This window comes from Phycodurus eques, chromosome 6 (genome assembly GCF_024500275.1).
Source record: "Phycodurus eques isolate BA_2022a chromosome 6, UOR_Pequ_1.1, whole genome shotgun sequence".
NCBI lineage: Eukaryota > Metazoa > Chordata > Actinopteri > Syngnathiformes > Syngnathidae > Phycodurus > Phycodurus eques.
In genome coordinates this window covers 28,198,118-28,266,852 of record NC_084530.1, presented here as the reverse complement: position 1 = coordinate 28,266,852, position 68,735 = coordinate 28,198,118, and the positions used below count along the sequence as shown (strand labels likewise).

The 68,735-nt window shown below is 40.9% G+C and overlaps 6 protein-coding genes and 2 long non-coding RNA genes across 15 annotated transcripts; 5 read left to right on the top strand and 3 right to left on the bottom strand.

The window, feature by feature from the left end:
- The first annotated feature begins 8,001 nt into the window (after window positions 1-8,001).
- On the top strand, window positions 8,002-12,083 carry LOC133404131 (uncharacterized). Its single transcript, XR_009768786.1, has 2 exons — window positions 8,002-8,150; window positions 9,515-12,083. It is a non-coding gene; the product is annotated as an uncharacterized LOC133404131 (long non-coding RNA).
- Window positions 12,084-12,509: 426 nt separating this feature from the next.
- On the bottom strand, window positions 12,510-21,106 carry utp6 (UTP6 small subunit processome component). The gene is made up of 19 exons (XM_061680627.1): window positions 20,871-21,106; window positions 20,651-20,735; window positions 20,526-20,567; window positions 20,325-20,417; window positions 19,338-19,385; window positions 19,198-19,261; window positions 18,983-19,101; window positions 18,822-18,899; window positions 17,624-17,705; window positions 17,462-17,543; window positions 17,203-17,381; window positions 16,280-16,359; window positions 16,105-16,182; window positions 15,843-16,022; window positions 15,138-15,218; window positions 14,918-15,027; window positions 14,779-14,845; window positions 13,758-13,830; window positions 12,510-12,985 (listed from the first exon to the last, which is right to left on the bottom strand). The coding sequence occupies exons 1-19, from the start codon at window positions 20,960-20,962 to the stop codon at window positions 12,831-12,833; spliced, it is 1,788 nt and encodes a 595-aa protein (XP_061536611.1). The 5' UTR covers window positions 20,963-21,106; the 3' UTR covers window positions 12,510-12,830.
- Window positions 21,107-23,959: 2,853 nt separating this feature from the next.
- Window positions 23,960-36,657, top strand: suz12b (SUZ12 polycomb repressive complex 2 subunit b). Of its 2 annotated transcripts, none has more exons than XM_061678783.1 (17): window positions 23,960-24,280; window positions 24,521-24,665; window positions 25,474-25,520; window positions 25,620-25,684; window positions 25,774-25,842; window positions 25,927-25,976; window positions 26,567-26,652; window positions 26,723-26,954; window positions 27,036-27,141; window positions 28,131-28,236; window positions 28,311-28,488; window positions 29,949-30,034; window positions 30,121-30,264; window positions 32,110-32,267; window positions 32,352-32,550; window positions 33,594-33,673; window positions 35,240-36,657. In XM_061678783.1, exons 1-17 carry the CDS (start codon window positions 24,266-24,268, stop codon window positions 35,553-35,555), a joined length of 2,082 nt encoding a protein of 693 aa, XP_061534767.1. In that variant the 5' UTR covers window positions 23,960-24,265; the 3' UTR covers window positions 35,556-36,657. The 2 variants fall into 2 exon arrangements, with proteins under 2 accessions (XP_061534767.1, XP_061534766.1); XM_061678782.1 differs by having other exon boundaries at window positions 29,946-30,034.
- On the bottom strand, window positions 29,783-30,779 carry LOC133403672 (uncharacterized). Its single transcript, XR_009768721.1, has 3 exons — window positions 30,704-30,779; window positions 30,470-30,592; window positions 29,783-30,257 (listed from the first exon to the last, which is right to left on the bottom strand). It is a non-coding gene; the product is annotated as an uncharacterized LOC133403672 (long non-coding RNA).
- On the top strand, window positions 35,615-43,264 carry atad5b (ATPase family AAA domain containing 5b). 3 transcript variants are annotated; one of them, XM_061678780.1, is made up of 15 exons: window positions 36,808-37,178; window positions 37,270-37,528; window positions 38,367-38,606; window positions 38,683-38,779; window positions 38,860-38,960; window positions 39,293-39,441; window positions 39,515-39,686; window positions 40,364-40,614; window positions 40,697-40,790; window positions 40,979-41,043; window positions 41,119-41,266; window positions 41,345-41,457; window positions 41,600-42,240; window positions 42,482-42,634; window positions 43,037-43,264. In XM_061678780.1, exons 1-15 carry the CDS (start codon window positions 37,098-37,100, stop codon window positions 43,149-43,151), a joined length of 2,679 nt encoding a protein of 892 aa, XP_061534764.1. In that variant the 5' UTR covers window positions 36,808-37,097; the 3' UTR covers window positions 43,152-43,264. The 3 variants fall into 3 exon arrangements, with proteins under 3 accessions (XP_061534765.1, XP_061534764.1, XP_061534763.1); XM_061678781.1 differs by lacking the exon at window positions 36,808-37,178 and adding an exon at window positions 35,615-35,703 and having other exon boundaries at window positions 40,979-41,266; XM_061678779.1 differs by having other exon boundaries at window positions 40,979-41,266.
- Window positions 42,808-46,859, bottom strand: tefm (transcription elongation factor, mitochondrial). Of its 2 annotated transcripts, none has more exons than XM_061678787.1 (5): window positions 46,778-46,859; window positions 45,170-45,663; window positions 44,776-44,925; window positions 44,513-44,691; window positions 42,808-44,441 (listed from the first exon to the last, which is right to left on the bottom strand). In XM_061678787.1, the coding sequence occupies exons 2-5, from the start codon at window positions 45,602-45,604 to the stop codon at window positions 44,174-44,176; spliced, it is 1,032 nt and encodes a 343-aa protein (XP_061534771.1). In that variant the 5' UTR covers window positions 45,605-45,663; window positions 46,778-46,859; the 3' UTR covers window positions 42,808-44,173. The 2 variants fall into 2 exon arrangements, with proteins under 2 accessions (XP_061534771.1, XP_061534770.1); XM_061678786.1 differs by lacking the exon at window positions 46,778-46,859 and adding an exon at window positions 46,481-46,609.
- LOC133403670 (arf-GAP with dual PH domain-containing protein 2-like) lies at window positions 46,714-52,503 on the top strand. Of its 2 annotated transcripts, XM_061678784.1 has the most exons (12): window positions 46,714-46,764; window positions 46,883-47,117; window positions 48,183-48,313; window positions 49,409-49,500; window positions 49,652-49,740; window positions 49,820-49,932; window positions 50,334-50,480; window positions 50,647-50,730; window positions 50,809-50,871; window positions 50,969-51,046; window positions 51,325-51,553; window positions 51,967-52,503. In XM_061678784.1, the coding sequence occupies exons 2-12, from the start codon at window positions 47,030-47,032 to the stop codon at window positions 51,993-51,995; spliced, it is 1,143 nt and encodes a 380-aa protein (XP_061534768.1). In that variant the 5' UTR covers window positions 46,714-46,764; window positions 46,883-47,029; the 3' UTR covers window positions 51,996-52,503. The 2 variants fall into 2 exon arrangements, with proteins under 2 accessions (XP_061534768.1, XP_061534769.1); XM_061678785.1 differs by lacking the exons at window positions 46,714-46,764; window positions 48,183-48,313 and having other exon boundaries at window positions 47,034-47,117.
- A 767-nt stretch (window positions 52,504-53,270) lies between these two features.
- On the top strand, window positions 53,271-68,055 carry rhot1b (ras homolog family member T1). 3 transcript variants are annotated; one of them, XM_061679950.1, is made up of 20 exons: window positions 53,271-53,617; window positions 54,191-54,249; window positions 54,358-54,439; window positions 54,808-54,851; window positions 54,935-54,988; window positions 55,278-55,330; window positions 56,289-56,397; window positions 56,946-57,047; window positions 57,716-57,814; window positions 57,908-58,016; window positions 59,093-59,213; window positions 59,857-59,941; window positions 60,165-60,310; window positions 61,451-61,551; window positions 61,739-61,869; window positions 62,012-62,095; window positions 62,904-63,026; window positions 63,118-63,320; window positions 64,697-64,819; window positions 66,000-68,055. In XM_061679950.1, the coding sequence occupies exons 1-20, from the start codon at window positions 53,581-53,583 to the stop codon at window positions 66,115-66,117; spliced, it is 1,983 nt and encodes a 660-aa protein (XP_061535934.1). In that variant the 5' UTR covers window positions 53,271-53,580; the 3' UTR covers window positions 66,118-68,055. The 3 variants fall into 3 exon arrangements, with proteins under 3 accessions (XP_061535934.1, XP_061535936.1, XP_061535935.1); XM_061679952.1 differs by having other exon boundaries at window positions 64,755-64,819; window positions 66,000-66,082; XM_061679951.1 differs by lacking the exon at window positions 64,697-64,819.
- Window positions 68,056-68,735: the final 680 nt, after the last annotated feature.

The following is a 68,735-nucleotide window of genomic DNA, read 5'->3' as shown; positions in this document are numbered from 1 at the left end:
GAACACAATTGAGGTTAGCATGTTGGCATGGCCCTCGACAATTGTTCCAGTTTCTCACGTGGCCCTTTTGGAAAATGAACGGTCCACCCTAATTTACAACCTTCATGGAACCCGAACTGATATGCATGTTTTGGGAATGTGGATTCATGAAGCAACCAGAGGAAAACCCCATGCACGTACCGGGAGAACCTGCAAACTCCTCAGCCGAGATTAGAACCCTGAACCTCAGAGCTGTTGTTTTCTAGTCCACTCGTTCTCATTAAGCGGGCACCGTGTTGATGTATTCCCCAAGGACCACATGGGTAGCCCCCGGGACTGTTCTAGAAATAGCTCCCCGGTGATGGGACATTGTGATTTCCTAGGAACGTTATAGAAGTGATCATTTAAAAGGAGATTTATAGAAATAGTGTTGCATATTGATGTTTATGCTTCCTACTTTGTTCAATTGTTGTGAAGAAATCATGAACATGATGAGCGTCTTCACAAAGATGAATATCATTCATTATTAAGAAGAATACCATTAAAGGTAATTTCAGTACATTTGTTACATCAGAAGCGTGTATGTAACTGGTCACCCAAGTAGTAGCTCTCAGTTTCAAAGGTTGGCGACCCCTGCTCGAGCCTAACCCAGCTGACCCTGGACTGATCGCCAGCCAATCGCAGGGCACACATAGACAGACAACCATTCGCACTCACATTGACACGTACGGACAATTTAGAGTCCCAAACTCCGGATCTTAAACTCAAAAGTGACACAGTTGTTCGCTTTGACTGTCCATCAGTCTCTGTCGTCGTTGGCATTCAACACAACATTTGTCAACTCAAACAGTGTCTGCCGTGCGTTACGTCTTTCCATCTCGCTTGCCATTTTCTGTCTATATACATCTGCTGTGCTGTCTCTGCCAGCGCGCTCATCTGCTGCCTGTCAAGATGTCTCCTTGTTTATGACTCCTAACACTCGCCTCGGCCTCCCTCAATTGCAACCGGCTCGTACCACGCACTCCTTTTCGCTCTACCTGCCTGACACTCTCTGTTTCGGAGACACGGAACAGCAACCGGGCCTGCTCCAAGTCCGCCTTGCGATAAGTGGCGATGAGAACATTGAGATTGTTAGACGGCGAGATGCTTTTCAAGGTGCATGCGCAGCCCCCCGATGGATTTGTTAACATTTCCAAATCGCTAATCGGCGTCAGCAAACAATGTTTGGGAAAGTTAGGAGAGCAAAACGCTCCTCGCGGAACCCTCGCAACAGGTTGTTGACGTATCTCGGCAGTTTTGTTTTTTTGTGGAGCATTGCAAGAGCAATAAGGATTTTTAGGGGCATTATGACTGGGTTAATAAAACACAGCTGCCCCTAAAAGTCCCTCACTTTTCTTGCTGCCTTTTCTCTCCCTCCCTCCCTCCCTAGCGTAACATCTTCTCTGTCTTCTTCCAGACTTTTCACATCAAACTGCGGATTCTGCGGTGCCATTAGCTGCAAAGTGCAACATGGTGACCTCTGTAATTGGCACACACCAAGAAGGATTTGGAGTATTTACCAAATGTGTACATATGCGGCGGGGGTTTATTGGCGTCTCAAGTGATATTTTTTTTTTTTTTTTTTTTTTTTTTTTTTAAAGGACTGGTTGACTGAGTTCATTCCCGGGAAAAGTTAAACAAAGCATTTATCTCCAGGCTCCTCGAAACGCGGACGTGATCCGCTTGTTGTTATGATCCGATGGACGAACGGAGGGAAGCAGGCAGGACCCGAGGGAGAAAACAACCTGGGGAGGGGGGCTCTATTTAAAGTACGTCTACAAGCCTGCATACAAATAGTGTGAGAATCTGAGACAGGGAGCGAAAACGAAGATGCAAGCAGCCAGCGGCGAGGCGGCTCCGATTGTTGAGGGCCAAGGGCGCGCGGTAGCAGCTGACACTGTTTAATATCATATCTTCATGATATTAATTAGCCACCCTGTGGTCCTGTTGCTTATTCAGACCAGGCTCTCATTCCTTTAGCATGCAAGCTGCGCCGCTCTGCTGCAGCTTATAAGGATAACGTTTAGCACCACTAGCGCGCTCATCCGTCGTCAACAATGGAACGGATTTTATTGGAGACTCGTTTCGGCTAAGATTCTTTGAAAGATTGAGCTTTAAAGATTGAAATAAGTCCTTCTTTCTGTCTGGTGACAGTCCAAATCAACTGATCATAAAGGAGGTGGCATGGTGAAAAAAAACAAAAAAACTTTTCTCATGTATCTTTTTATATGGGACTCATTGAAGTGATATAAATTTGAACTGCAATTATTCTAATGTATTAGGAAAGTTTAAATGTTTCATCATTATATATTGATGACATACCACTATAATAAACGTATTTGACATTATTGATATTATTAACATGGATGAATTTAAAAAAATAATAACAACAGTCCAACTTTCTTATTGTTGTAGTTGATTTTTCTATCTCGATTGGTTGGGAGCAGTCACATGGTTCTAGTGCGTTACAGTGAGGCATGTGGTATCCATTTTGGAAACCAAATATGGTCCCCCCCCCCGCCCTAAAGTGTGATGACAGATCGCTTATTCCTTTTGAAAACTATATTAAACCTTTATAGGGCGCTCATTGAAATAAATGTAAGCCCCTAAAATGATTGTAGACTTTTTTTTTTTGCTTTCTGCTCACAGTTTCAAAATGTTTGATTATCATCATATTAATACTATATATGACATACCAGTGTGAGACAAATTCACATTTACTGTGCCCTGTGGTGCTACAACACAGAAAACCAGTAAGTAAGCGCTATTCTTTGTTTTAATATATTAAACCTTTATCATGTCGTCTATGAAAATGTTTCATTACTATCCTCATTGATATGCCAGCGTAAAATGAATTTAAATGTACAGTGTACGCCCGCGCATTCACCTATTTGTGGATTTATTTATTTTTTTCAATTTTGTTTGCAACCCCGAAAACACTTATTGTCAGTTTATTCCTGCTAATTCAAAAATTTGGGTGGTTTAAAAAAACATTTTTAAAAAAGAGAGAAAATCCAGCGCAATTATAAGGGCCGTTAATTATCTGCGTATTTTGGCGATTTGCGGTCCAGCCTGGTCCCTATCCCACACGAATAGCGGGGGTCCACTGTATTACATTTCAAAAATGCCTTTACAGTGAGGCACGTGGCGTCCATTTTGGGAACCAAATGCGGTTCCTTGCCCTATAAAATGCTTTTTGTTTTTTAAATTACACCTTTAAAGACACACATTGAAATATTTGGGATTTTTCTCCATTACTCCCGCGACCCTAACCAGGATAAGCGGTGTTGAAAATGGATGGATGGCTGGATGGATATTGTCCATTACAAGACTTTTGTTTATTCGTTTGTTTCAAAACATTTAATGGCTAACATAATTTAAATACTATTGATATTCAATGATTGATACATATTGATTGGCTGGGGGAAATCATATAGTTCTCCTGCCTTTACATTGAGGCATTTTGCATCCATTTTGGGAACCAAATGTGGTTCATTGCCTGTTAAATTTTCACTTTTACAGTTACCGAATGTTTAATTATCATCATTCTATTAATACCATTCATACACCAGTGTATGATGTATTTATTTCATTATATTTCAACTATTTGATGATCATTATTAGCTTTCCTTATTAGTTGGCTTGGACATATCACATGCTTGTGTGACATCCATTTTTGTAAGTTTAATTTACCATATCTGTTTCCTTGCCCTATAAAAGGATACAAATGGCACAGAGATGACATTTAAACACTGAATTATTCTTTGTGACTACGGTGAGCCCTTTTAATACTCCATGATGTTGGCTTCTTTTTTCAAGAAAATAATATTGAGTACGAGGCTTCAGCGAATGCCTTACCTACGTGTCACTTGCGGCACGGCGATGCCACCGTGACCCTTCTCCCTTCTATATTAATTGCATAAAGCGTCTAGTGTCAGGATGCTAAATTCATTAGGGAAGTATGTACGGCACGCCAGGGTCGGGACAGATATAGAAGCGGGACTCCATAACAACTTCTTCTCCACCTGTTCAATGTAATGGAGCTATGCTAGATTTGGGCTTTATAGGCACACTTTTAACTACTTTTTGTACAGAATAAGAGCATCAAGACTTGGTCAATGTTGTTAAAAGTGAAGCGTGTAAACTAAGATAATGCTGCTAAAGGCACGGAAAGATGGCCACTTTTTTTGATAGCTTACTTGAGAGCCATATTAAAATTTGGGGTAACTTGAACTGTCCACGAACTTTCATCTAAAACATCTCCAACCTCTATCCTGTTTTTTTGTGTTTTTTTTTTTTTTTTTGACTACTGTTGGGCAGTGTTGGGGTGGTCACGTGTCGCTATCAATGTGTTGCATTCACGGTCTCAACATGTTTGGGGGATCAGTAGAAAGTTTTTTTGTTTTTGTTTAATTAACCTCGTTCCCGCTGCCGTGCTGTTATACAGGGTATTGTACTTGATAGAATAATGACATAACTAAATAGAATGTAAAGAAACAGTTGTGAAAACATGATTACGATTTTAATCTTAATCGCAATTAATCTTTGAGTCTCCACTAGGTCCCTATACACAAACCCGCAACTAGATCTTAGTGATAATTGAACCTGCAGTCAACTGATGAGTTTTTCATTTGGGTAAGAACGCCGCATAATATCAATATAGGATTAATATAACATCCTTATCCAATCAAAGGCATGTGCAATATATCCAACTTTTGGGGGGGGTTATCTAGAAAAATGACTAAATAGAAAGAGAAATAATTATATTTGGAGGGAGGCCTACGTGCCTCATTTACAGTATTTCATGTGCACTCGTAGTCTTTTGAAAGTATTCTGTCTGTTCCACCTGCCGAGCTTCCTATGCGTCCTTTCACTTGCTGCTCACGTGAGCCAGAAACTGGGACTTTGTAGGCCAGTTGAACAGATGTAGGACTCACCTTGCCCGCAAAGACCCAGCTTCTAACGCACACACATACATCATCATCATCATCATCATCATTATCATGATCACAGAGGACGATAAGCACTGTCCTGCTTACTCAATCTTACGCGGGATTTGCCTAACGTTTTCAGTTTGGGACTCAAACGTACTAAAATACATCACCACGACATTGACGGGGACTACAAAAATATAGAAATAAAAACATGAGAAAAATCCAAGAAAATGTAGAAAAATGCTTATGAGTAAAAATACCTGACAGCAATTGATTATGACCTTCCCAAAAATGGCCTGCGAGCCATTTTTCGGACCCCGAGCCACAGTTTGGCTGCTCATATTGATACATACCGAGTGAAGGTGATGCTGCCTGGTTGCTCTGTTGGTGGGTTGCTGTCACCTCCATGCAGCAGCATCCACAGTAGCCTCGAGGAGGGAGGGAGGGAGGGAGGGGGCGAGGGGGGGCAGCCACCACTGTTTGGTGGTCTGGCTCTCTGCAGGAAAGTCCAAACTTCCCCCGTGCATCCACAATATCCTTTAAGAAGGGTGGGTGGGCAAATCTTCTTGTGCAACAGCTCGGACAGTCCCCCAGCAGCACCAGCAGCAGCAGCCGCACAACCACCCCTCCTTGCGCATGATCGTCTCCTCAAACACACGCAACAGTGTCCTCAAAAAAGAAAAAAAGAAAAAAAAAAAAGAAAAAGCCCCCACCCAGGGTGGGTGGGTGAACCCCGCTCCCCTCCACCCCACCCCTCAGCCAAAGCGCCGTGTCAGGGTGAGCCAAGCCGGCAGGAGGCAGACGGAGAAAGCCCCTCCTCCTCCTCCTCGCCGTGTGGCGTGAAGACGGTGAGTGAACAGAGGTGATATTCCCAAACAGCTGGAAAAGGAGGAGCTGACGCCACCCCCCTCCCCCCCCCCCCAAAAAAAAAAATTGTTTTAATTAAAGAAAAAGCGAGGAAGTGAGTGTTAACCTGGTTATTATCAACGCGTCTCCGCTGGCTCCTCTGGTAGATCTTGAGTGGGGAGGGTGGTCGGAACACTGTTCCCCCTCAACCAGGAATTGGAGAAATTGTCGTCACATTGTGCTGCTCTCGCCAAGGTGTTCCCTCCACCTCGTTGTGAGTGTTAAGTGAGGCGGTGAAGGTTTCATCCCGGCCGGGTTCATCTCGCCCTCTTCCCCTCCCCCGGACAGCGGCGTAGCGGCGTCGAGCGACCCCAACTGGCCGAGCGGCGTCATTACACGGCCGGCAAACCGGCTGGACAGTGTCGGGGTGGTCACGTGTTGCTGTCAATGAGTTGCATTCACGGTCTCAACATGTTTGTGGGATCAGTAGAAAGTTTTGGGTTTTTTTTTTTAATTAACCTCGTTCGCGCCGCCGTGCTGTTATACAGGGTATTGCCCTTTATAGAAACGTACAGCAATAACATAATTAAATAGAAGGTAAAGAAACATTCGTGAAATCATGATTAAGATTTTAATCTTAATTAATCTTTGAGTCTCCACTAGGTCCCCTATAGTCAAACCCACAACCAAATTTGAAATTCTAACACTAGGCTTCAAATCCTAATTTGAAACCCTAACCCTGCCATGAAATCCTGTTCCGAAATCCTATTCCTGTATTGAAACTTTACTTTGAAACCCTAAACGTTGCTTGACACGACCACATTTGAGCACCCCGCCCCCCCCCCCTTTTTTTTTTTTTTTTGCAAACAAAATAAACAAAATCAGCAAAGGTCTGATTGTAAGCTGTCACTTAATGATTATCATGTTTTGTGGTGTGTGTTGAGAGGGATTTGTCCTCCCTGATTTGCTTAGAAAACAATCGGGAGCGACTATTGTAAATGTTGAACGTGTTCAATATTTACGATACGAAATCCTTCCAATCCTGTGACTGTGACGTAAAACAGAACGATAGCTTGCATTTAATTACTGGACACAAACAGAGGAGCTCCGAACATCTGGTTGTGTTGAATGTTGTATAACGTGTCTCACAAGACATTCACCACATTCTAAAATGACAGCGGGAAGAATTTGCAAGTGGAATATCGCTACCAGACAAGCTAACTTCTTCTATTTCTTCTGCCGTGACTATTTTTTTCCTTTTTTTTTTTGTGGCAGTCTGGATGCCCTGTGGCACCACACTGCCCTTTACAGGTCAGTCTTGGTACTACGAAAGACATCGCCGTTTGCAGTTTGCTTTTTTGGTTATATCGAGTTTTCCCACCTTAGACCGTTACCTAGCCCTGGTGGACTTTCAGTTATTATTAATCAGTTTATTTGAAAGGGGACAATGCAATTTCATAAAACGCATGAAGTACACATGGTTAAAAAAGACAGAATTAGCCAGAAGGCTAGTTTTCATCTGTAGTCCCCTGGCCATGATGTAAAAAAGCAGTAAAATACATCTACAAGACAATATAATACAGGATAGATAATCAAACTATACTACTAAGAGAGAATAAAACCACAATTTTTTTGATCATAACAAAAAAACAACATAACATACTTGTCTTTTAGTGTTGGCAGCTATCGGTGTTAACTAGCCACATTTTCAGTTTTTTTGTGAAGGCCTTGTATGTTGTAAACAGTTTAACCTCCTCAGGTACTGAGTTCCACTCACCAGCGCTCCTCACTGACCAGGGTGACTTACTGAAAGTGCTCCTGCGCAGAGGAATGAGACAGTCACCTCTGACAGAGCCTCGAGTGACACGCTTAGAGCTATTTCTTTGGCTGATGAACTCAGCCAGAGGAGCTGGGGCCAAATCATGCAGTACTTTATAAATCAAATCAGTTGACTATAAAAGTTTTATAGCAGATGTTATATTTTCATTTCCGATACCGCTTATCCTCACTAGGGTCGCGGGTATATATATATATATATATATATATATATATATATATATATATATATATATATATATATATATATATAGTTGATCTATTTCACAATTTGTAAAAATAAAAAATAAAAAATTGCCTTATTTTACCTTGAAGCCTGCTCCCGGAAGTGATTGGCGCGCCTTCAGCTAGCTTGATGCAAGACGTAGCCGCCCCCTGTCACAAGTGTCAACGAGTGAAACAAACAGCCGTCTCGTATTTAAGTGAACTAAATGAACATTATTCGGTCGCTCTGTAACCGTTTGGACGGATGCTCTTTAACATATCGACCACCGCGTTTATATTTGTCGCGAGTTGGTAAGTTTGACCTTTTTTATTTCTCTCTCTCTCTCTCTCTCTCTCTCTCTCTCTCTCTCTCTCTCTCTCTCTCTCTCTCACACACACACACACACACACACACACACATTAAAACCACATGAATGTCAGCCAATTCTTGTTCGTTGCCGTTAGTTGGGGTGGACTTCACTTTTAGAACGACCCGATTAAGTTCTACTGTCAGAATGATGAGACATGACAAAGTTCGTATGGAAACTAAGTTTTTTTGATGGTTCATTATTTCACCATAAAAAAAACCTCATAGACTACGCATTGACTACTTACAGTATTTGCTTGGGTGTCAACATTTTATTTAAATGTTTCTTTTTTTTACATTTCTTTATTTTATTTTTTAATATAGTTTGATCATCTTTTTGTAATGTTACTGTTTTTTTTTTACATTTTTAAATATAGTATTGTTTAATGATTTATCTTCATTTAAATTTTACATTTATTTATGTTTTTGATTAATTTTTAGAAATTTTCATATTATTTTTTTCGAATCATTGAATTTTTTTATCTTTTGTAATGTTTTTGTATTATTTCTTTTGATTATTTTTATTTTCTATATTGTTTTAAATTCTATCACCATTTTCTGTATTTTATAAAACAAAAATTATTATTCATTTTATTTTAGTTTTTGTGATATGTTAGTTGTTTACCTTTTACTTTTTATATTATTCTTATTATTTTGATCAGATTTTATACTGTACTATAATATTGATTATATTTTCTTTTCTAGGGTTAGGGATCTTTTATATATATATTTTTATTTTTTTTGGATAACCTTTTCATAGTATTTTGCATTTTTACATTGCTTGATTATCGTAGCCAATCGCAGGGCATATATAGACAAACAAATGTGTGTGTTCTATTTTTGTGTGTTTTGTTTACATACCTTTATGCACTTGTGTCCTGCCTATGCATATATATATATATATATTTAAAACATTTATGCAATTGCATGCCACAATGTCAACAATACACTCCAACCCAGTATGCCGCGCATGACTCGATTGTTCATTGCGGCAGATTTTTTTGGTGAAAGGTCATTGTTTTATTTTGGTCACAATCCTATTTTCCGCTTGTCAAAATTGTATAATTTTCTTCAACATTGATGCAATCCCTCCTCTCCCCCATAGGTTCAATGACTTTTATGATTGATACATACACATTCAGTATCATAAACAAATGCACGATCCCCAGTCGCAGAAATTGTGGTCATCTACAATCTATCACACCCTGCTTTTGTGGTAACCTAAGTAGAACTAAATATGTAGCATGTCTGTATGGTGTAACGTTATTTACCATACCCACTCAATGTTGTCCCGTGTCCGTCATCACAGTGGCGAAGGCCCAGTGAGCGGTGAATGCGTCCGGCGCCCGGCTGCAGGCTGCCCCCTCGATGGTCTCTCCCACCATGAAGGCGATGGTGGACGCCGTGTGGGCGGTGTGGAGCATCGGGGCCTCCGTCTATGACTACATCCACACCAGTGCCATGGAGGATCGGATACACGCCCTGGAGAAGGTCACCACCGTCCACCAGTGTGCCATCGGGCTGCTGTCGGCGGCCATCTTGGTGCTCTTCACCTACGTCTTCCTCAAGAAGCTTTGAGAGTGAAGCAGACTGAGGGATTCTAACAGAGTTGTAAGGTGAAATAATATTAATAATCTCGTTTTTGGGAACAAACTGGCTGCAGGGTCCATTGAACATTTATTGGATGTATGATGTCACTCTGACATCCTACTTTTAGTCATTTTTATTATGGACACCTAACTTGCTATTTAAATTCAATTAAAATGAACCCTTAGGGCAGGGGTGTCAAACTGATTTTTGTCAAATCGTAATCAAGACTTCCCTCGGCGGGCCGCTACGACTGAACCCATATAAATGAAAGATTACCACATATATTCTAATTACATACAGTATACACAACACATTGATGAATAACCAGTTTTGAAATCAGAAGCCTACAAAAACATGTTTTTCAACTATTACATTTCTTTTCAACGTAGGATTGGAAAAAATGCTTGCAAATATCTCAGTGGTATTACACCAGAACACAATGAGCAATTTTGATTTGCTTTCGCGGGCCGCATAAAATGATGTGAGGGGCCGGATCTGGCTCCGGGGCCACCAGTTTGATACCTGTACCTTGGGGGATCTTAAGCAGTAAACAAAATGTTCAGTGGTGCCTTGAGATACAAGTGACTCGACCTTGGTGTTTTTCGAGATACAAGCCATCATTTGAGTGTTTTTATTTATTTTTATTTTTTTTTGCTTTGACTTGCAAGACTTGATTTATCAAAAAAGAAGCTTGAGTTGAGAGTTGAAGTTTACTGTCAAACTGAACATAAAACAAAGAGAATTACACCTTTGTTAAACAATGCAAAATTACATTGACATGCATCGTCAGTTTTAGAAGCAATGTGTATTTGAACACAAACGCTACAGATAATATAACAATATGCAGGCATATATTTTTTATCCTCTACAAAGAATGACTACCATTAGAGTATCTGATTGAGTAGCAGTTTTCTCCGTTTGTGTCTGCATGACTGTATTATAATGCCTGTCGGTGGCCAAGGCAGGCACCCCAAAAGAAGCAACACAGTGAACTGGATTGCAGCATTAAATCATGATGCACAAACTGCTTCATTCTTTACATTCTATTGAATCATGTTAGTACTCTCTTTAAAGTACTATGTGCCATTTCTCTTTATTAAAAAGCAAACCATTTTGGGGGAGGCGGGCCTGGAATGGCCTACAGTGGACCCCCGTGGATTCGCAGTTTGGCACCTGTGGATTCACTTAGCCGCAGATGTTTTTCTTTTTTTGGTTAACATTTTTCTTTTTAGAGGTGGAACCAACTCCAGAAACACTGGTGGTTTATCCCCAATTATTCAAGAACGTATTCAGTAAATAAATTCCATCCATTTTCTGTACCGCTTATTCTCACGAGGGTCGCGGGCGTGCTGGAGCCTATCCCCAGCTATCTTTGGGCGAGAGGCGGGGTACACCCTGAACTGGTCGCCAGCCAATCACAGTGTAAATAAATACATTAATGAATAATTTAATGCAATTATAACAGGTTTCAATTATCCGCCAATTTTTGCTATTCGCGTTCCGGCCCGGTCCCTATCCGCCACAAATAGCGGGGGTCCACTGTAATGGCATTTACATTAATTTCAATTTGGGAAAGATGATTTTGAGTTGTGACAGTATTGAGTAACAAGTGTGGTCGTGGGAAGAATTAAACTCATATCTCAAGGCACCACTGTATGATTTCTGCAAAGAAATATCGCGTGAGTCGCAAATAACATGTACACACAGGCCACAACACTAGGTACACTTGCAAAACTTTACAAAGATAATGCTCAGTAAGGCTTGACACGGTCAGAGGGGTATTTGTGTATTATGTTTCTTATTGTAGTTTTACTTTGTGGTGGCGTACAACTGCACTTTCCATTATTCTCATTGAGCGAAATGAGACAGAATGTACATTTTTAGACACAATAAACATGTCAAATGAATACTGTACCTCTGACAATGTCGATTAAAATGAACATTCTGTTTTGTTAAGGAAAGCATTTTAGCAAATCCCGCTTATTGTGCTGGAGTACCTAATGTCAAGGTAATTGCATCATTTTAAAAGGGATCATTATTGAAATACATTGTTGCTATTTTATCTGCCTGAAGGAATGTTACCTCTTAGCTTCTGAAGATGACGTGTCGATGACGGAAGTCAAGGTATGGAAATGTATTTTTTATCAGTCTACTGATGGGGGAAGAAACCACTATATCACTAAATTCATCCTCCTTGTGTTCAATTTAATAATTACAATGTACCTAAAATGCTTAGTTAACTTTATACTCAAGATGCTGTATGAGGCAATAAAGTGTCCTTAACACTGTCCATGTTTTTTTTCACTGCGAAGACTTGGATTATTATTGTTTAGCATGTATTTTAATAGATTGTTCGTGGTAATTCATTAAATCAGGGCTTGGGATCATTTTTCACTGTCAAGACTCTGGAGCCATTTCAGTTTTCAGTGGGGGTCATATTAAATTTCATATTCAATTTATTTTTACCATTATATATTCGGAACACTTAGGGTTTCAAATGGTTTTTTTTTTAATATAATTTCTCTCAGGTTCTATTTGCTTTTACCATCGTATGACAGTCTGGATCAGACATTCTCAGATCATATAGGCTCTCCCACACGATTCTGTAATATAACTGCTTTACAATGTTCATTTCTGGATCGAATTATGTTAAATTAGAAGTGGCTTTAAAATGATGTGTTAGTATGATAGCTACTTGGATTGACTTCACAGAATTTAAATTTGATATTTTTATTTGAACAGGATCAAAGTATGCCTTTTTAATGACAAATTCCACCGGCATCGTTTTCCAACGTCACTCGATATTGAAAGTGTAAATGCATCTGGAAACATTTAGCCCCGCTTTTCAGAAGATTTCTCTTGACAACTCTGGAAGACATCTGGAACGTGGACATCAGACTTAGCAAAACAGGGTCAAACGATCCATGCGTCCAAGGGAAGGCTGTGAAAACCAGCCAACGTGTTCATGTGCTCCCTCAGGCTGACCAACTCCTGCTGATTGAACATGCCTCAACCTGCACTGCTTCAAATTGGACTCACAGGTGTCCAGTCTGCAGGAGAGTGTATTTGGAGGTAAACCTCTCCACACTTTCGCCCTCCAGAAACTTCATGGCTCTCCAGTGGATCTTGCCGCAGTTCTCTGGCTGGCCGAGCGGCCCCATCTCCTCTTGGATGTAATCTAGCCACAGATCTTGCGAAACACAGATGTCAAGTGTGAAAAAGAAAACTCCGCTCAACTCTCATGAGTTTTTCGAGACACCGGCTGTTGTTCGGCTGGGTTTTCGGCAGCGAATTTCACAACAAGCGGTAATTTTGCAGATTGGGAACAATTCTTCCGTCCGAAAAAGATGTCAAAGGCTTGCTTCAAGCTGTTTATTTGGCACACCCAATTGAAATGCACTTAAAAACTAAACATAAACAAAGAGAATCACAAGTTGTGTGTTAACTAGCTTAACGCTAACTCACAATTCAAAACTCCGACTGTCGTGGTGCGAATAAACCTTCAGTCATATTTCACCACAAGTGGTAGCAACACATGTGGACGGCGCATACAACTCTTACACGCACATATTATTCTTATATTCGATTCATATTATTTTATTGCAGTCTTCTGTTTCCTTCTACATGGAGTACGCCCATTATGTAATATACTGCCCCCTAACCAGAATGAGCAGCACAATGCCTATCGAATTATCATGATGCACGTGATGTATGCAACTGTTGCGGGGGAAATTAACGTCACACCTCTGCCCCTCTCACGTGACCAAACCCGGAAGCATACGCAGGGAGTCTGCAAACCTGTGGCTAGCAGACTCCCTGTGTATGTTGCGATTGTTGACATGATAGTTTGAACAACATATTAGTAAGTTCTTTAAATAACCTTCATACTAAATCATGGCATATTGCAAATAACAGTTTAGACTCATAATACTGTCCATCTTTTTGACGAGAACTCATCTCACCTTCATCAGAGGAGCCAAACTCTTGCAGGACCCTCTCATAGTAGTCCCTCAGATTGTTCATCTTTGGACTCTCCTGCATGAACAACACTACATTAACTCAAATCGAGTGAGACTTAAAATTCAGCTCATAGATTCTCAAAGTGTGATAAGTGTACTAACTAGAGTTACGTGAGCCCCCTCTGGTGGTATGTGAAGAATCACTGAATTAAATGTTCTAATTGCATAATGTCACAGTGACTTAAACTGTTGTTGTTGTTTTTTTAAATCTAGTACATTTGTTACGTACAATTCAGTTGCTTTTAACCTTTAAGTACAATAAATGAATAATAATTTCTTTCCTCTATATTTAACTGTTTATGTTCAACCTATGCATGTTACAGTGGCTTAAAATAATACTAAATGTAATACTTATGTAGGAATAAAACCACCTCGTTTTTAAATGAGCATTCACGTCCTCTACACTGGTGTATTTTAATGTTGGTCATGATGGTGGTACTTAACTATTTACTCAGGTGGAGTAAAAAGTTTGAGAACCACTGATCTAAACGATTACTTTCACAAGTGTGTTTCGCTTTTTGTGTTTTCGGTGATGACAAAAATCTGAAATGAACCTTATCGCGACGTAGTAAAACATGAGTGATGCAATTTTTTTAAATACCAAAAGGCCACCAAAAACACTGGGTGAGAGTATGACTCTGCAAACACCCTCCTGTTCCCTCTACATTGCGTTCCATTCGGGCCTCTTCAAAGGGTGAGTAGTTTTACTTTATTTTAGTTTCATACTACAGCAATTTTTAAAGTTATTTTTTACACTTTTATGATAGTTATAAACGTTATTTAAAACATTGCCAGTAAAGGTTTTATGATGCTGACAGTTTAACCTTGGAATAAATTGTTTTACATTATTTCCTTTTGAAATGAAAACAGCTTGAGAGGAATCTAACAAGCTGGACTTTGTAGTTTTCTCTGTATTTTAAAAGATCACTTTTCTAACTTACGACAGAGTATTTGATGCACTCACTTGTTCTTTCTCTATCTGTATCACTTTGGTGAAGAAAGGTTTGGATAGAGGTCGGTTCTCCTGTAAACTAAAACAAACACACATTATTTCCCCCCTTATAGTCTTTAATTTACATGATTGAAAAGATCTCTTTACTTACCTTGTGAAAGTCTTTCTCGCTTTCTTGTAGCCTCCAGTGGCGTATGACCAATCAACGTAGCGCTCTTTCATCTCCATGGCAACCGCCGCCACCGCAGACAGCAGACCTCTCTGGGAACAAGGAGGGAGAACAAAGTGTCCGGCGAAAGTATTATCATCATTGTGTGGATACTAATGGCTGTTCAGTGTGGACTGCCATGTCTGGTGGATTTAATTTGAACCTTGAAAATGGCTTCAGTCTCCTCTGGGTTCTGGTTGGCTATGCTCCACTGGACCAGCAGCCGCCAAATTGGTAAGCTCTCCTGGTGGCCCAAGAGGACACAGTTCAGGAAGAACCATCGTAATAATCATGCAGACACATTTATGATCATTTCATTTTCATTTTATATAGTGCCTGTTTTATGTTCAGGGTCAAAAGGAAGCTGGAGTCTATCCCAGGTGACCTACGGTCACTACTAGTAAGCTACACCCAGATGCATAAAAATCAGCTCTGTGAACCACGAAAGTAGCAATTACGATCAAATCGACTCAGTGTGGATTATAAACCATTGTTGAAGACTTGTAATGCGCATTTGAAAAATGCAGGCTCATCAATACAGCAGTGGAGCCACTTCAAGATGCCTTGGGGGCTTAACGTCCACATAAGTTGCCGAAAGTGTAGTAATCCTCCTCACGCCGCTACTGCTCACGCCAAGTCTTATGAAACCCCAGACACAACAATAACAAACTCCTCTCTTGGCTTTATGAAAATGTCCATGAGTGTCAAATTTAAATTTAGGTTATAATCATTTAATATTCATTTTTTAAGGGTCTTTTATGTTGCCTACTGCTTTCCTGAGGACTGGAGGAATCGATAGTGGAGGTTAATAGGATGGAATGGAGGCTAATTGGAGACACCTCTATCAGAGTTGCTGGTGTGTGCGTACCTTGGGATGGATGTGCGTGAGCGCATCCTGGAACAGCCGCCCGACGTCGTCCTTCCCCAACTGAACCAGCGTCTGCAAGGCCGTGCTCCACGCCGACACCGATTGGCTGTAGCGCCGTGTGGCTGCAATTGCGACGCCTGCCGCGCCCTCTGCATCTCCTGACGAGAGCATGATCTGCAGCTGCCGGAGAACATTGTGTGAAGTGGGACAGAGAAGGGAATCCCAACGTGAGGATACTCTAACACAATTGTACTTGTCTTACCCAGTTCTTGTAATAATCCTCTTTCAGCAGTGATGAGTCGTGGGCGCGCTGCAGAACTCCCAGCAGCCTCTCTCGTCTCTGTGACATGCAACAAGCATTATAATATTTTTTTTATTTCGCTTATCCCGCTCAGGGTTACAGGGAGCTGGAGCACCATGAGTTGCTCCTTGATTACCTTGTCCTTCAACTCTTGGACGTTTGTCTTCCTTTTCACCCTCTCCAGACAAAAGGCAACGTAGGAGGTCCACATGGGTTCTGCAAGAGGTAAGACAACATCACAAAAGACGCATTAAACAGTCAAATCAAACCACCTCAAAAACGAATTCCTGTGTTTCCTCAAAAAATGGAATAGGAAACCTCAAACAGATGAGTCTTTACCCTACTCAGGAAAATATAGTAGCATTCATTGACTTCACTTTGCTCGAATATCACTGTGTTGTGGTAGACGTCCTTACCACGATACAAGCCACCTGCATAGCAGACATGGCATCTGTAAAGCTGAAGTTTAAGGTGGACTTTCAACATTAAAGGCGGGGGAGTTCATGGGGAGGTTTTAGTTTATTTACTTCAGGGACACACACAACAGAGTTGTACACAGAAAGACGATTTTAAAAAAGATAGGGACAGATCTACCTTTCAGTTCATTTGAATTGTTTAACATAAAATGACAAAACAAGATATGAATGTTTATCTGGCCTTTAGAGACTTTCTACAGCATATTAGTGGTGTGTGTGAATTTTTGTCTATTCATCCATCCATCCATTTTCTGAGCCGCTTCTCCTCACTAGGGTCGCGGGAGTGCTGGAGCCTATCTTAAAGAAAATTTGTGAAGCCAGAGGACACACAATCTTTGTTTCTTGTTCATCCCAAAGGTGTTTGATGGGCTTTAAGTCAAGTTCTTCCACAACAAACTCATCCAAGCAAGCCTTTATGGACATTGCTTTGTGTTCTGGGAACTAACTAAGAACTTCCCTAAACTGTTCCCACAAAATTAGACAATTATCCCAAATGTCTTGACAAGATTAGAGTAGAACCTCTAATTGCTCAATCAATTAGTTCATGATTAACAATGCGGTTTGTGTACGTGAGGACTCTTACCAGTGTTGATGTTCTCAAGTCCTTGCTCGTAAACCTGACAGCATTGCACTTCTCTTCGGTCAACCTCCGAAGCGCGGCCCTTGGCGGTCCGGAGCTCCTCTCCCGCTCCCGGAGCCTCCAGCTCCCTCTTGGCCAAGAAGTCCCACGTCACGCTGTCGTCCAGAAATTTGGTTTGCAGGCTGCAAGACAAGGGGACAGGAAAGTCCAGGTGAGCTTCACCTTGGATGTTTGGGACAGACTGGGTTTAATCGTGACTCACTCCTGCAGGATGACCTCTTGGAAGTCTTTGGTGAAGTCAAAAATGGATGCGATGTTCAGGAGTGAGATGACAAACTCTGCCTCTGTGGGAGAAAAGGATATAATGGTTACTTAATACCGATAATATATTAATGTGAGAGCTTAAAATATAAACCCTGCCCACCTTTGTTTTTGTCTGTGGCATCATTGTACACAACCATCGCCAGTTTTCCACTCAGGATCTCTGCAGAAAACTCATATTCACCCTATTCACCAATACAAACAATGGGACTGTTTTTATTTACTTCATCATCCGTCTTATACAGTGCACCTGACAAGTTTTCACTTTTTCTTCCCTGTTACAATAAAGTCTTATTGCAAAGTAGATTTTTTTTCTTTACAAATTTGAAAACATTTTCTTTAATATACTATCTATCGGAAGTTGTGTGTAGAATTTTGTGGAAAAAATGTATTTACAGTTGGCCCTCGCTATATCGCAGTTCAATTTTTGTGGCTTCATTGCATCATTCATTCATTGTGTTTTTTTGTTGTTTTTTTTAATTCCACTTAAACTACCGCTCAAAAATTTGAGAACACCCCACTTTTTCCGGCCTTATTTTTCAATTGAAATTCATGCAGTTCAATTTCTCATTTTACTCTAAAATGAAAGCACAGAAACAGAACAAACTACTCAAGTTACAAGCAAAATCATGGAATCAATCTTCAAACAAAAAATGTATTCTAAACCTTTGACTCATTAAAGTCGCCATCTTGGGTAGATATAACAGCCGAACACACTTGTAGCGTCATCTCTAAAACGTAAATCAAACATTCTTCAGAAAGTTCTTCCCAACTCTGCTCTGGAAGTTCCCATAACTGTGTGGCACTTGTCGGTTGTGTTGCTAGCACTCTTTTGTCCAGTTTAGAAGTAAACCCTTAACCCACGCCGTTTGCACCTATGTCAGACAAGTGAACTACTACACCAGCTGTGATTATTTTCAAATGTACGTTTTAAATAACATTACTGACATTATTTTATCAATATTATTTAGAATTTATAACATTTTTAAAATGACATTATAAAGGCTGCGGTCCGGCCCGCAGGACCCAGATGAAAAGATCCACCTTTGTTCCCCAGGCTGTTCTCCTCCTGAACTCTGGCCTTGCCAACAAGGATGACACACTATTTATTCTGAGAATAGTCAGTGCAATAATGTAAAAATACATCATGTACAATTTCCCTGATGTAAATTATGTTGTGAACTTTGTTTAAATAACTGTGCCGCTCTCACCTACCTTAAATGCCACACGGGGCTAAAAAACATTTTCTGAATCTGAATGAATTTCCTAAAGTGTATCTTTCAGGATTGTGACCCACTCACTATGTCAATCTGAGCTTGTTCCAGCTCTGCCTTCTGCTTCCTCAGCTTCTCACAGTGCAACAGCTCCATCCGGAGGTACTGCAACACATTATGTAATTAGCTCAGATGCTTCTTGGGACGTCAAAACGTGTGAAAATGCCATGTATATTCTTGCTCCGTACCTCCTGGTAGACCTTTTTGTTGCCTGGGTGGAATCGTAGCGCCCTGAGGAACAAATGTCGGGCACTTTCTGAGGAATTCCTCTCTTCCAGTTCGCTCTTGGCTGCCATGATCCACAGTGCTAGAGGCAAAAAGCAGATCACAGGCCAAAATAGCGTCAACATGTTTTGCTCATACCCCAAAAATGCTGATTAAAAGGGATGAAGCCAAAGGGTACCTGGTTTATCGGGGTGGATGGCCAGCATGGCGGAGAACACCTTGCTGAGCTGCCCTCGCGTGGACTGACGAAAGATACGAAGATCGCTTATTTACACCTACGTGATTTAAATTAATTGACAATAATCCATTTGTACGTACCCATTTCTTACAGAAGGCGACGTGCGAAAGCCAAAGCTGCACGTCATCCTGCAAGGGAAAGGTGTTTGTTATGCATTCACTTATTTATTTTTAGTCTATTACACACTGCTATTACAATTATAAGAGTTGCATTTTATCATAATAATCTTGTAACATTACAACTATTTTCTTTTAAAAATAGAACTATTCATGTAATACTAAAAATATTTTTTAAATAAGACTTAATTGTCATCAGTGTCAGAAAAATGACGATTTCAAAATTAGACCTTCATTCTGCAAAAAATTAAATCTTGTAATATAACACTTTTCTTGTAAAGGTGTAACTATAGTATTCATTATTTTAGTAAATGTTTAACAGCATTTAAGTAACAGTATGACTAAAGTGGCATGAGTGGTGTAATATTAGTTGTACAAATATAAAGATTTTAATTGTACAACTTTGTTTCTTAAGATTTAATTCTTGGAACATTTTGACTTAATTCTAGTAAAAATGAAACTTTCAGCTCTTAAAATTACCTTTTCCACAACAAACAAACTTTAACCTTTAAATGACATAAAAAGTTATAATAGAAACATCACCATTCTCGCAACATTACGAAAAAACTCATTTAAATGATGACTATATTCTTATAAAAATACAACTTTAATCTTGTAAAACCAAAATGCGTTTTCTTGTTCACCAATGAACTAAATACAACTATACTCATAATATTACATTTTGTTTCTGCTTAGACATTTTTCCCCTTCTAAAAATAAGACTTCTGAAAATATTGACTTGTTCTTGTAATATTACAGTAATTGTAAAATTACGTTTTTATTCTCATACAAATATGACTTTTTCCTTTATCCATGAGATTTCTTTATTTTTTGTCAATATCTGACTTGCCAAAGGAATCATCAGTGCAACGTAGTCAGATAATATTGCCTTGGTGGTCCAACATGGCTTTTAATATTTGATTAGTGCCAGGATGCACTTCATGAAAATACCTTCCACTTGTTTGTGGCCCTTCTGAAGACACTGTTGATTCTGTGTATGATGGGAAACTCAATGTCTTCCTTCTTGAACTGGTAGCGTATGTGCTGCGAAGCAAACATGGAGATGAGAAGCAGTTTGACAACAGCACGGATGTAGGCCTATATATTGTGATGCTAATCATAATGTCATAATTAGATAATGCGTCCACCAACCGCTCTCCTCTTCTTGACCAACTCCAGGACGTTGATTTCATACTGCAATTTAACATAGTCCATAAATGAAACTTTTCAACATCAGTGACATTAATGTGAGTGAATTTGAGGTAAGATCCCTCAACCTGTATGTATCCTATAAAGTCATCTTTATTGACGATCAGCCTGTGAAGTTTGTATTCCAGTGATGTCACCCTCTTGATGATGGCTCTGCAAAACACAAAGTTGTGCTCAACTTATTCATGATGATAAGTAACCCACCACCTCCACATTGAAAACCATTCATAACTCGTGAACATTGTCCTAAGTGTTTTTATTTTTTTTTATTTTATTTTTTTTATTTACTTGACTTCTTTCTTGGTGAAGAGTCCGACTCTTTCCAGTTGCTCCAACTCCGGAATTCTGTCCTCGATCCGCTGCTGAACGACCTCCGCCATGTTGGCCCCTCAAAAGCGTCAGATTCACCGGTCTTTTGATTTAAATTAATGAACTAATGTAAGGTTTGTTAATGTACTATCATAAAATTAAGTTCGTACCACGAGACAGCTAGTGTTAGCAACGAACCACTTCGGTCACACATGTCCGGAAGTTGTGATGCAATATACTTCCGGATGCCTCATCAAATAGCTCCGACAGGAAAATACGTACATACATATATAGTACCGAATAAATTATAATAAAAATAATGGTTATATTCATATTTATAGACGTCTTTATATAAACCAGTAGTACTGTAACTTTGTTTTATACCAGGTACCATCTTAACAACTGTTAGCTCCCCAAGTACCACCATAATAGCCAACATCAAAATACAGTAACGTTGTAGGCCTACATGTTCATTAAGAACAAGGCAGAGGTATTATTCCTATTATTTGGAGGGTTCTGCTGGCCACAAGGTGACACTCTGTGTCCGTGAAATACCCACACCCGCCTGCTGGCGTCTAAGAGACTGGCCTGGTGCCCAAATGGTACCCTTATCGCGTAAGGTGCAAATCAGTCTTCTTTGAAGTCTCGAACCTCTGCTGTAAACCTTCTTCTTTTCCTTTGGGCTTGTCCCTTTAGGGGAAGCCACAGCGTGTCACTCTTTTCCATGTAAGCCTATCTCCTGCATCCTCCTCTCAAAAATCAACTGCCCTCATGTCTTCCCTCACAACATCCATCAACCTTCTCTTTGGTCTTCCTCTAGCGCTCTTGCCTGGCAGCTCCATCCTCATCATCCTTCTACCAATATACTCCCTATTCTCCTCTGGACGTGTTCAAACCATCGACGTCTGCTCTCTCTAACTTTGTCTCCAAAACATCGAACCTCGGCTGTCCCTCCGATGAACTCATTTCTAATTTTATCCAACCTGGTCACTCCGAGATCGAACCTCAACATCTTAATTTCCGCCACCTCCAGCTCTGCTTCCTGTTGTCTCTTCTGTGCCCCTGTCTCTAATCCGTACATCATGGCTGGCCTCACCACTGTTTTTTAAACTTTGCCCTTTGTCCTAGCAGAGACTCTTCTGTCACATAACACACCTGACATAATTCCTCTCCTTTCCAGTGCATGCCTCCATCTTTCTAACTGTTCCTCCACCTTCTCCCTGCTTTCACTGCAGATCACAATCTCATCTGCAAACATCATGGTCCACGGGGATTCCAGTCTAACCTCATCTGTCAGCCTATCCATCACCACTGCAAACAGGAAGGGGCTCAGGGCTGATCCCTGATGCAGTCCCACGTCCACCTTAAATTCGTCTGTCACACCTACAGCGCACCTCACCGCTGTTCTGCTGCCCTCGTACATGTCCTGTATTATTCTAACATACTTCTCTGCCACTCCAGACTTCCGCATGCAGTACCACAGTTCCTCTCTGGGTACTCTGTCATAGGCTTTCTCTAGATCGACAAAGACACAATGTAGCTTCTTCTGACCTTCTCTGTACTTTTCCATCAACATCCTCAAGGCAAATAATGCATCTGTGGTAGTCTTTCTAGGCATGAAACCATACCTGCTCGCAAATACTCACTTCGGTCCTGAGTCTAGGCTCCACTACTCTTTCCCATAACTTCATTGTGTGGCTCATCAACTTTATTTCTCTATAGTTCCCACAGCTCTGGACATCACCCTTGTTCTTAAAAATGGTCACCAGCCCATTTTTCCTCCATTCCTCAGACATCTTCTCACGTGCTAGAATTCTATGGAACAAGCTGGTCAAAAACTCCACAGCCACCTCTCCTAGATGCTTCCATACCTCCACAGGAATGTCATCGGGACCAACTTCCTTTCCATTTATCATCCTCTTTAATGCCTTTCTAACTTCCCCCTTACTAATCATTGCCACTTCCTGGTCCACCACACTTGCCTCTTCTACTCTCCCTTCTATCATTTTCCTCATTCATCAACTCCTCGAACTAGTCTTTCCATCTATCTAGCACAATGCTGGCACCAGTCAACATGTTTCCATCTCTATCCTCGCTCATATTTGTTTGCCAACGTTTTAAGCCGGATGCCCTTCCTGATGCAACCCTCTGCATTTATCTGGGCTTGGGACTCTTGCACTGGCTTGTGCCCCACATGGGGCTGCTGTAAACCAAAGACAGGTTATTGTCTGAGAAGAGAAGGGAAACCCTAATAAACATACAAATGGCTGAAGGAATTCCTTTGATGTAGAAATACAAAGAAAAAATGGTTGGCTTGAATACTGATCTCAAAACATTTGGTCCTCTCAGAGGAATTCTGACTTTCAATATACTACCCATGAAAAGTAATACATATATATATTGTGCTGGATTTAAAAAATAAACGAACTATATGCATACATACAAGCTCCATTGTAATTGGTTTGATTGTATTTTGATTTAAATGTTGTAAATTGTACCACACTTCATTGATCACTGGTATATAAATATGGTAAAAATCATCCGTCGGTTGTTGGATACTAATTTAAACATTTATTCTAATTGGTTAATCCATACCAATCGCATTTTGTAACACAATAAAACAACTAAATAAATGCATGACAATTACATCCCACAATTTTTGCTTACTTCCCTGATTTTTTTAAAAATGTATTGTATCTCAAAAACATTGCTGGACTTTCACATCTATGTAGTATGCTGACCAAAATGCAGTTATTTCAATTGTTATAGTGATTTAAGTCATTTAGCGAGCGAGTGAGTTACAATGTTTAAGAACGCATTGCGATCAATTCTTAATACACATTACATTTAATTGACTATAAAGTCAAATGTGTAGAATAATGCACTTTCTTCTTCTTCAAGATATTTTGTCGCACTTTTCACATCATAATCCACCGATGATGTGACGTTCGTCCACTTGAATGCTCGCTCCGTTTCCCGCAAAATCGCAGAAACCGAGAGCGGTTTACGCGTCACTTCAGTTTCCCAGTAGCCAATCACAGCCGTGGATTCGCACAGTCTGGCTCCCATTGGCTGACCAACGAGCAATGCTCTGTTGTTCATTCCAAATTGAAGGGACGCCGCACGGCAATAAATTACTAATAGATGTTGATGAATGTCATCCAAATTATTAAATCCATATCCGATAGAAGAACAATACCGGTGGGTGTACGCGGCAATCCGGGATCGCTACCGGTTCGTTTACCGGTAAACCATGCTAGCATCGCTAGCTAACTAGCCAACGAGCAGCTTGTCGTCGCGTCCTGTTGGTCTTGATGGGCTTCCGCTGTTGATTCTTCCAGGCTTGTGCTGGGGGCAGCGAAGCTAACAAATTGATGCCATCCGCCAGGGTAGGCTGTCTTTATTCAAATCGAATACACACCGAGTTGAATTATTTCGTCAGTATTAGTTTCACGCCGGACGAAATAGAACAGCGACCCCAGCTAACTAGCGTGCTAGCAATGTGCTCTCGCTAGCCGCCGTGCTAATCGTACGCCTACTGGTTTGCTTGCGGTAACTTTTGCGACACAGCCATTGTGTGTCGGGTCTTTTTTTGGGTGTTTTATTGTGGATATTATGTCCGCCCCTAGAATTCCGGCCACATTATGAGCGGGGCGGGTTGCAAAGCGAACGGAGCCGTGTACCCCGCCTCGTCGGCGATGTTGAACTCCGTGAAGAAGCCGAAGATGGAGCAGATTCAGGCCGACCATGAGCTCTTCCTCCAGGCCTTCGAAAGTGAGACTTCAGCCCTTGATACGTCGTTGTTTACTTTCATTTCACTAATATTTTGAATCAGTAGTTTCTATTTCGCTCTAAGCACTGTTTAATTTTTTATTAAAAGTCCATGTTGACATGGCTATTTCATTTGGTTACCATACACAGTTGATTGTTTTTCCTCCCAGGCCATAACTGAAAAGTAGTGTCTAATTGTCATAGTTCTTTTAATGTCATATAGTTTATTTTATAATAATATATACTAGGTACGTTAACTAACTTTTTAAAAACCGTTTGAGTTGGTTGTCTAAAAAAAAAAAAAAAAAAGAGAGAGAGAGAGAGAGAGAGAAAGAGGGCCATTACTTGTTTGAATGCTGGTGACAGAAAAAAAATCCTGAACAACTTGCTCAACTTTATCACTAGGAGAAATGATATAGTATTTCAGTAATTACCTTTGCCCGTGGTTTAAACCCTTTAAAGCATAGGTTAACGTGCCATTTGGTTATCAAGACTCAGTTGATTGCTTTTACCACAGCTGCATACCTGTAAAATGGTTACAACTTGTTCCATTTTTCTTTTAATCTAGATTTGTTTGTGTTGTGTTAAAATAAACTGGCTACGTTGACTGGCTGCGAGTTGGTTGACTAAACAGATTTGTGTTACTGATTAAGTTGTTTGGATGTGACAGTAACAGCACAAGGGAACGCTTGACTTTTCCACGCTGAGAACTATTGCTTTTGTCAGTTTTTTTTTTTTTTTTTTTTAAACTCTCAAAAGCCTCTGTATTATTCCCTTTTGTCTAGTCTTGATTATTTTCTTATTTTCCCAGAGCCAACACAGATATACAGATTTCTTCGCACTAGGAACTTGATTGCGGTAAGTTACAGACTTAGTTTTTAAAAATTATTTTAATAAATTGAAGATTTAAAAACAATTGACCCCCTCCCACCCCTCACCTGATTTCTTTCTTTGTAGCCAATATTTTTGCACAGGACTCTCACATTCATGTCTCATAGAAACGGTCGTTCAAATGCTAAAAGGTACCCCCCAAAAAATGAATCTCAAGTGTCTCTACTGCGATTTGTTTTATAAGCAAAATTCCAAGTCTGTCTTTCTTTTTTGTTCCCAGGAAAGCATTCAAAGTAGATAACTTGTTGCAAACTGTAGAGAAGATGAAGGGAGAGCAGGAATCTCCCAGGTAACATTGGTCGATGAGATCTTTCAATGTTACTACCAATAAATAACTACATTTAGCTTAATTTCTTCTTTTGTGTGTTTTTAGCTTGTCTTCACATCTGCAATTAACATTTACCGGGTTCTTCCATAAGGATGGTAAGTAGTCGTACAGATGGACTCAAAAGGATTAATATGTTGACTAGATTATGAATGAAGGTGAATTTTTATGTATTGAATAGGTATCCTCTGACTGGAAATGACACATGAAAGAAAGTAGCGAAAGACATGATGTGATAGATATAGTAACTGAAAATATTTGGGATTTGATTTCTTTTTTTACATTATGAAAATTACTGTACCTCAAATAATGGCCATTTATAGTAGTGTCCTGCCCAAATTAGTTGCCGGGTGAGACGTCTGCTCAAGACAAATGTATGCCTTACTCTAAACGACGTCTCCTTTTTCCCTATAAGGAAAAATGGATAACAATTATTTCATTTCATAGACACCGCCTTTCACACACAGACAAGTAATAAAGAGCTGAGTCAATTTGAACTCGCTTGCTAACCAAAACAGCAGCACCCAATAAGGAATGTAAACAGTCTCTCAGATGAGTCATGATGCATGTCGTCAAAGTTTCCTGCGAAGTATTAAAAATGATCTTGCGTTATGGCACTTTTTTTTTTCCTATTAGATCACGATAAATGAAAATGATGGCAATGGGATTTTGTTTTTCCCACTTGTAGAAAAGCCATCTCAGAACTCAGAGAATGAGCAAAACTCCGTCTCCTTGGAGGTGCTACTTGTCAAAGTCTGCCATAAAAAACGCAAGGTACGGCGTCACATTCAGCCGATTACCTCCTGTCATCTCGTTTATTCATTCAATCCTCTGCTTCTTGCAGGATGTCAGCTGTCCAGTTAAGCAAGTGCCTACAGGTAAAAAGCAGGTGCCTTTGAATCCTGACAGCCAGCAAAGCAAGCTGGCCTCCTGTCCCTCCTTATTGGTGTCCAGCAACGAGTTTGAGCCCAGCAACAGCCATATGGTCAAGTCCTACTCACTCCTCTTCAGGGTGTCGCGCACGGGCCGGAGGGATGCCAACGGCCTGCCCAACGGTGAAGCCAACGAGAACATCGGTAAGAAGAAGCTGCTCAAAGTCGACAGTGAAGGCTTCTATGATGCATATGTGATACCGGTGTGTTTGTGTGTGTGTGTAGATGTGAGAGATACTCAGAGTAGAAAGAAGAGGAACTCGTCTCATAAGGAAGAAGGGGAGACAACAGAGACATATGTTGCTCAAATGACTGTCTTTGATAAGAACAGGTACATTTGTAGATACTTTTCGGCACATTGACACTCACCACAACACTGTCTTTTATTGCGTATGCAATTCCCTCTACAAATATATTTTGTAAATACATTTTAGTTTGAATGAATACATAAATACTTTCTATTTCCAGTGGTTCCTAACCTTGTTGCAAGTACTGAACCTGACAGGTTTTATACGTGCATTCACAGAGCACTTAGTAATTGGGAGAAAAAAATCAACTTCAAAACATATGTATATATTACATTAGTGGACAAAATGACCGATACATCAATTTCACACAAAATCAGTGTTCAAAGAACAAAACCGACAAATGAGGAATTTCGCACATTAGACAAAATCTTAACTTTAGTGGATATTTACTTAAAATAATTGTACATTTTGCTTTTGCCTTACAGCAGTAAGTACAGGAATGCACAGCTGCACCTTGGCAAGTGCCACCTTTGTATCATATTCGAAACAACGTGTGTTCTTTTCGTTTTTAAGTCCATCATCCTTGAAAAGGCTCACAGCGATCTGTTGTAACAAACGGTATGAGTGTCTCAGAGTTTTCAGTTGTTAAATTATTCATCACAAACAAACCCCCTTCATATCAGGCTGCTCAATCGTAATAGCTAGCATTCAAGTCTGAATAACACGCTAGGGCTGAAGCCCCCCTAAAATAGGCCTCTCGACGCCACTGCCATTCACCATTAGTGAAAAAGATAATAAAATCTGTTTAAGAATTAGAAAGGCTTCATCTCTCAAGTCTTATTTTTACAAACTGCTTGTACAGCTGGTACAGTACACCACAGCAAACCATAATAACCATATTGTTAAATTGCCGCCCTGTCCGTGTCAATCAAAACTGAGCTTTATCTTTCGAAAGGCAAGCTATATATATATATATATATATATATATATATTAAAAAAACTAGTGTGTGAAATAGATCACATTTGATTGTTTTCCGAATGAAGTGACCGGTTCGTGTAAATGCCTGTGCAGGAGGTTGCAGCTGCTGGATGGAGAGTACGAGGTGTCCATGCAGGGGATGGAAGACAGCCCCGTGAGCAAGAAGCGAGCCACGTGGGAGACTATTCTTGATGGCAAGGTGAGCGTTTGGCTCCTGACCACATCAAGGTTCTGCTTGTAGACATGTACTGACCATCATGTCTCCCCCTTCAGAGACTGCCACCGTTTGAAACATTTTCTCAGGGACCCACGTTGCAATTCACTCTGCGCTGGACGGGCGAGGCCACCGGGAAGTCCACAGCCCCCGTGGCGAAACCTCTGGCTACCCGAAACTCGGACACCTCGGGGCCCATGGAGACCAGGACCAGTCACCACAGAGCCACACCCTTGGGTAAGACCCGTTCTGATTAAGGCGCTTATAGAGACAAATCCTCTAATAATATGAAGGGCTCATTAGCATTTTTTAAAAAACTGTTATGCAGCTCCAATCTACATTTTTCTCATGTGAAAATGAAAAACTGTATGATGATAAATGGTGAGCAATGGCACCAAAATAAAAATCGATAAAATATTTATACAATTCTGAATAATAGGTAATAAGACTAAATTGGCCGTAAGTGTGTATGTGAGTGCGAATGGTTGTTGCCCTGCATTTGGATGGCGGCCAGCTCAGGGTGCACACGCCTCTCGCCCAATGTCAGCTGGGTTTGGCTCCAGCACATCTGTGACCCTAGTAAGCGGTACAGAGAATGCCTGGATAGTAATAAAATGAGTTTTGCAAATAGTGAACAATTCTTTAAAAAAGTGGCTTCAAGCTGTTTGTTGTTTACCTTCAAACTATTAACTAAACATAAAATCAAGTGAATTTCACATTGCGTATTTAAAACGACGACCCATTTTTGCCTTTGGAATGTCTACTAGCTTTATGCTAAATCACGATGCAAAACGCTATAGACAGGCTAATGAATAGCAATGACTGTAGCAGTGTTATAACCCTTAGAGTGACGCAAGAGATATTTGAACACAGACGGTGGAGAAACGTGTCAAATGACAAGATAAAAATACTCGCTGGCATATATTATTCATCCTCTGCGAAAAACAACTATTGTTACTGCAGCTTACTGATTAAGTTGTGAAACCTTTCTTTGTTTGTTCCTATCTGTGTTATACTGGCCCTCGGTGTCCAAGACACGCACACCAAAAGAAGCACAATGTTGTGCTGGAACTGATTAATGGCACACTCATTCGTTTCAAAGGGAAAATATGATTTGAGAGAACTGTTTTGAATTTCAAATTAAATTCGTATGTCAAGGAACCATTGTACTTTCTTTGACTTCTTGATCAAATCAACAAGTCCTTTTTTAAATTGTATTTTCCACATTGTGTGGGATTTATTTTTTTTCTTTTAACTAATAGAAAGTTACCCAAAGAGTACTTTCATGTTTCAGTAAAACTGACTACTTGGTACAGTGTAGTTCTGTTTAGGATGCTAACATGACATTTTGTTCAATTCGCTCTATAAGAGAAAAAGTCTCCTTACATTTCATCTCACTCACATCATCGTTAAACCTAATGTGTAATAACTGTAAATGCTGATCCAATGTAATCCAACCCACCTTCCTCGCTATTTCAGCTTGTACAGTCACCCTTTGATCACAACCATAATAGTTCAGTGATTTCGGCAGTGACATTATGATAGATGATCACTTACATGGACCACAGAAAGAGTCACGTGGGCCATTATATCAAATAAGAGATACTATTGAGAAGCCTCGCTGTGTTTACATTTGGATAAAGCATGTGTTTTAATGAATGGTTGAACAAACTCCTCCATATGTTCCTTTTTAGCAGTGAAAGAGTCGGTCAGCACAGATATCCACACAAGGAAAGAACTCGTCCCATGTGAGCCACGCCAAAAGTTACGGATATTTTATCAGGTAAACACTTTGATGTGAGGAGCCACCGTCTTTATGGTTTTCATCATCCAATTACTGGACGTCTTGTGACCTTTCCCTCGGCTTAGTTCCTGTACAACAACAACACGCGGCAGCAGACGGAGGCGAGGGATGACCTTCACTGTCCTTGGTGCACGCTGAACTGCAGCAAGCTCTACAGCCTGCTCAAACACCTCAAACTCTCCCACTCACGCTTCATCTTCAACTATGTGGTAAGAGAGAACAACATTCCCATCATTTGTGGGAATAAAAATGAGTATTGAAAAGTCAATGGGTTTTTAAAAAAAAAAAAAAAAAATTACACTGCATTCAAGACTTGTATCAGACCTCAAAATGTTTCAGTTAAATATAAAACAGATCATGGCTAACAACTGCCATATGCTAGTATTTTTGCTTGTGAATAGAAAGCAGTCTTACCAACAGACCCAATCCTTTCCAGCAGTCTTGATGCATTTTTCAAATGCATTTTACTGAATAACTTTTAGTCCAGTGTGTTCCCCACCTCTCGCTCAGTGTCGACCGGGATACACTCCAGCTCACCTGCAAGCGGAATGAGGACAAGACTAAAAAATCGATGGATGATTTAAAAAAAAAAAAAATAATAAAATAAAAATAAAAAAGTGCTTTGGACCTCAAAGATTAAATGCTTACATTGTGCTTAGGCATCTGTTTTGTCATCTTGTGATCGATCTCCAATGTGAGCTTGACGTCGGAGGTTTCCAACTTCACAGCTTTGTGAAAAGCATCTTAGGGCGCGCACTCAAAGAGCACACAAGTACAATTGGTTTTGTTGTCTTACTTGACGGCTATATTACAGTATTTAGTTTTAGTTTGATGCTGATAAGCCAACAGTTTAAAATGTTGAAACAATTTTCCTCATTGGAAACATGACATAACAAAGTGTGAAAATAAGTTAACTATTAATATATAAACATTAGTAAACATAACGGTCACGCACTGCAGTTTTTACCTGTTCTGATGGCGTTTTTTTTTTTGGTTTTTTTTCTCCAGCAGTATTAGAGGTCTCAACGTGGGCATAAAAAGAGTTCCCTCCTTCAGTTTTGACCAATTTGATGCCACTTTTGACCTTAGGTGTGAATGCATCATTAAACTGTGATGGAAAAACTTCTCTATTGGGTGGAGTAACGACAGTAAACCCACACTATTTACGTGGGATAGGGAACAGACCCTGCCACGAAAAGTGAAAATTCACAATTGATCCCCCCCACCCCAAAGGAGGATCATAAAGCACCATCAACACATGTCTAGGATGTGTTTGAGTTTATTAAAAATTAATCCTCACAGTAGATGTTGAATTGAACCAAGAATTTAGTGTCAATGATAGAACTACAAGAAAATAAAAGCATGCGTAAAAATAACCATCTAAAAATTCAAAGAAAAAAGGCATCATAGTTTGTATTTTTTGGAGTTGTACTCTGACTGCTGCAGACTGTATGTAGCGAGAGAATACAGTCGCGGCTCTTGGTCTGTTCATTCCGCTCTGAAATGCCTGAATGTTCACAGTCACGAACCCGTGTTACATAAACAACTGCAATCAGTAGTTCAAGTATTTATCGTAATTGTCTTCAGATGAGACTCATCAACACTATTCGCTAGCATACTAGCCTAAATACCATGTTGGCGCAAACTGACGTGACGTCACACATGAGCAAACATGTATGCGCACCATACCTTTAGATAAACTAATTTATCCAAATTACCTTCTGGCATTTACAGACAATAATAAATGTTCGGGAATACAGGCAAATTGTAACAGCAAAGTAGACTACACCGGCAATCAATATAATAATTTAAAGTTGTAATTAATTCGCTCACGCCGAACTGTGAATATGGGTGCGGGGTGTAATTGTACACTCTTTTACTTCTACTTGCATAATTTTTCACTTTTGTCCATTGCAACAGTGCAGCTAGGAAAACTTTGTTTTTTGTTTTCGCTTTTCTTACGGCAGTGAGGAGGATATTGAAATGCATGAAAACAAAAATTGACTTCAACCATGTGTTTGTAATATTGTTTTCCTTTTTTTTACAATTTGCAGCCTCACCCCAAAGGAGCAAGGATAGACGTGTCCATCAACGAGTGTTACGACGGCTCATACGTTGGCAATCCTCAGGACATCCACAGCCAACCGGGCTTCGCTTTCAGCCGCAATGGCCCCGTCAAGAGGACCGCCGTCACCCACATACTGGTTTGCAGGTAAGCTGTTGACCACACCGTGACACCGAGTAGAAACCATGGCATCGTCATGTTATATGGTTACACTGTGTATTTCTTTTGCAGGCCCAAGAGGACCAAGCCGAGCCTGTCCGAGTTCCTCGAGTCCGAGGACGGCGAGTTGGAGCAGCAGAGGACCTACGTGAGCGGACACAACCGCCTCTACTTCCACAGTGACAGCTGCATGCCGCTGCGACCCCAGGAGATGGAGGTGGACAGCGAGGACGAGCGGGACCCCGAGTGGCTCCGAGAGAAGACCGCCACGGTGAGGAAGAGCTGCCACTGCCAGACATTTTGCGCTATTACGGCCACAGACGACTTAAACTGTTAGTGAATCTCATCTAAGTTTGAGCCAAAAATGGTTCTAAAAAGATGTAATGATTAAGTAGTTGTGTTGTGGCTACTGTACAGTCAACCCCCATTATTTGCGGGAGATTGTGACCAAACCCTGGCGCATATAGTGAAAAACGGCGAGTAAGAAACAAAGGCTGAAAAAAGGTTTGTAATTGTCTATAGATGCCACAAAGTGGCGGTAAAGGACTTTTTAAATTTTTATTTATTTTTTATTTTTATTAGACAGGGTTATGTATGGCCTGACAAAATGAAGCTTCCCCATTCACTTTAACATAGTTGCTTTACACTGTGATAGCACAAGATGGCGCTAAAGCAATATTATTATATTAGGCTTTCGCCTGAGCACAAAAAGGTGAGTTTGAGTTTTTCATAACAGAGGACAGGCTCCCCTCAAGTATTGCTGATTGACGTACCGTGAATATGCGGGGGTTCACCTGAGTTTATTTACTCAAGTACAGGTGGCTGGCGGTGTCTACAGGGACGCCTTTATTTGTGCGAACGCAATTTTGGAATAATACGTAAAAGTACTACAGTTTAAAACAAGTAAAAAAAAATAAAAATAAAGGTAGTATATTGGAGAAATGCAGAACACAACTTTCAGTTTTGTTGTTTTGGTCAGCAACTCAGATCAAACCGGCTTTGAAGTTAACTTCAATTTCTGTGTGTGAACAACGGTGTCTATGAGCTGAGATAATTTTACTAACATGTTTATTTCCTTGTGGGGAAAAGGGAGACATTTATTTGAGGGTGCTATTAGTTGATCTGAAGTTGATGCTGCACCTCTGTTATTGTGACAGCCATTATTTGAGGAAATTCCATGAAATTAAGTTTGACATTTGAACTTGATTGTGTTAAGACTAATTTCATTGGTCCCAGTTGTCTTGATTTGACAGCTGTGCGATTTATAGATTATTATTGATTTAATAATCTTTTTAAATACTCTTATTTGCCCAGCAACTGGACGAGTTCACGGACGTCAATGAGGGAGAGAAGGAGGTGATGAAGTTGTGGAACCTTCATGTCATGCAGCATGGGTATGCGGACACCAAATCATCATGTACACTCAGCAACCACAACATTAATATACCGTATTTTCACGACCATAAGGCGCAGTCTCCGTTACGGGGTCTATTTCTGTATTTACACATACATAAGGCACACCGTATTATTGGGCGCAGGCATTGTAAAACACACGCTAGCTTAAAACATACGGTCGCATGCATGAACGCTAAAACAATGTTTTTAAAAAGGCAGCGGGAGCAAAACTGAGTTCGGTTGTGCTTTATTCATGTATTTAACAATGTACTCACGTTCTTTTTTGATCAATCCTCATCCACAATTCCATCAAAGGCCTCGTGCTCTGTATCAGAAATGAACAGCTGGGCAAGTTCTCCATCAAACACGCCGGGTTCCCTCTCGTCATTGTCGGAGTCAGCCTCCTCAGAAATGATGCCGGCTTTTACGAAAGCTCGAACAACAGCGCAAGCAGACACGTTAGCCCAAGCATCCACAATCCATTCACAAATTGTGGCGTAACTCGCCCGGCGCTGCCTCCTAGTCTTAGTAAAGCTGTGTTCGCCATCTGTCATCCACCGCTCCCACGCCGCTCGCAACTTCACTTTGAACGCCCTGTTTACACCGATGTCCAGCGGATGGAGTTCCTTCGTCAAGCTCCGAGTTATTGCCCTCAGTCGAATGGTGACTGTAGAGACGCTTCTCCCGGCTGTTCTTTGCTCATTAATCCATTGCTCGAGTTGGTCTTCCAACTCGGGCCACCTCGCCTTGTTTCCGTGGAAACTCAGCTTCGTCTTCTTGACTTGGCGAAGCTCGTTTTCCTGCTTCCTCCACTTGCGAACCATGGATTCGTTAATCTTGAAATCTCTCGCGGCTGCTCGATTCCCTTGTTCCTCTGCGTAACTGATAGCTTGCAGTTTAAACTGCTTCGTAAGCATGTCTCTTCGTAGGTGCCATTTTTGGGGTCCTAAACCAAACCGATGTTGTTTTGCACAATGCACATATACCTACTGGGGGTGTGCCTTTAGCGTCCTCTTTCATGCGCACCCTTCCAATGGCCGCATGCTGTCCTCAGCCATATCTGCTTTTCCTCTGTATAAGCAGCGTGTCGGCAGGAAATGCTCCCAGTCAGTCAAGCAGAGCGCTCATCACACAACAACATTTATAGATTTTGGTGCACTACCCGGTGCACTACATAAGGCGCGGCGCATAATAAGGCACCCTGTCCATTTTGGAGAAAATTTAAGACTTTTAAGTGCGCCTTATGGTCGTGGAAATACGGTACTATACACAGTACACTATATACTAATAATTAGTTTAAACTATTGGTTCTCAACTGTTGTCACACATTTTCCAGTTGTCGTTAATTCGCGACCCACTTAAATAGACATTAGGAACAATAAAGAGAATGTATTGTTCAAAAATAGCCTTTAAAAACATTTTAACTACACATTCTTACATGTTTTAAGTGATTTTGAGAGCACCTTATAAAGAAACTGACGGTGAACATCAGACAACTGCACGCACAAAAAGGAATATCTGGAGATTTCTCAGACATGAAAGCTGTGGTGTGGTCTGTGTGGCAGCTTCATCGCGGACAACCAGATGAACCAGGCCATCATGCTCTTTGTGGATGACTGCGGCGCGCACATCGTCCGCCGTAACCTCTGCCGCAACTTCCTCCTGCACCTAGTGAGCATGCACGACTTCAACCTGGTGGGCACAGCCACCATCGACCGGGCGATGACGCGCCTGAAGCAGATCCAGGAGGAGCTCCCGGAGGACGCCGAAGAGAGGCAGGAGTGTGTGCTCCTCGCGGCGGCGGGGAGCTGCAACGGCAGTGCGCCATCCTCCAGTGCGGGGAAGCAGGGCAAGAGGACAAAAAGTGCTCTCACGGACTGATGCAGGCTTAATGCACGGCGGAACTATTAGTTGTCACGGGGGAGGGGTTTGTTTTCCAGTTTCCTCCCCTTTCAATAAACATTTCCAACCTTTTGGTGCTTAGAAGTGGTCAGCAGAGCGTCTGACTGCAAACAGACCAATATACAAGGTAAACAAGTTTTTACAACTTGAACGCAACCAAATACGTATGAACGATGTAGAAGTGAATCACCCGCATCACATGACATGACTTGGGTGGGTGTGAACAGATTGCAGGGGTGGGGAACCCCGCCTCATAAAATTATTTGATGCAATTTACCATCAAACCCCAAACAAATTTTTAACCCACAAATGCTCCTAATATATAAAATCATGTTTTTTCTTTTCATACATTTAGTATGGCCCATTGAGGACTGGACCCTGACAGGAAAAAGGTTCCCCACCCTTGTTCTAGTGCGTCTCTCCTAATAGATGAGGATTATCAGAAGTTGAAACTCAACTGAATTATACACATACATGATAACCTTTTGTTTTGAAGGAAAAAAAAAAGACTTAGCTGATTATTTTTTAGCACTTGCCGTTTTTGTATTTAGAGATTTTCCTTTTTCATAACCTCAGAGCTGCACCCAAAAGAGTAACTCAGCCTTTTTTCAGTCATCTGTGGAGAATCTGAAGATGGTGTGTTTTAGTATCACAGTTGAGACTGAGTGAAAGAAATGTCAATAAGAGACTATGTTTGGGATAAAAAAAGAAAACTTTGTTTGGGTTTTTTTTGCAGGATAGTAGAGTTCAAAGGATCACAATTACTTTTTAGTTTCAGTTCCGGGTTACCAAAGCGGTTATCAGTATTTTGAGTTCTGTTAGTGTTTTTGTTCTGTTTTATTTTGTTTTTGGCAGGGGGGAGCGGTGGATATAAACTGACAATTATGGTGCATTACCAATCCAAATTTGGTATAATTTTGTTTATAAGTATGATTTGGTTTATTATTTTCATCTGGTAAAGAAAGAAGGATAGAGGGAGACTTCATCACCTTTTATTTACAAAACACCCCATTGAGAATCATTTAAAGAAGTACACTCTTGATTTAGGGTTTTTATATTTAAATAAAAACATTCAACTTCATATGGGCTGTATTGTTTTAGTGAGCTTCCTGTGAAAAGTTCCACTGAACGCTCAGCCACATCTTCCAATCATTTTTAAATAATTCTTCTATTGCAAATATGTCGCACTTACTGTTGAGTTTTGAGGCGAAGTTCGTCTCCACAACTGTAGGCGGCGATAGTGAGTCAAATACCATTTCGCTTCTGCAAGAAAGGTTGATTAACAGATATGCATTGAAGAAAAATGCGACGTTTCACCGTAATTAATTTTTAATGTCACTTGTCTTCTACTCGAACACTTTCTATATATATTTATAAATTGGCTATCGCTAACTGCTGGGTCGAGTGTATAAAACGGCTAATGGCTAGCTTGGAGAAGTCAACTGAAGGAGAATGTTCGACGTAAAGGCGCCATGTTCAAAATGCTTCAAGTCTGCTTTTTGACATTTTGGCGTTTTTATCATGCCAAAAAAACTGGAACGGACCAAAAAGAGTCGAGACAATGTTTCTTGTGTTAATGAAGAGAAACCTCGAGCAGTCGAGGTAAGGGTGTTAGCTTGTCTGTTTCTGTTTACAATTTTTATCGAGCTACCTAGCTAATCTAGCTACCTATCTGAATGTATCTAATCTATAGCAGGGAAGCAGTAGAAGGAACAAATGTGGGCAGACAGAGTCCCCTCCTCAGAGTGATGCTGACTTGATGGGAATGGGTGAAAAGGTGCCAACACCTTCATCATCCCTGCAGCCGGGGAAAGGACGTGTGCCATCGTCGCCAACGCTGCACAGCATTTTGCGGGACATCCAAGCATCCAACACAGCATTCCCGGTCCAGAGTGTGTTCGGAACGCTGCAGAGGAAAGCCAGAGAGAGGCTACCAGATTCTGGAATAAAAGGTATAAATCATTTAGTTCGGGGTTGTCAATTTTGTTTTCATTGAATGGCAAAAAAACAAAATCAGAGCTCTGTAAGTACATTGGTTTTAAGGTTGACAGTCAGGGAACAAAATGCAAAAAAATAAAAATGTTTCGTTTGACAAGGATTTAGTGACAGATGAAATGTTAAAAAAAAATAAAAATGCTAGAAGTAAATACTCCACCAAAGATTCTCAAAGTCAATCCTTAATTTAATCTTTTTTTTTCTTTTTACGAAAATCCAGTAGTTTTTTTTAAGGCAAAGAATGATGCAGACAAGTGCAACCATAAAAGTTTGAGTTATTGCGCCATACAAACATTTTGTAAAGCAATTTTGTATTGCTTTTTTCATGTTGCACTGATATTCACTTTCAAATTAGTTAACAAGCACTGCCAAAAGCATATTGCTAGCCGTGATGTCCGCTAGCCAGAGGTTGGGCTGCACTGTATTTGTTTACAAAGTAAAAGTGTGGCTAAATTGCAAGACAGTTACACTTCCTGTCCCTTTCCTAATATGTTCCGTGCGGGATGTTGTACATATCGGTACCATACTGAGTGTTCCACCCTGAAAATTCTGAATCGAAATCCCATCACATTACGTTATTTCCACTGCATTTGATTATCATCATCAAACTAAATTTGAACAAAACTCAAGGAACAAATCTTATTGGTGGCAAACTTTTATTGGCCACCTCAGGTGAAGTGTAAGGTCGGATCTGGCCCTCAGGCCTGAGTTTGACCTGGATTTAGGTGTAGGAGATGACATTGACAATCTGATGTTATCTTACCATTTGCGTCTGTCTTTATTTACCTCTGAAAGGAGAGAAGCACCTGGATTTAAAGAGGAAACAAGAAAGCTCTGAAAAGGACTCCAAACACCTAAGGTCTAATATCATGACTACAGAGACTGCTAGTTCCAACCTCTCGACGCAGTTTTCAGTTGAAACGCGTCCCAGAGTGAGCAGGCTCAGCCGCACCCGGAGGCTGAAGCAGCAGGTTGCGAGTGAAAGCGGGGAAAGTCGCACAGATATGGAAAAAACACTCAAAACTATCCAAGAAGGTAAAAGGTAGACATTCTGATCAGTGTTTCCAATGATCGGGTTTGTGTGGTATCAATAATGTGTGCGCTAATGTAGTGTCCAGTTGTGCGGATGTGCTGTGGACAGACAAGTACAGTCCTCAGTGTGCAAGTGAACTTATTGGGAATAACCTCCAAGTGAGCAAGTTGCACCGGTAAGTGCACATAATTAACAGACACACTTAAAACTCTTCATGTTGGTAGAAGGTCTATTGCACAGTACTTTATTTTTCAGTTGGTTGAAAATGTGGAAACGGCGGTCCGACTGCGCTGAGAGTAGGAGAATGGAGCAAATAAAAAACGAAGAAACGAGCCGCAGAAACATTTCCACACAAGGTAAAAATGTAAAAGACGTTTCTATTTACAGCTGGTCGACCTCCGACAACACATTTTCCCAGAAGTGAAAATCCAAATAATCGGTTGCGGTTGTTGAACTGTTGCTGTCATAAACGCTTTCAGAAACGTACAGGCAACATTTTAATTGCCATTTGTACATTCCTAACTGTCATAAAAGTAAAAAAGACGTAAACTAGTCCACTACTTAAAATTTCGTCATGACGACTTTAAATCACATCTCTGCTTTTTTTTTAAGAAAAAAGAAAAGAAGAAAAGTACAACTATATGATAAAATATGAATATAAAAAGGCAGACATGTTATTTGAATGCAGACTCGTGGGATTGTGGAGACTTCCAGGGCGAGGCGGGCTCAGAGGACCACGGTGAGCCGCCGCCGTACAACACCATGCTGATCACGGGGCCTCCAGGAGTGGGCAAGACGGCGTCGGTGTACGCCTGCGCTCAGGATCTCAGCTTCCAGGTCACCATCTACAGAGGCGTCATCGTACAGCTTTTATAAGACTTTCAAATCCCTCTCTTATGTGAACCCACAGGTTTTTGAGGTGAACTCCTCCTCCCAGCGTAATGGCCGCCAGGTTCTGTGTCAGTTGAGAGAGGCCACCCAGTCCCACCTGGTGGAGACGGCCGGGAAGGACCCACCGCGACCGGCGTACTTCAGCAACTACGGCACCAGAGGATGCTCACCTAGAAGTGAACATTTAGCTGGTAGGACTACGTACCAGGAACATTAAAGTAGACTCTTTTGCTGCAATCCGTTCAGCCATCTTCTATAGAACTGGTCCTCATTCGGCTCGCGGGTTGGCAGAAGGCGGGGAACCCCCCGGACTGGCCACCACTCAGTCGCAGTTCACATACTGTCTAGATAGACAGACCCAAGCAGTTACATTATCAAAAGTCCTGTAATATTTGTTGCATTAATTTCGCCCTTTATTCCCCAAAAATTGGTAAGATCTAAATTATTTTGTATATATTTAAATTCATTCATCACAATGAATTATTGGTTCACTGATTTATTGTAAATAATACAATAAAAGCAATAAAAACAGTAACTTTTTAGGTGTTTTTTATTAAATAATTGGGAATGTATCATTACAATCATTATGAATAAAACAATCAAATAGGAGAACAAATTACTTTATTGTGAGAATAATTTTACATACACATTTCAACTCGTTTTTCCCCCCCTCGTTTATGAATGACTTGGCCCATCTGTCCATTTTAAAAATCATGTATGGCCCTTGAGCACAAAAGTTTGCCTACTCCTACTCTATAAGAACAACACAAGTGTAACCATTAAACCAGCATATAGCTCATGCAATTATTTATTTCTTTGCATTCAACGCTTCTTGCAGGGGTTTAATTTGCATTATTTTCTTTCTGAGGAAAATTGCCACCTCCCCAAAAGGTGTCCGTCAGCTCAAAAAATCAGACGTTTGGCCGCCGCAGACGCACAGGAAAGGAGAAGCCAGCCGCTGTCACTCTGACAAACTTCTTCAAGATGAAGGCCAAAGCAGAACACCTGTGCAGTCTGCCGCCAGCGAAGTCGCCGCACGACAAACTGAAAAAGGGGCCCGAGCTTCAAACTACGCCGCAGAGGAAAAAAGGAGCCACGTCGCTAATCCTGTTTGAGGAGGTGGCACAGTCACACCTGCAAATTGTATTTATTGTCTGTGAGGCTGCATGCTGAAGTGTTCTGTCTGCTTTGTCTCTAATAGGTTGATGTCATTTTTGAAGATGATGTTGGTTTCTTGGCCGCCATCAAGACGTTCATGACGACTACTAAGAGGCCAGTGGTTCTCACCACCAATGGTAACTAAATACACACAGGAGACCGAACGGCAATTATTTCCTTTCCATCTAATATGACGTCATACATTGTTCTCCATGGGTCCTGAAAGTAGCCTGCAAACACACATACAAACGAATATTTTTAGTGTTATGAGAAGTTTGTGTTTTCTATATACTAGTGGTGTGCATGCATGCTATCTTGTTCTTAGATCCTACATTCCGAGAGAGATTCAGTGGCAGCTTGGAAGAAGTTGCTTTCAAGAAGCCGTCGGCGGTGAGATCTAGTTGCTCCGTGCTTTTGAGCCCCGCTCAAGTCGATCAGCTTTTAAAGCAAGGTGCCTCGCAACAGGCGAATGTCTGCAGCTACCTGCAGCTGCTGTGTTTGGCCCAGGGTGTGAACATGGAAACGGACGACGTGCGAAGCCTCCTCACGCTCACCGGCGGCGACGTCAGACGTTGTCTCCTGCAGCTCCAGTTGTGGGTGAACAGTGTTCAAGGTTGCTGTGCGTCTCATTTAAATTAGTCACAACATCGTTTGGCTGCTGAAATCTGTCGTCTATACTTGTGGTTTGAAGGCACTAGTGTAGAAGCAGAAAACACCAGCCTTCCCCAACATAGTACAGGCTGCACTGCGAGCATGCTGGGTCTTCATCCTGTGAGTCAAAACCATCTGCTGAACCTTCTGAAGGTATATTGCGCACATTCTTTTTATCTTTGTAAAGGTGGTATTTTAATACACTTCTATTACTGTCTCTCATACGAATTACATTGTGCATGTGTACAAAGTACAATTTCAACTATCAAGTATTAGTTTGTGTGTGATTCTTCAGAATCCGACATGGACTGAAGCTGATATGAACAAGCTGGTGGAGAGCTGGAGAAGAGATGTTTCTCTACTGTACTCCAACATGGAGATGCTCACGCCCATCGGGTCCCACCAGGAAACGCTTTTGCTCCGGTCTAAGATGAAAGCTGCAGACATCGACCCAGTGAGGGATGGACTTGGGCTTAGCAACATGATGGTGATCGGATCCAGTTTGACACTCAAAGGACAAATAAGCCCCTATTGTCCGAAAACAAGGCTAAATCACAGGACTGAACAAAGTGCGGCCAATGTAAACTTGACATGTTTGAATGCTCTGGCTGACTTCTTTGACGTCATGTCGTACATCAATGCCACATTAGCAACAGCAGAAGTGTTTGATCCAGCTGCTCGCACAAGGGACTTTGTCTGGACTGGAGCTGACATTAAAGATGGTGTGTTAGATGAAATGAGCGAGGAGGAAGAACGGAGTCACAGCCAGGAGAGGCTGTTGGAAATTCAGGCAGCTGTGGAGAGTTTGGGGTGCCGCAGTTATTGGAGTCGCGTGTCGTACGTTTGGACGGAGACGCAGACATGCGTACCGGAACTTGGACGAACAGGGTCTTCCAATGGGATACACTTCGCTTGTCAACCGCCAGGTGACCCAATGTGAGTGTTCTTTAGTTCAACGTCACACATATTCATGCCTTTTGTAATGTTAGCACCAGAACTAGCTCAAACCCGTCAGAGGCCGCACTATTCTATTTTTATATTATTCGAACGAGTCATTGACAGTTTTTACTGTTACTCAGTTCTTCACTGCCTTTGTCATTGTATGATTTCATTTGGTTCCACTGGTATACCTTCAAGTGGCCAGTGAGCGTATAACGGCGTGTGCCTGTATTCACAGCATGTGCCAGAGGCGGTACAAGATGACCCAGGCCGTGCTGAGTAGTCAGCCCTTTGGCCTGCTGGGAAACAGGCAGGCTGTATGCGTTGACTACATGCCCGCCCTCCGTTCCATCAGCCGCTCTATGAGGCAGCCAAACAAGGAGCCGGCCAGGTGAACAAACGATTATCAGCTTGATAGTTTCTGATTTGATTGTTTAATTTACATGGCTCTTTGGCTTGATCAATACTCATTTCAATAAGTCAGCTACAACTACGACAGGAACTTCCTGTTTACCCTGGTGAGTATAAATAATCTGGTGTCTGCAAAAATGGTAAAACAGAGGATTTATTGCAGTAAATACTACAGCAGAATACTGTAATTATTTATACATACATTGTATTGTAATATACAGTATATTTGTGTGAAAATTAATAGACCCCTCATACAAATTCCTCATACTTAACTCTTTTTAGTTAAGTAATCGTACCTACCCACTATATGAAGAATTGTTTTTTGTTTTGTGCTTTTGCTAATAATTTTCTAAATGAATGTCAATTTCTCCCCCTCACGTAGGTGTGTACACTACCTCCGAAGCTTACACCTGGGCCTCTCCAAGTCAACGCTCCAACTCTTGGCCCAAGATTTCTCCAGCAACCAGTCAGGCAGCCGAAACAAAACTACCTCATGATTTATTTTCCACTCAGCCTATTTAATCTAAACTTTACTGTAAAGATTATTTTCAAAACAGTCAATGAAATCATGAGCAACCATGGAACCTAAATAAAGATGTTCAAGCACTGATGTCAGTTTCCATTCTTGCACAATGGACAAAGAAGACAATAATAAAAGGTTCCTGACATGAGGTCAAAATAAAGTAGACACTTTTCACACAGTGTTTCAAGTCACCTCGTTTTGGGGGGTCGGTTCTGTGTCATGCAGTGTACCAAGTATCGCTTTCATTGTGACTACCAGTGGTAGAGAAGGCATGGGACCAAACGAGGGCTACTCTGTGTTGCCAACTTAGCGACTCTGCGCAGTACCCAAATTAGGCAATTTATCCAACCCCCTCTAGTGAAGCAATGAGAGACAGGAGACTGAAGACCCCTTAAGTCCAGGCTACAATTGAAGTGTGCGTGTTTAATTTGATTTAACCATATACATCCTCCTTTGGCTTCCCTCACCCACAGAACTCAGGCACCAATACACCAACAAATCAGAAATTTCAGATATAGGCAGATAAACTGAATGAGTACTTCAATGTGCACTTTCACACTTGATGGGTAGGCAGCCACTACACAGATCCAACTGTTATACAGTAGAAGGAATTAATAAGTCACTTTTCATGTCACCTTTAAATCAAAGGTGGGCAACCTATAACCCAATATACTATATGCAGCCCGCAACAGCACTTTATCCGAAAAATAAATAAAATCTTAGACAAACTTTGTTCTGAAAAGCCCAAAAACAATTAACCACCAAAAGCACATAGTATATAATTAACATTTTCTGCATTGTGTTTTGCGCATATGTTCTGAGGATAAAAACAGAAAAAATGTCGCCTGGTGTGGCTATACATGGTAACGTTTTCCACATCCCGTTTTAAATGGTGTGTATCTTTTAGGTTGAGGAGGGGGGAAAAAAAAAAAAAAAAGTTCTGAAGTCCTCAGGTTGCCTGCCGTATGTTTTTGTGTCTTGCCAGATCAGCGACGGCTAAGCAGAGGATTCTGTGAGGAGTTCGTAAAAAGCCACGGCCTGCAGCAGAGCGTCGCAGAGCTCCTCTCCCCCGCCTCTTTTGATGCTCATCTGAAACCAGTTCCTGTACTTGACCAGCAGCTCGGGCGGAAAGTTTATCCGCGGCATCTTCTGAGTCACCGACTCGGTCATTAGCCGCCGCACCATCTGCGCCCCGCTGGTCCGCGACTCGCCTACCATGAGTCCGAAATGGCGTCCCACGGCGGTGCGCATCATGTTCAGAACTCTGTGAGGAGAAGGTGTGAGTTTAGGTATCAGCATTGCCAGAAAGCCAACCTCGAAGCCAAAGTGCCAAACCTGGGAGGAATGTTTGTGTCCTGTGGGAAATTTCTGGGCTCCAGTAGTGCGAACAACATGGCCTCCACCGTCCTCATGTGCGCCATGACCGGGAACAGAGCCGTGTTCTGCACCGAGATGGACGGCTTCTCGATGATGTAGAAGTCCGCCGAAGGGAGGAGGGACACCACTGCTGACACCTGATGATCACAAAAAACACAATTTTCACACCACAAGCTAGTTCACCAATTAAATTATTTGGTTGTTGTTTGAACCAGACTCACATCGTTTAAGTAGGCGGATGCCATGTAGGTGCCCTTCAGGAAGTTTGGACAGTCCAAGTGCTGCCAGTCCATGACGGTCATTCCTCGGCCCATGTGTGCCCACGCTATCCGGTTAGTGGCGCACACTAGTGAAACGATGGAATTGGCGTCCTAGATTACGCAATAAGATCATGAGAACCCCTAACAATTGAGCAACAGTATCTCGCCAATTCTCTGAGGGAAGTGGCCACTGAGCTCAGTTTCATTAGCAGGTTGCAACAGAGATAGAGACTGGAAGAGTCACAGAAAGGCATAGAAGTGGACACCCAGTTGGGAATTTTACTATTCAGCTTTTGTTAGAGAACAGTAAGTTTTGCAAAAAGTTTAAAAAGATTGAAATGTGTGATGTGTTTACCTCCAGCCAGGACCTGTCCACCTCAGGCCTGATGAACTTGGCCAACTGGATGCGCACCTTCTTCTCCTTCTTCATCGGGTTGAGGATGGACGCGAACACCACGACGGCGCTCTTGTGCTTGAGCAGCGGCACGTTTACCACGCTCTCCAGTGTCTTAAAGGGTCCGTGTTTGCTCCGGTAGTCCACGATGTTGACAGATTTCCGCCCTCGGAGGAGCTTGACGCCCGCTAGCTCGGCAACCGAGGCGTTGTTGAGCAGCCTCAGGATGGCGTCGCGCTGATCTGAGGTGTAGCACGCATCTAGAGGAGCGTCGCGTTCCTCGTTGTTGTCGTCCTCTTCGCATGGCGTAGAGATGCTGGCGTTCAGGCTCTCGATTCCAGCGACTGGGATTCTGCTCCTCCAGCAGCATGTGCACTGGAGGTAGCGTAACTCCATCTCGGGAAGGGAGCCCGGCCGAGGACGGCGGAACAAGCCTGGGTGACCAGCATGCTGACCTGCACACGTAACATGAGCTATTTATCAGTGGTGGCAAGAAAAGAGGTAGAAATACTATTTTATAGGTATCTGAACTTGAGTTTATTTTTCTGACTTTTTATTTTTACTCCCAAAATAGAAAAATCGATTTCTGTATTTTCTACTCCTTACATTGCCAAAATAGGCTTGATACTTTTTTCAACCATCGCGGATGACGACGTGACATAAACAGAGAATCGCCCTTGGGATTCTAATTGATAGATTGAGGATTTGTAAAGGGGAGGGGGGGAAAAAAGAGGGCCAGGAGCAACATGGAGGAACGTAAACTAGGGAGCATTAATGACGATGGCGTTACAGATGAGGAGATGCAAGATATTCCCCATCCGTAGCCTTATTTAGGAGAATTGTTTGATGTTGTCCTCTCCAATAATAACATCTTCTGGACTTCAAAAATCCTCCGTCTAATCTGGAAAAACAGGAAAGGTGTATTTTTTTTCGTCAGCTGTCATCATTAGCTATTTTAGCATTGTTATTTATTTATTTTAGTCAGTTCACAACGGACCACGGTTGTTGTTGTTTTTTTACAGCATGAACGCCTGAGCGAACACAACCATACTTTATGTTCTAAATGCAGACATTGAGTTCTTTTGCCACCACTATTTATATCCACAAAATCCGCGTTTTAATTTACATTGGATTATTTTAGAAGTGCACAATGAGCGAACGTAAAGGTTGGGAACGTTTTGCACGCAGGGTAAATTACGTGTGTGAACTAAACAGCAAATTATCCACGTAGTGCAGTCACACAACGAGTAAAAGAAATATAACGCTACTTACGACTATGTGCAACAGACGATAAAACTCGCCTGGCAACCCACATGTTCGCCAGTAAAATGTTCTTATAGTGTTAGTTACAATTTAATTGAGACATCGCACAAGTTGTCCTTTAGTTGTTGTCCGATGCTTTAAAAGGTCCGTCTTAAACAACGACATCACATTACGTTCCGGAGTTTTCCCCCTCTCAATACTGCCCTCTTACGTTTTTTTTCCCCGTCGGAACTTTGAAGATTTTTGTAACTTTGGTTCGAATGCAAAATTCACACATATAAGTGCAACATTATGTAAGTAACCGACCGTTTACAGTGAAACCTCAGAAACGTGATCACGCCTCTGTACACCGCGGGCGCCCCTCTCACTTCCTTTCCCTGTTATTTCCGGACCTCGACGTTTTGTGTGCAGAACAATAAACGTTGTGATGCTGCGCTGCAAAGAGGAACCGCTCGGCCACCGCGACGAGAAAAGATGTTGCTGCATCTGCTCAATTTGTGTTGTGCCTGTGCACATAGTATGTGACTCCGTGGGACGGAGGCAGCAGAGCCTTCACCTATGGCCGTCCTGGAGAGAAACAACAAAATCCTGCTGGATTTGACACGGCAGCCTTGGAACAGCACGTGTGCCGACTGTGGGGCTCCTGGTGAGTTTTCATTTGTATAAATCAGTGGTGTGGAAGCTTTTTCTTATCAGGGGCCATTTCACTCTTTACAAAGCCCCCCCCCCAATGGCCTAACTAAAGTTATGAAAAAGTATTCGCCATCAATTTAAAAAAAAATAAAAAATACCACTTGGGCTACTAAAACTAGAAATCTGGCTTGATTTATATTTAATACAGAGTATTTATCCATTGTCCATAGGGCTTGTCCTCAATTCAATTTACTTTTAATGAAGAAATTCCATAATGGGAATATTTTCAAATACATCTGTAAATTAACATGCACATAAATTAGTAGTGTAGGTATTATAGTGTGCAAAATTCTAGCTTTGTGTTTGTGATGATTTATTGACATCGTAAAACAGTAAATTAGAGGACAATTCCATTTAGGGGTTCAGACTTCAAATTGTTGTAGAATGTGTTACTTATCGTTAGTTTTTACAATTTGATACTTTCATTTTGTTTTTGTGTTTTTTGTGTGTGTGTATTTGGAAAAGGTAATGTCATTGGATGCTATGTGATTTGTGACAAAAATGTGAAATTCACCCAATTTGGAAGTAGGAAATTTCCGCTCGACAGTGACGATATGTATGTGACAAGTAAAAGTATTTTGAAGCAGGTCACACTAAATAACTAAATACTTCTGTTTTCTGGTTGTATTCCGAGAAAGGAACTACAGTCAAATATATTCTGAGTAAGTATATTTGGTCATTATTGCGTTGCTAAAACTAATCATCTAATGGTGGCCTAAGGCTTTTTTCATACAATACTCTACTGTAAGAGCTTCAAAAACAGGCACGCTATATTTACAGTATTTATAGCCACACTTTGGTCACGTTTTATACGATCACAGGAGGAAACGTTAGCTGTGACCTCAGTGTTCCTCTTGGCTCTTATTGTCACCACTGTCAGGGTTTGTAATATTCAGTATGTCTGCGTGAGAATAGGTAGTCGTCGTCGTCGCATGGTTTTATGGTTCACGGTTCTGATTTGCGAGCTCACCTTTGTCTGTTTTTAGTTCCCTTACCAACATTGTTTGCGCTTTTGCAGAGCCTGATTGGGCCTCTTACACACTAGGTGTGTTTTTGTGCGTCAACTGCTCTGGGATGCATCGGAACTTGCCCTCCATCAGCAAAGTCAAGTCCATACATCTAGACCACTGGCAGGACTCCCTTGTAGAGGTCTACGTTTCTTTCTTTCTTTTTTTCTCAGCATGCACTTAGGCAGTCTCATATAATAAACATAATGAATTGATTTATTTTATTTTATTTCTTTAAATAATGGCCTCTGCGGCAATCAATATGATAATAATAATAATAATAATAATAGTCCCCTCTTTTTTCCCCTCAGGGAAAGATAACTATGGCGGAGGTGTTTTAAATGTTATTTGTAGAAATACAATTTAGTCTGTGGAATAAAATATATAATATTATGTACATCATTGTGATGCATATTTGATATTTTATTTTACATGGTACCAACTGGTAAATTGTCTTAATAAACCGGCATTATATTATTAGAATGCAATGTATTATAACATACAACATTATAATATATTATGTACAGTACAAGCCATTATCTTGTTAGTCATTATTATTTTGTCATTTGATTATTTATTGTGTTTTATGTTCGATATTTATTATATACGGCACTTTGTTACAGCTGTGGTTGTTGTCTTTTGTAGTGCTCTATAAATAAAATAGAGTTGAAGCAAATGTCATTGGTTAGGTGTCATTATTTATTGGCGGATGAGTGTACAAATATATAGTACTATTTTATAGTATGTCTGTACCAATAAAAGCCTCCTCTGTAATAAAAGCATAACCTAATGCAATTTATTCCATGATATTGGTGAATTATCTCCTTACATTCAATATTATATAATAATATTCTAATAAATGTTTAATGACAGTTATTACTTTGTAAACTATTAAACACAATACATATGTTGTCGTTGGGTGATAAATGATACATGCATATATATTTATGAAATGCATCTGTACAATTAAAGATCCTGCCTCTAATAAAAGCCTTACCTCTAATGAATTCTCTGCAGTTGACTAAATAAACAACTTCGCACACTATTTAAAGAAATATGGTAATATGAATTCCTTTCCATTTCCCTCAAGTTCCTCATCCTTATCACCTTTTCCATCTCTCCATTTCATATATTTCGAAAAGCAGCAATTTGCCCCAACATTTCCAAAAGGTGTGCATTGAATAATAATTTTAAAAAAAATATATTTCTGTATTTAATTTTTTGTGTGTGTCTTCAGGCCATGCGTCAGAGAGGCAACTCTGTAGCTAAAGCCACCTACGAGAAGTGTGTTCCTGCGTTCATCTACCGGCCGCAGCCGAGAGACTGTCTGTACGTGATGAACTTGTCATCATTAGCTCAGCGGAAATGAAAAGTGAAGGTTCACCAATGTCCGATTACAAACGCTGAAACAGGAGAGGTGCAGCTCTTAACGCAGCGTGATGACAAGTCACCATTAACAGGTTTTATTTCCAACTGCCAGGGTTCTTAAGGATCAATGGATCCGTGCTAAGTACGAGAGGAGAGAGTTCACGGGAGAAAAAGCCTACTTTCAACAATCTTATGGTGCAGGTAATTGTGTTACCGATAGTTCTCTTGTTTTTTTTCATGCTTTTCCATTTATTCATTGCACGTGTGTGTGATGTGTTAGACACCATTGAGGCGACACTGTGGAAGAAGGGCAAAGACAACAAGCAGTTTTTGAAAAGGATTTTCTTGCTGTCCCACAAAGACTTCACTCTCAGATACTTCACCAAAGAGGATGTGAGTACTGAAAGTGTTCTTGACAGATTTTAGTAGGATTTTCGAATGCAAATACTGCAATGTAATTTCTTCATATGGGAGGCATCGCTTTGTACAAAGGAATTTTTGTAATAATATTAACATACTGTATTTTTTCAAACAGGTATCTATTTTTGCAATAGTTTGGTTAATGACGATTTATTATTTAAAAAAAAAAAATATTTTTTGGGACACAACTTTAGCTCGATTTTCGTACGTTTGAAAAGGGTCCGTGCCAAACTCAGCCGCGTCTCCGTGCGACTGGGCCGCTCATTCGAATCGGGCGCCCACACAAAGCATCTCGTTAGGGATTAATCAATGTTTTATGCGCACATACGTGTACGACTTCTCTTCCGATAAGCTCTGTTGTCGTTCAAACCAAGTCTAGAGTCCCTAAAGCTGTGATCGGCATGAAGGAGCTGAATGCGGTTTTCCAGCCCGAGAAGCTCGGACACGCTCACGGCCTGCAAATCTCCTACTTGCAGGATGTGCGGACAAGGAACATCTTCGTTTACCACGAGAATGGACAAGTGAGAGACAATTGCTCAAGCAATTTGTATTTTTCTTTTTTTTTTTCTTTACGTCACTGAAATTCACCCATTGAGTCACATCGAGTGCTGAGGTTTTTCATCAATATTTACAGTTTGAAATATTAGCCCCCTTTTAATTCATTGTCTCACATCCACACTTCTGCAGGTCATTGTTTCCTTTTTCAGTGCTATTCGAGCAACACGCTTGGCTTACCTCCAGAAGAAGCATCCCACTCTTCGACAACGAGAGGTGAGATAAATATAGCGATGCATTTATGCTATAATGATCAACAGCTGCGACATGCTTATTGTGCGTTTATCTGCAAAGTTAATACCTCAGATTACGAGATCCTGCCTCAAGGAGGGACACATGGAGAAAACTGGCCCAACGGTTCGTCGCCGACCGGAAATGATGTGTCAAAAATGTTCATCATGTTATTTGTTGTCTTTTAACGTGTTATTATATTTTCTGTTTGTGTGTTTTGCAGCAGCGGGAGCCATTCAGGAAGAGGTGGTTCACTCTGTGCTTAATGAACAGAAAGCTTCTATACTATAAATCCCCACTGGTAATGAATACAGAATTCTATAGAGGAGTGTTTTTTATTTTTTCATTTTTTTAAACTACTGAACCCACTTGAACTATTTCGCTAACCAAAACAGCAGCACCAAAGCACGTAAAAGCCTTATCCCATCATAAAAAAAAAACTCGACATAAATCACTATATACTGATAAAAAAAAAATGTATCTTCCAAAAATGAAAATAAAGGATTCCCCTTGGATATATTTCCATCTGCAGTTGAGTAAGTTTAAGTTTTAACGCTGTGCTGTCTTCTCCCTTGTTAGGACGCCACCGAGCTTGGCGCCGTCTTTATCGGCACGGAGAGCCACGGCTACTCTGTGTCGGAGGGCGGCAGGCGCAGCGGCAGAGGAGGCCGCTGGCACCGTGCCGTCACTCTGCAGACTCCCCAGAGGCAGTTCGTGTTCACGTGCGAGCAGGAACAGGAACAGCAGGAGTGGCTGGAGGCCTTCGGGAAAGTCATCGGTCAGCCGATGACGGCGGAGGACTACGCAAGTAAGACCCAAAGACGAGAGAAAGTGGTTCCGTAACTCAAGCTTTTCAATAAGGAAAATAGCCCTCTATAATGTACTTTGATAAGAACATACAGTAGTATAACAATTAATTAGAATCTAAAGAATGAAACAGTTTATGCCATGATGATTTAATGCTGCAATCCAATTCATTGTGCTACTCCTTCACAGTAAAAAAAAAAAAAAAAAGTAGTATGGTAAGAAACAGAAAAGAAAACCAATACGAGAAATAAAACATGCTAAGGACTAAAACAAAGAGCAAAAAATAAACAGACGAAAGAGGGAAATTCCAATAGTACGTACAGCCCTATGTTAAAATACAGTCCATGTTCACAGGCTTGTTTTTGTTTCAGCCAAAGCACCAGTTAATATTTCTACTGCTGTTTCTCTTTGTAGATGAAGCCAACTTGAGAAGGCGCAAATAACCTGAAGAAGTTCTTACACCAACTCGCACCATCATTTTATATGGACTCAAGTATTGGGACACCTGGCCTATAGAAGCCTTGCTACAAAGTTGGATGCAAAATGTCTTGGTAAGAATTGTCATTTGAGGGTTGGGTGGAACCGACCAATGGTTTGCATGGACTCTTCCCTCTATGTAAATAGTTGTACATGTGTGATTTTTGTATTATTATGATTATTATTGTTGTTGTTGTTGTTGTTGTGTTAGGCTTGTGCTGTAGCATCAGTGAAAGGTTTGTTGAGAAGAGTGACATGCCTGTCATTTCATTTCTGGCGGCTCGAATAAAAGCAATTTATTTCAAACAAAATTATTAATTAATTCATTTTAGAACTGCAAGGCAGATGTGCTAACTACCAGTCCACCATTCTGTTTCTTTTTTTTCTTTTTTTTTGGTGACATACAGTATTTGTTTCTTTTCAAAATGATATGGGAGGTGCTGAATGAATAATAAAAAAATCCTTTGCCTGCTTGATGTGCATTAAATTAGTTTGCAGTATTTTACTTTCACAACAAGTACTTTTGCCTGTGATCTTTTTATATTCAATCTATATTTTAAAGTTTTTTTTTGTGTGTCTCAACCCACAATTTGAGAAACCATAAGGCTGGAGACTAATAAATATCATAATACTCTAATCCACTTTCTACGTAGCGAAATCAGGGTGTGAAATCAGTAGAGTCCTGGTCACGGGTGGGCAAACTTTCATGCTCAAGGGGCCACATTTGTTTTTTTTAAAACAGACAGATGGTTGACAGACAATTTTTAAAATTAACAATAAATAAATTATAATTATTTACTAATATAATTAAATATAAATTGCATGAATATACTATTGATTATTTAATTTTTTAATTGTAGCATTTACAATAAATTGATTCCTTTAATAGTAAAATTAATACAAAATTTATATAAATAATTTATTATAAGTACTTGTGAGAGGAGGGAGGGGCGCTAAATTAATGCAACAAAGGACTCTTGATAATGTAAATTCTTAAAGAACAGAGCGTGCGAGCCATACTTTGCCCACCCCTGGACTAAATTATAAATGTTTTAAAAAAAATAAAAAATAGAAAATTGTCATTTAAATCGACGTAGGAAGTGACAGAAACCTATTTTTGTCAATAGAGAGGAAAGAGGAACAAACAGTCTTGCACACGTGTCCTCGGAAAACGATCTTCGGTTCCCCTCTCTCGGTCAGCTGACTCGGAGGGGCGTGGCCAAAGAGCCTAGCGCGTTACCGCCTGCTAATGCTGTCAGAGTAGATTAGCAGCAGAGTGAGCTCGCCGTACTCACACACAGGCTCCTTGTGACTTCCGACTCACCACACAAACAGCTTATATTACGAATAATTCATTTATTATTATTATATTTTTTTTTTACCACTTCCCGTCTCACGTTTCACATTTAAGTGATATGGAGCCAACCTAGCGGCTAGCTAGCTAGCTGTCTTGCTAGCCGGGATGTGAGCATCCTCGTTGCCTGCCCACGGGAGCATACATGTGCGACACATTGCACGGCCGCGGCGTGGGTGAACGACACACCGGCGACGATGCGCAAGGACGTAAGGATCTTGCTGGTTGGGGAACGTGAGTGTTTCTTTTCATTCATTTCCTTGCTGTGTGACGTCCATCTGCATTGCTGTACTGTAACTGGATGTGTTGTGCTGTCATCTAGTTCTCACAAAACGTGGGCATCCTATTCACTATTAGCAGTAACAGGACATTATTTAATGGCAATTCAAAAACATTTGAATTGCCATTTATTCTGGTGTTTTTTTTTCTTTTCTTCTTTTTAAAGAAATTCCTTTAACAGTCATCTTAACTGTACGCTTATTGTTGCTATTCAATAAAAATCATGTACTCTATTGTAGGTCTATTAAAAAATGTAACCGAAAAACAACAAAATCAGAATGTCTGTCGCATAATGAAATTGGGGTGCTCAGGAGATGAAATATGCTAAAAAAAAAAAAAAAGATAAATATACATGCCATTTTATGGTGTACCTCAAATTTCCAGGGGCTTTAAAGGACATTAGATTCACAATATGCAATGTCAAGTATGATGATGGTATTTGGTCCGTGTCCAAAAACCTGTAGGGCAACAGAGTAGTAGTTTGGTGCAATGACTTCTAAATCCCCTTTTGTATTATTTGCTTCACAGCCAAGGTGGGAAAGACGTCTCTCATCATGTCTCTGGTCAGCGAGGAGTTCCCAACTGTGGTAAGGATGAATAACGTTTTGAGTGATTTACACTTCACACAGAGCATGTGCGGCCTTATGGGAAGAGATCAGTCTCACCGTTGAAGTGACGTGAATGTGTTCTGTCAGGTTCCTTACCGAGCTGAGGAGATAACCATACCCGCGGATGTCACTCCAGAGAGAGTCCCCACACACATTGTGGACTATTCAGGTCATAAAAAAACTTTCATCACTGTATAACATGGTCTAAAACTAAAATAAAGTGAAACAACACATCATTTGAAGGCTTGAAGAAGGAACAAGACGCAGTATGTCGGTAAACTTATCTGGTTATTTTTTAAGCTCATTGTTCCGCTTCACGAGAAATACTATGCGTTAGCATCTGCTCGGTGAAATGAATTTACGCGTGTAATTAATATGGAATTAACTGTGCTTTATTGGTCGTATTGTACTAAGCAGCCAGGCTGTTTTTTTTGTTGCTATAAGTTTCATTTCAGGTTTTATGTTATCTTTACACTCGTCTACTTTGCCATCACTGGTGTCCTTCTTCACTATACTATGTTTATCTTCCACGTGCAGAAGCCGAGCAGACAGACGAGCAGTTGTTCCAGGAGATCACAAAGGTCGTCTTTTTTGTTTGTCCCGTGTGGAGTAAAATTTGGGCGTCGACAGACACTTAATGGCCCGCCTGTTTATTTTCCTATAGGCAAATGTGATTTGCATCGTGTACTCCGTCAACAACAAGACGTCGATAGAGAAGGTGAGTTCTGCTCCAGGTAATAATAATATTGATCATGATGCTCATAGCGGGGGTCTAGTGGCTAGCACGTCTGCCTCAGACACTTTTCTTCTGGATGGGGCCACAGAAACTTTGTGTGCGGTCATGTGAGTTTCACTGGCAAAATGGAGTCAAACTTTGCTACTGGATAAGTTAGATTGGTGAAACGGTTACGTGACAATGAGAATAAACGCTACAGAAAATAGATGGATGGATGCTAGTAGTTTGTTTGGAAATGTTATTGATCATGTTTTTTTGTTCTCTCCATCAGGTGACAAGCTACTGGATCCCCCTCATTCTTGACAACACGGACAAGGATAGCAGGTGCGCATTTTGGCGACGTTTTAAAAGTGTACTGCGTCATGCCAAGAGTTGTTTCTAATATTTTGCGTCGCTCATGAAGCTAGATAAGGTAAAAAAAGAAAAAAAAGAAAAGGTTCTCAGTATAATGCTGTACTGTTCTTTACCACAGCAAACTACAAGCACAATAATAGGCAAACATTTTATTTAATGTCATCAATCAAAACTGAGCATTAGTATCTTGGTAAAGGCAGCATTATTTAAAACAGCTTTTGTATCGGAATTACAATAGATGTCGGAGGTGTAGCTAATCTTGATGCCGCCAGTGAGTGTAAACCCACAAGGTTGAAATGTTTATTTAGTAAATGACCAGCCAGCATGAAGTCATGTCTTGAAATTGCCTTTTTTTCCCCGGACAAATATTCTCTCTTTTTATTTATTTATTATTATTATTTTTTACAATTGAACGGTGGTGTCTTTTGTCAAAATACCACAAGGATCAAGAATTACATAGACTTTACACATTCTATTTCTTGTCTTGCTGAAATTAGCATGTTCCTGCGGGCTTAGCCTACCATGGCGACCAGGGGCAGCGCATGAGCCTCGCGACTCGAGTGGCTTCCACTTGCTAGAGCAGAGCCCAGAGTGTGTGCGAGGGCAAGAAAGCGAGCCCCTGTAAAGACAATAAAAGCATGTTCACAGCACTTCATACACTACACTGTGTGTATGTGGCGTATGGACATCAAAATTAGCCCCATTGTTGCGTAACAGGGGCGCCGAAGTGTTAAATGGCTCACTTGCACATTTTGAGAAATTGGCAGACAACAAAAGATTAACTTGGTTGTTTAATTTTACACTTGATGGGTGGGCAGGCACTCCAGAGACCCAACAATTTTTATGTAAGCCAATCAAAAGTCAACCTTTTGTAATATGTCTCCTTTAAAATCAAGGTTTCCCCCCATGTGTGTTACTATATGTCCAGGGTTCCTCTCATCCTGGTGGGAAACAAGTCAGACCTGGTGGAGCACAGCAGCATGGAGACCATCCTGCCCGTTATGAACCAGTACAGCGAGATCGAGACCTGCGTCGAGGTGAGAAACATTTCTCACTGACGAGGCAGCGCAAGCGGATAAACAGTATCGACTTAATGTCCACTTATTTGTGGAAATTTGCTGTTCAAGGTCGCTTTCGGTCCCTGTCCGCCCATGATATGTGGGGGTCTACTGTAATTATTTCTCGAGAACACAGGACGTCCCATGCTGGGAAAGTCACGTCTTTACAGACTGAGCTAATGCTGTTCTTCTGAATGCTGTGTTAAATAGTATACAAAAGGAACTCAAAAGACTTCCCACCGTCGGGTCATCACCTGTGTCTACGCAGACGGGATAATCAGAGCCGGCATGGTGCTCAGACGGATCCTGTGTTTTTAATACACTGCCTGGCCTAATGCACACACGTGGACACACACAGGGCAAGATAATGTTTGCATTGCGCTGTCACTTTGTATTCTCCCCCATGCCAAGTCAAGTGCAATTCCACCAGCTTTAAAGGCTTCAAGGCTTATTTACTAGGCTTAGTTCATGTGCTGCAAAACAGTAAGCCTCCCTTTGAAAGCATTGTTCATCATTCTTATTTTTAGTGCTCAGCAAAGAATCTGAAGAACATCTCGGAGCTGTTCTACTATGCCCAAAAGGCTGTCCTTCACCCCACAGGCCCCCTCTACTGTCCAGACAAAAAAGACGTAAGTGGCACCGTTAAGTAATACATAATAAGCCAAGACTATATAGTTTACAACAATAGTTGAGCTCTCCGCATGATACAAAAAACACGGTGACTCTGAAGTTTCCTTGCAAAGTACAGCAACTACATTATGCGCCTTTTCCCCAAGCTGTGTTCTGGGATACGATGTGATGTCTATCAGCAGTCGTTTCTCCATGGTAGGGCTGGACATAGTATGATCCACTCCTAGCAAGAGTCCTGTAATATTTGTTGCCTTAATTTAGCCGCGTTCTCCTAAAATGGGATATTTAAAATGTATGTATTTATGTTTTATGAATTTTTTAAATTCATTTATCTAACTAAATAATTGGTTCATAGATTTACTATATTGTAAAAAAATATATATATTTTGACATGCGTAATAATTTATGTTAATTAATTGCCTGATTGAAAACAATTACAATTAAATTGAATTATTTTATGACAATTATATTACATATTTGCATACACATTTTAACTTTAAACTTTTTATTTTTTATTTTGTTTTTTTAACAGCTATAAATGACCTGGCCCATCTGTCTGTTTAAAAAAAAATGAAATGTGGTTCTTGAGCACAAAAATGTGCCCACCCCTACTCAATTGGGTTGACTGTAAATGTCATTTCATAATAAAGTTGTGTTTTGGTCCCAGATGAGGCCACTTTGTGTAAAAGCGCTGACCCGAATCTTCAAAGTGTCCGACATGGACAACGACGGTATTCTCAACGATAATGAGCTCAACTTCTTTCAGGTGAATACACACTTGGTTGTTATTATTGAGAAGTTGCATGTTTCCGACGAGATAAAACAATGAAAATAAAAAAAATATTTTGCGTCCACATAGAAAACATGTTTCAACGTGCCACTGGAGCCGCAGGCCTTAGAGGATGTGAAAAATGTTGTGAGGAAGAATTTGAGTGATGGAGTGTGTGACAATGGACTTACTCTAAAAGGTTGGTACACGAACACACACTACGATTAGGTTATTTTTACTTCTGCCAAGCACAAAGCAAGAGTCAGCAGGTTATGTTCTTTGTAGCATTTGTTTTATGTTACCAGCTGACTCCATTTAAACATAAATAAATAAATACATTTTGGAGGGATGTGCTTTAGCTCAAAATGCAAATGTGGAGATCTGAACACAGTCAATGTCGTACATTGGTTCTTGAACTTTTTAGAGCAAAATGTACTTTGCTCTCCAAATACCACCATCCTGACGAACAACATTAAATATAACTGAACTGTACTTAGGCAGTAATTATTTTATGTAGCACTAGAGGCAGCCAGGCGGCACGGTGGCCGACTGGTTAGAGCGTCAGCCTCACAGTTCTGAGGACCCGGGTTCAATCCCCGGTCCCGCCTGTGTGGAGTTTGCATGTTCTCCCCGTGCCTGCGTGGGTTTTCTCCGGGCACTCCGGTTTCCTCCCACATCCCAAAAACATGCATACATTGGAGACTCTAAATTGCCCGTAGGTGTGACTGTGAGTGCAAATGGTTGTTTGTTTGTATGTGCCCTGCGATTGGCTGGCAGCCAGTTCAGGGTGTACCCCGCCTCCTGCCCGATGACAGCTGGGATAGGCTCCAGCACGCTCGCGACCCTAGTGAGGAGAAGCGGCTCAGAAAATGGATGGATGGATAGAGGCAGCCAGGATAACACTCGTGGTACGCGTGCCACAGTTTGAAAATCACTGATCTATTAGGTTATTTGCCGTTTCCGCCTCTGAGGGTAAAAGCACAATACGAGATGTTTTGAGTTCCAGTCGTTTTTGGTTTATTTGTTAGCGCTCAGTTTAAAACACAATTTCAACGGAACGTGGTTTGGTGGCTCATAAGCCAAGGAAGAACCCATTGAAATTTGGTTTTAAAGTAGAGATTTTGCGTTCCACTTTTTGCCATTTCGGCAGGATGAAACTGTTCCCACCGCACCTCGTAGCGCAAATGGTGGAGTCCCATCCATCGAGTCGTCACATCTCGCTGATGTCGTTAATCTGCATATGAACTGTGACGCTTCTTTGACTTCCCACTACAGGCTTCCTGTTCCTCCACACGCTGTTCATACAGCGAGGTCGCCACGAAACCACATGGACGGTGCTCAGGAGATTCGGATACGACGACGACCTGGAGCTCAATCAGGACTACCTCTTCCCCCCGTATGTCTTGAAGTTATCATGAAGGGGGACGACTGTGAGCATTTTGGGCCTTTAGCCCAGTGTCCACAATTCTGTCAGTGTGTTTAGGGCCTTACAGTCCTTCTAGTGGCGTGTCAAACATTAATTTTCACTTTATCACCACATTGCAAGCATTTACCGTCAATGGCAAATTGATTACAGATTACAGTGGATCCTTGAGATACAAGTAACCACAATCACATAGCCTCCACTAGCTCAATGCTAACATACAATGGGAAACTTCATACACCCTAAGTTCAGAGAATGGTCAAGGAATGAATTATACTCCTATCCCAAGGCACCACTGTATTTGATGCGCGTGTCCATGCACATGCTGTGAAGACTTTGTAACTTCTACTAACAACCCAGGCTAAAATTAGTTCCTCCCTGACATACTGGGTGCCATCTTATAGCGTTATAGAAAGACCAAGAAAGCAATAGATTAGTTTTTCAGTGAATATCTTGGGCTCCACAGAAAAAAAAAACACAGCAGGTGAATTTGTGAACATCGAAATAGGAATAGGGGAGTTTACTGTACTCATCTTTTACTATTTTCCCTGCCTTCTTCTCATGTACTTGTTTCTTTGACATTTCTTTCCCCCCCCCAATCGTGATATCGTTGCAGGCTGAAAGTTCCTCCTGACTGCACCACAGAGCTCAACCACACAGCCTACCTCTTCCTGCAGAGTGTCTTCGACAAACATGACAAGGTATAATCCTTGAGCATTTGCTCTGCATGTTGTTTCGCTGCTGAAAAGCTGCTCAGTCTGCATTAGGGTCAAGGACCTAAGCACCCCCCACCTACTGCAGCCAGTGCCGACTCCCTGCTGAGGCTTGATTTCACTTGTTGACAGGAGAATTAGCAGCAAGCTTAGAGGGGAAAGTGCGACAGAAGTGAAAGTAAATGACGCGCTGTGCTCCGTGTTATGTCAGGACCGTGACTGTGCCTTGTCGCCGGAGGAGCTGAGGGACCTGTTTGATGTTTTTCCTTACGCGCCCTGGGGCCCTGACGTCAACAACACTGTGTGCACCAACGAGCAGGGCTGGATAACTTACCAGGGTTATCTCTCACAGTGGACGTGAGTGGCCTCATTTCATGATGGGCTGTATCTAACGCAGGTGCGGGGAAAGTATGGCCTGCGGGCCTCATACGGCCCGCTTCATTCTTTAATCCGGCCCACCGAACATTTGACATGATCCAATATTTTTTTTTAAATATTTTTCCACTGAAACATTATTTTAAAACATGTATTCATTCTTTTTTCTTTTTTTGGTAAGTAATAAAATACAAACATTTGTTAAAATAAAAATTTTATATACATTTGTATCTGCATTTTATTTTATTAAATAATTTGTGGATTTTGTATTCTTTATTTTCTTTTTTAAATATTCCATCCATCCGTCTTCTGAGCCGCTTCTCCTCACTAGGGTCGCGGGCGTGCTGGAGCCTATCCCAGCTGTCATCGGGCAGGAGGCGGGGTACACCCTGAGCTGGTTGCCAGCCAATCGCAGGGCACATACAAACAAACAATCGTTCGCACTCACAGTCACACCTACGGGCAATTTAGAGTCTCCAATTTATGCATGTTTTTGGGATGTGGGAGGAAACCGGAGTGCCCGGAGAAAACCAACACAGGCACGGGGAGAACATACAAACTCCACACAGTCGGGGCCGGGGATTGAACCCGGGTGCTCAGAACTGTGAGGCTGACGCTCTAACCAGTCGGCCACCGTGCCGCCTTTTTAAATAATTGTTTTATTATTTATTAAAACATTTTTTTTTCTTTAACTCAACTACAAATGGCTTGGTCCTTCTGTCCATTTGAAAATCAAATGTGGCCCTTATGCACAAACTTGCTTGCTCACCAGTGATCTAACATTATTTAAAACTGTCATCATTATTTGTAGTAAAACAGACTTTATTGAATTTTCCGTGTGGTTGTTAAAATTGGCATAGTAATAAAAAAACATTTTTCTGTTGTATCTATTTTCCTAATTTGTGAAAAATATTTTTTTTTATATTAAAATATTTTTTTTATTAATGTTATTTATTTTTTAAATTGTATTCACAAATGATTAATGATTACCTATATTTTCTTAGTGGAAGTCCCAGTATTAGTATTTCATATTCTATTTTTGTGTCTTGCTTTTTAAATAATTATAAAGTACTGTAATTTGTTTAAATTTGCTGTTATTTATTTATTAAATTGTTTGTCCAGGTTAACAACTTATCTGGATGTGCAGCGTTGCCTGGAGTATTTGGGCTACCTTGGTTATTCAATCATTGCTGAGCAGGAGTCCCAAGCAGCAGGAATTACAGGTAACCCACACATCTTCAGGTTTATTCTTTTTTTTTTAATATATATATATATATATATATATATATATATACACACACACACACACACACACGATTGCTGTGCCTTGTTGAGACTTGCGGGCATGTGACGTGCACGGTACCGGTCTGAACTAATCCTGTGATGTGTACGTGGCGTTTGCCCCTGCAGTGACCAGGGATAAGAAGATTGACTTGCAGAAGAAACAGACACAACGCGGCGTTTTCCGCTGTAACGTCTTTGGAGATGCTGGCAGTGGGAAGAGTGGCTTCCTCCAAGCCTTTCTGGGGAGGAACCTGATGGTAAACCACAGAAAGTGTCAGCCATGAGAAATTAATAAATAATAATAAAAGCCATTTGTCACCGTGGCTTGACATTTCAAAGTAATCTAATCCATTTACGTTAATGTGACCTATGTGATTTTTCTTACTATTGTCATTTCAGCACCAGCAAATGATCAAAGAGGAACATAAATCCTACTATGCCATCAGCACAACCTTTGTTTACGGTCAGGAGAAATACCTTCTAGTAAGTGTCACTATAAGATTCATGGCCATCTTTTCCGCAATAAATATCATAACCTAGCCTCAAATAATGGCTGTTCAGCTGAAAGACTTAAGGCTCACACCGAGCGACACGGCCGCAGCTGACTGAACTGTTGCGTAGTGCGTGTGGTTTGTTTTCATTCCTGTACTGTACAGTACTGCATTTTTACAGTACAGCAATGTTATTAAAGTGTTCCAAACTACAAAATAAATAAAACAAAGAGATTTGAGCCTTGTGTATTTAAACCAAACACATAGCATAGCCTTTCAGTTCACTAGCTTAATGCTAACGCTAAATAACATTTATGGTGTGGTGCTGTAACACTTTCAGCTCCGGATTTAACACAAATGGTGTAGCAACAATATAATAGTAGAGTCATATATTCCTTATCCTCTGAGAAGAACTACTATTAGTGGTGTGCTGAAGAGCTGGGAGGAGATGAGACGTCTCAATGAACAGTGTATCCGTCTTATGCTTTACCCAGGTGGCCAAAGCGGACACGCCAGAAAGAGCAGCACAATGGCCACTCAATTGCTAAAGTGTGTCAAAAACTGTTTAATTCTTTTTATTTCTATTCAATTGTGTCATTTGTCTGTTTTTTTTTATAAAGTACATTATTTTGGTTGAAATTTTTCCTCATTAAAATACACATCAGTGCAACGGTTTTACTTTTTTTGGGGGGAAGGCTGGAACAGATTCTTGACATATCCATTCATTTCAATAGGAAAATATGTAAATGTCTGTTTAGAACAAATTAAGCGAAAGTCAGCATTTTTTTCCGTTTTCTCAGCTTCATGAAGTGTTCCCTGACTTGGACTACCTGTCTGACGCCGACCTGGCCTGTGACATCATCTGCTTAGTGTATGACGTCAGCAACCCGTACTCTTTTGAATACTGCGCCAAAGTCTTCAAGGTACAGTTTCCATGCCAACTGCTCTTAAAAAAAACAAAACAACCCTGGTTTGTTCAACATCTGAACTGGGATGTCACCCTCCCTTTTCTAGCAATACTTCATGGACTGCAAGATCCCGTGCATGATGATCGCGGCCAAGTCGGACCTGCCTGAGACCAAACAGTTCTACGGCTGCAGTCCTCTGGAGTTCTGTCGGAGGCACAAAATGCCTCCTCCGCAGTCGTTCACCTGTAACACCGCGGGAGCGCCTGGCAGAGACATTTATACCAAACTCAGCACCATGGCCATGTACCCGTAAGTACGCCACCAACACGTGCTGAATTGCAGCACCACAATGTTGTCGTTTCACAGGTAGCTGACACATCAATTGGTGGTCCGCTTGATTGACTAAACGCAGCTCCTCAAATAGACAGCCCCCACAAACATGTCGGCGATACCGCCATGTGTCGCAGTAGACATCATTATCGCAAAATGTACGTGCCATCTGTAACGCTGCCCTTTCATTTGGAGTTTTCAGACAAAGTGGAGCAAAAGACGCTAAACATTTCCACACAAGCACAAAACAAATGAAAGAACTGAACGTTATTATATTTTGTATATTCCACCGATAATTCCTTACACCTAAATGCCTGGAACACTGCAGTCGAGTAATTAAACGGCGCGTCACACGACATCAGGAAATACGGTCTATTATAAGTCATCTAACTATCTTAACGGCCTACCTTCAGTTTTTCATTCCTTTCTTCTTTCTTTTAGTTCTTCCTTGCTTTATTTCCTTTGTTTTTTTCTGTCCTTAATATATTTCAATTTCTTCTTTTCTCTTTTTGCTCACCTTTTTATTCCTTTTTCTTTCCTTTTATTCATTTTCCTTTCTTCTTTCATTGCAGTCCCTTCTTTTTTAATTGTTTCCTCCATCTTTTTTGCCTGCTTTGTCTTTCAGGCTATCCTGTCTGTCATACCTTTCCTTCCTTCTTTCAATCCTTTTCATTCCTTCCTTTCTTCCTTCCTTCGATCTTTTCTCTCGCTCTCTCACTCACACACCCACAATATTGGTAGAACATCCAGGATGGCCTCTTATATTGGGTGAGCACTATTTTCACCTGACACTAAATTATTCCTCTCCATTGTTTTATGTTATATTACAACTTTGTTTTGATTTTTCGTTGTCCCAAGACCCTGACAGTTTTGTTCGCAAAGAGTCGTGTAAAGGTACATTATATTTCACAACTGTACGGGAAGCCCCGGGGCACAAAAAACAACTGCCTAAAGTCTGACTTAACACCCAACATCTAGGCCCTCGTGTGCGCATCGACAGCCAGATAAAGATTGTTTGTTCGGGCGTTGTTGTTGTCACCACTTTGCTGCGTCTCTCACTTGAGACGACTCACTTCACGCTTCGGCACGCTCGGCTGCCTCGCGGCAATGTTGCGTCTTCCCTCTCAAGCGCAGCGGGGCTCGCGATCGATCCCCGTGGCGGCTCCCCAGCCTGCAGGCAGCATCAACGCTTTCGTTGAACTGGATTTTCTTGGACTTAACCATAACTGATGTCTTTATAATTATTACCTTTAATTCCCTTCTTTTGGTTGCAGCGCTGAGGAAATTTCTTCATGATGGTGTTTTTAAAGCTTCTTCCTGTGCCGTGCGTGCGTGTCGTGTGTTTTTCTCCTCAGCCACGCGCGACTGCGCTGCATGTGCACTTGTAACCGCTGCACCTTCTGCTTGTGTCAGAACCTGCTCAACTCCGAGCTGCTGCAGACGGTCAGAGCCAAACTACACGCTGTGGTTCTCCGCAGGTCCTAACCCACTATCTTCTCTTTACTCGTCCATACGTCATGCTTTGCTTTCACTTCCACACTTCCAAACAAGTTACTTCGCAAGAGAGCCTCCGCCAAGGCTTAAAAGGTTAAATTAATCATTTTTTTCTGGATCCGAGAGAACAAAATGTTATGATCGCTTACAATCTAATGAGATCTGACAGAGATGTGCATCATAATGTAACAAGAATAAAGTTGTAATAATATGAAAATAAAAATTTAATGTTACTACATAATGTTAGAATGTTGCAGTGCTACGGGAAAGAAATGGAAATATGAGAATGAAGTTGGAATATGTTGAACAAGAATAAAAAGTCCATATGTTGAGAGAAATAAAGGTCTTCCAAAGTAAGAAATTCAATCACAGTTTCTGACGGGCATCCAACAATGCAAAATGGCTAACAGAAAGAAGTATTTAAACAACAATGAGATTTTCTGGAAAATATATATATTATTAATAGGTTAAATTAAATTAGGCTAATTACTTTTTGACTGTCCCTTGTATATGCAATATTTATGTATTTGTTTTCCAGGTGCACCTAATACTCTGACCCGAATACACAGAATAATCTTTTTGAAAGGTGTATGGTTTTTTTTAGGGAATTTTTATTTTTGCTGGTAGAAATAAGGAATGTGCATTTATTTATTTGTTTTTAATTCATCCAGAATCCAAATCAATGATTAATCATTGTAGACAGGAGGTTGAACACAACAAACACAAAAACAGAGCCACCTTGGAGGGGGTCACCAAGTATTAACTGTTCACCTGAAATTAGCATTAATTAACAGAATGTCATGTTTTTCTTGTCGACCATCGCATATTCTTTCATTTGTCATTTTCCTCCATCTTTTTTTGTTTGTTTTTTTACTAAACCTTTTTCCTTGTGTTCCCCAGCCAGCATGTTGTGTTGAAAGTGTTTCTATTTTGATTCTTCCTTTTATTGTCATTAGGTTTATATCCTTTTTGTTCTTCTGCCGACTCATCAAACTAGACTCGACCCTTTCTCATCATTTTGCTTTTGCAACCTCATGACCATCTTTCATTCTTGACATGTCACTGATGTATATTTTTCTCCACGTCATACACCTCAAAAGCAATTCTCTGAAGGCTATGATGATGACATCATACATTCCCACGCTTCTCTGTCTTTTGTCACAGGCACGTGAGCCAAGCGGACCTGAAAAGCTCCGCCTTCTGGCTGAGAGCAAGCGTGGGCGCCAGCGTGTGTGCCCTGCTGGGTTTCGCAATGTACAGAGTTCTGCTCAAAACGCGGTGATGCCTCTCATGACCACCGGCAAACTGTTCTCGTACACACCGTATGTACAAAAGTATTGGGACAAGCAATCAGCTTGGGGTGCGCTTGACCCGTTTAGAGCCTTAAAGGAAACGTTTGCATTTTTTCCCACAATTTACAATTGTTTTCAGGTGTTTAAATAACATAGGTCTGACATGGTTTGGTAGAAATACCACAAATTTCAAGATTTGTAGGGCACTTTGTACACCGCATTTCTTGTCCTGCTGAAATCAGCCTGTTTTAGGAGTCTTAATGAAGCCCTCATCCCGCTCCATAGACTGCTGGGCTAACAGTGAGTCTGGATTTCGTTACAATATTAACTAGTAATTGCGTCCATAAGGACAATGAAAGCATTTTAACTCGTCTGACCGGCAGTTTGTACACTTCACTGTGTGTACGTGGCACAAGGACACATCGCCAAACACAAATATCGCACCGCATCGACAGCTCCACTGAGCGATCGAGTGCTGCTTATGTGCTTACCTTGCACAGAACCACCACTGGTTAATTTAACCCAACTATTTGTCTACAAACAATAAAATGTCAATTTCCCATAGTATGTCCCCTGGGGGTGGAATGTTTTTTGAAAACCCTTCGTTTCAGTTCATAACACGTGTAACTCATATTTAGCCAAGATGGTGGCGCGTATATGGCGCGCGCGTTATGAATCCTACGGTCTCTGCAGACGCGCCATCTGCTCAGGCCTTTCATCAGCCAATCATATTGCAGCGGGGCGCGTTGGTACAGATATAGACTCGGTAGCAGTAATAGGCTTATGTAGTACTACATTGTCTGTATCTCTCCATCGCAAGAGCTCTGCTACATATCACAGTCGACATGGCATTCCAACTCGCTGGAAATCGCTGTGTTTGCGACTGAGGTGTTTTGATTAGCGCAGAAACTTTGCTTCACCCGAGGATACGCGATGCTCGCTAAAAGGTGGGAGGCATATACATAAACTGTTCATTCCTACACCGTTTACCTGATTTGCATGTAAATACCCTCAAATTAAAGCTGAATGTCTACAGTATACATGCTTGGATGGCTTTGGTGTAGAAGAACCCCATCACAAATGGTCATTACCCCAAAACATGCTCCCAAATCTTCTGAAAGACTTATCAGAAGAGTGGAAGCTGTCATAGCTGCAATGGTAGCGTTGCTTCAATTCTTCCTGTCATTTTCACTGGCAAGGTGTCCCAATACTTTTGTCAATAAGTGCATCTGCAACGGTAGCGAGCGATGCACAGCTCCTCAGTGGGCTTAAAAAAAAAAAAAACAAACAAAAAAAAAAGTTTCAATATTTAATTTTCTACTTCAAAGTGTATTTTTTTCTGATTGTATTTGTGTGTAAAAAGAAAAAAAATGATATATTCATATCGGAACAATATAACAGGTAGCTGCTGATTGAAGCGTATGAAATGCTATAAGAGTGTGTTCCAATAATAGCTTTTTGCGGTTGCCTGGTGACTGCACTTGTCAACCTGTGTGAGAGATGCAAAGTTATAATTACTGATAGTGTAAATATTCTAAATAAGGTGTGTGTGTGCGCTTGGCCTTCAGACTGGCTGACATGATACTTTAGCATTGATCCAAACTTTTTTTTTTTTTTCCTCCTTTTATGGCCAAATGTGGGGATGGGACATTTAATGTGTACGATGTATGGTCAAGCTCTACTAGAAACTTGCATGTTTTATCATTTCTGACCACATTCCATGCATTACTTTCCATAATTACTATGTAGTTGAAAATGAAAAATCACTCCCTATGGTCCTTTAGAAATCTGCACTGAACTTGCTTGTCGCAGAAGATGCACCAATGTCAGTCCGTAACGTCCAACTTCTTGCCATGAGGTGCAGTTGGATCTATTTACCACTTCCCGCCTTTTGGAAAATTAACAATAAATACATGTCGTCAAATTCTTCTCGTCTGGTTCGACAACGTGTATGAGTGATCAATGCATCGGTTTTCAACGAATCGCCCGAATGTGGGAGGAAGCCGGAGTACTCGCGGAGCAAGATGTGCTAACCACTAGTTCACCCTGCTACCATGCAAATCCATTGTGGTGTTGTGTTGTGAAAAATATAGATACACAAAGTAGTGTGTTTTATATATATATATATATATATATAAAATACATGACACACAAATTGAACAATCATTTTGGGAAATATTTTTTTTTTTTTTTTTTTTTTTAAACTAAGGTTAGGGGTTAAAGGACAAAATGCAAACTCCACCCACAGAAAAGCAGGAGAGGAGATTCAAACAAAAACCTCAGAAGTGACAGGCAGACATGCTCACCACTATTGCACCGTGCTGCCCATGCACAATCATAAGAACTCCAATACACGTGCTGCTATCACAGAGGTATTCATTTAGCAATTTATTCATTATTGTGGTAGTTTTCGGTGGTGTGGTGTACAACTGTACTGCATCACACTGCGGTTTCTAAAAAACAATTTAACCCCTGGTGTAGCTCCTAAATAGTCAAAATAGACCTAAATCAAAAATTGTGCATGTTTTTTTCTTTCCCCCCAACACCAGATGGCAGCATTGTCTAATGGGGCGGAAAACATGCCACTAAAAGCAAATCAATTTACAGG

Excerpts from the sequence above, each read along its gene's own strand:
- utp6 (XM_061680627.1), bottom strand. The coding sequence starts at position 20,962 with ATGGCGGAGGTCGTTCAGCAGCGGATCGAGGACAGAATTCCGGAGTTG. Across the intron at positions 17,544-17,623 it reads TGCCACAGACAAAAACAAAG|AGGCAGAGTTTGTCATCTCA; the intron begins GTGGGCAGGGTT and ends TTTCTCCCACAG. Across the intron at positions 17,382-17,461 it reads CAAGAGGTCATCCTGCAGGA|CCTGCAAACCAAATTTCTGG; the intron begins GTGAGTCACGAT and ends CTTGTCTTGCAG.
- suz12b (XM_061678782.1), top strand. Across the intron at positions 26,955-27,035 it reads TGAAGCCAACGAGAACATCG|ATGTGAGAGATACTCAGAGT; the intron begins GTAAGAAGAAGC and ends GTGTGTGTGTAG. Across the intron at positions 32,268-32,351 it reads ACCCACATACTGGTTTGCAG|GCCCAAGAGGACCAAGCCGA; the intron begins GTAAGCTGTTGA and ends TTTCTTTTGCAG.
- atad5b (XM_061678779.1), top strand. The coding sequence starts at position 37,098 with ATGCCAAAAAAACTGGAACGGACCAAAAAGAGTCGAGACAATGTTTCT. Across the intron at positions 38,780-38,859 it reads CAAGTGAGCAAGTTGCACCG|TTGGTTGAAAATGTGGAAAC; the intron begins GTAAGTGCACAT and ends TTTATTTTTCAG. Across the intron at positions 42,241-42,481 it reads CAACCGCCAGGTGACCCAAT|CATGTGCCAGAGGCGGTACA; the intron begins GTGAGTGTTCTT and ends CTGTATTCACAG.
- tefm (XM_061678786.1), bottom strand. The coding sequence starts at position 46,523 with ATGTGGGTTGCCAGGCGAGTTTTATCGTCTGTTGCACATAGTC. Across the intron at positions 44,926-45,169 it reads TGGACAGGTCCTGGCTGGAG|GACGCCAATTCCATCGTTTC; the intron begins GTAAACACATCA and ends TGCGTAATCTAG. Across the intron at positions 44,692-44,775 it reads CATCCGCCTACTTAAACGAT|GTGTCAGCAGTGGTGTCCCT; the intron begins GTGAGTCTGGTT and ends TGTGATCATCAG.
- LOC133403670 (XM_061678784.1), top strand. The coding sequence starts at position 47,030 with ATGGCCGTCCTGGAGAGAAACAACAAAATCCTGCTGGATTTGACACGG. Across the intron at positions 48,314-49,408 it reads GGCAGGACTCCCTTGTAGAG|GCCATGCGTCAGAGAGGCAA; the intron begins GTCTACGTTTCT and ends GTGTGTCTTCAG. Across the intron at positions 49,933-50,333 it reads GATACTTCACCAAAGAGGAT|TCTAGAGTCCCTAAAGCTGT; the intron begins GTGAGTACTGAA and ends GTTCAAACCAAG.
- rhot1b (XM_061679950.1), top strand. The coding sequence starts at position 53,581 with ATGCGCAAGGACGTAAGGATCTTGCTGGTTGGGGAAC. Across the intron at positions 57,815-57,907 it reads ATGAGCTCAACTTCTTTCAG|AAAACATGTTTCAACGTGCC; the intron begins GTGAATACACAC and ends GCGTCCACATAG. Across the intron at positions 60,311-61,450 it reads GGTTATCTCTCACAGTGGAC|GTTAACAACTTATCTGGATG; the intron begins GTGAGTGGCCTC and ends TTGTTTGTCCAG.